General features: G+C 40.2%; 2 protein-coding genes across 2 annotated transcripts; one reads left to right on the top strand and one right to left on the bottom strand.

The window, feature by feature from the left end:
- Positions 1-39,458: 39,458 nt before the first annotated feature.
- SLC2A10 (solute carrier family 2 member 10) lies at positions 39,459-55,619 on the bottom strand. Its single transcript, XM_014064151.2, has 5 exons — positions 55,350-55,619; positions 46,070-47,440; positions 43,093-43,215; positions 41,269-41,404; positions 39,459-40,425 (listed from the first exon to the last, which is right to left on the bottom strand). The coding sequence occupies exons 1-5, from the start codon at positions 55,351-55,353 to the stop codon at positions 40,326-40,328; spliced, it is 1,734 nt and encodes a 577-aa protein (XP_013919626.2). The 5' UTR covers positions 55,354-55,619; the 3' UTR covers positions 39,459-40,325.
- Positions 55,620-68,273: 12,654 nt separating this feature from the next.
- On the top strand, positions 68,274-70,501 carry TP53RK (TP53 regulating kinase). The gene is made up of 2 exons (XM_014064146.2): positions 68,274-68,785; positions 69,912-70,501. The coding sequence occupies exons 1-2, from the start codon at positions 68,410-68,412 to the stop codon at positions 70,388-70,390; spliced, it is 855 nt and encodes a 284-aa protein (XP_013919621.2). The 5' UTR covers positions 68,274-68,409; the 3' UTR covers positions 70,391-70,501.
- Positions 70,502-72,089: the final 1,588 nt, after the last annotated feature.

The following is a 72,089-nucleotide window of genomic DNA, read 5'->3' as shown; positions in this document are numbered from 1 at the left end:
GTATGATACAATAATGTGGTGATTCCTTACATTTATGAGCTGGCTATATACTTACTATCACCCTATTTCTTCCCCCAAAGATTGCCAAGAAATTGAAGACCTAAATATTAGAAACAGGATACACGAAGGCTGGATGGTGGCAAGCAAGGTAAAATTAAATCAAGATACAGTAACTTGATTTTTGATCAGTGGAAAATCTGGTTGCAGAGAGAAAGGTTCTGGAAGATGTTTTTCTCCCTCTAAAATATCAGGTTTAGATTTTGATAGTGCTGCATTATAATTGGATTTTCATAAAGCAATGCACGCAAAAGACACATTTGCATAATTATTATATCAGACAGGCCTTTTCCTGAATAGCTCAATCTGACAAGATTGAGATAAAATAATGCAATCCTAGACTGCATTAACATAGGGATAGAATCAAGATCATGTGAAGTATTAGTAGTATACTTTATAAAGCCTTAGTAACACCACACTTAGAATATTGCATCCATTTTTGGTTACCATATTGTAAAAAAGAAGTTGAGACTCTGGAAAGAGTGCAGAAAAGAGCAACAAAGATGATTAGATGGCTGGAGACTAAAACATATGAAAAATGGTTGCAGGAATTGGGAATGTCTAGTCTAGACAAAAGAAGGACTAAGGGTGACATAATAGCAGTGTTTCAATATTTGAAGTGCTGCCACAATAAAAAGGGGGTCAACCTTATTTTCCAAAGCACCAGAAGGCAAGACAAGAAACAATGGATGGAAATTAATCCAGGAGAGAAGCAACCTAGAACTAAGAAGTTTTCTAACAATGAGAACACTTAACTAATGGAACAGCTTGTCTTCAGAAGTTGTGGAGGTTTTTAAAAAAGATACTGGACAGCCACTTGTCTGGAATGGTGCAGGGTTTCCTGTTTGAGCATGGGGTGTTGGACCTCTAAGGTCCCTTCCAAGGACCCTTATTCTGTTATTCTGTTAAAAATGATCCATGCCATATTTACTTTCTCTTTAGGCTACTACAATATGCTGTATTGTTAAAGTATCCATGTTAAAATAAATTTATTTATTTAGTTATTTTCCATACTACTGCAATCATAAGACTCTTGGCAGTACACAAAGAAAGACATAAAACAACCACATTACAAAAGAATGACAATAAAAAACAAGTCAACATACTTTTTAAAAAAGAGCAGGATACCCAAAACTCCCCACAAGATTGTATCATTGTAACTAAATTTGGAAGACTACTAAATAGAAACGCTTCATCTTAGTTTGCTTGCAGAAAGCATCAGAACCAGGCAAGCAAAGCTTTCAGTCGAAGGCTGTTTCAAGAAAGAGAAGCATCTCCTCACCTCATCTCCCCTAGCTTTACCCATGTAAGGAATTCCAAGCAATGTCTGTGTATCAGATGAATTCATTCTACCTGGAGAATGGCAGTCCTGAAATTACTTCGACACTTTCATTGGTCAAAGATCAGCATTTCACTTTGCAGCAGCAAACCTATTGATCAGCAGTGCTTATGAGTAGGTTTGCAGTAATGCATTCCTGCCATGCAGTGTCTTTTTAAGAGCTAGGGCTCTGAATTTTGTATCAATTACAATTTTCCACTGTTTTCTAAATGTAGATCCTTATGTTGTCCCCAATTCGGGTCTGAGGCACTTATAAAGCCCTTCATGGTATTGGACCTGGGTACTTGAGAGACCGCCTGCTGCCAATTACCTCCCAAAGACCCATTAGATCACACAGGGCTGGCCTCCTCCGGGTTCCGTCTACCAGCCAATGCCATCTGGCTACTACCCGAGGGAGGGCCTTCTCTGTGGCAGCGCCGGCCCTTTGGAATGAACTCCCCGCGGAGATTCGGACCCTCACCTCTCTCCAGGCCTTCCAAAAAGCCATTAAAACCTGGCTGTGTCGGCAGGCCTGGGGTTGATGAGTTCCCTTCCCCTCTCGATTGTGTGTCTGTTGGTTATTTTAAATGCTTGTATTTGTAGTTCTTGTGTTTCCCTTCCCCTCTTGGGTTTGTGAGCCGCCCCGAGTCCCGCTGGGAATAGGGCGGCATATAAATAAAACGAAACCTGAAACCTGAAACCTGAGGCTGGTGCCAAAGCCAATGATGGACACCAGACATGAGGTGCAGGTTTTGTGATTGCTTTTTATAGGAGTACTCCAAGGTCAAAAAGGCCAAGAACCAAGAACAAAGGATTAAGTAAGCTTTATACATTTTCACTAAAGGAAAAGGCAGGACAAGGTGAGATAACAAGAAATATCATCTAATAAACATTTTAGTAATAATTCTACAATTTGTTCTATTGGTCTCTAGCTGTCCCTATTCCTATGCATTGGCTAATGAATGTCCCAGGAGTTATCTAATACACATTTCATTTGCTACAGGCCATCCCTAACTTTTAGCTCAGGTCTGCAAGTTGTCTAACTACCCATAATTGGTACAAGCTTTACACATGCATATTTCCTGTTGATAAGCATTTTTTGTTCTTTCCAGGCAGACCCCACAATTACAGTTGTCCTGATTTACTTTTAGTGTGTGCCATGATCTTGTGTTAGCATCCAGCCCATCACTTAGAGGTCTTTAAAGGAAAGCTGAAAAGTAGTAGTTCAATGAGTAGTGTGAGAACATGAGTTACTGTTGTGAGGTGCTTCCACTCCAGGTAGGACCATAACTGGCATACCATTTGAAACTGGGCAACAACCTTCCTGGCCACAGCCTTCACCAAGCTATGTAGAGGACTCTGAGGTCCTGGGCCTACTCCCTGATCAGCAGTATTTTCAAAAGACACCATCAGAGCTCAAAAACAGCCTTAGGAAACAAAATGGCAATTTGGCTTTGCTTGGTTTCCTGTATTTTATCGTGGAGGCTTTTACAGCTTCTAAGCAATTCCGGTTTTTAAAACTGTGTCTTAACATGAAATGGGATGAAAAAGTATTGTTTTGCACCTCCTCCCTTGTAATAATTGGGAAAGGTTTCAGCTGTGTTTTTTGTTTAGCAAATATTCTAACTGCAATTTTCCTGATGCTACCTGGTTGTGTTACCTGTTAAATATATACAGATTTCTATATAAACATAGTTGATAAAATCAGACTGCACACAAACATTATATTTTTGTCTTTCCAGATCTATCAGTGAAAATGATGCATTATAAATATTTTGCTTGTTTTTAATATAAATGACAGATGGATTGTCACTCACTAATTCTTGCTTTGAAATAATGTTTAAGGTTAATAAGATAATTTTAGTACATAATTTTAAAGAGGAAATTGGTTAAATCACTAAAAGAACTGAACTAAACTTATGTTGGCAATATTTTAGTTTTTGTGATCTGAGTAAATTGCTATTTAAATGCTTTTTCTGGTATTTCAATTCAATAATCATAAAAAGTTATCGCAATGAGCTTTTCGGCAGTTAGTTTTGATTTTTCTTTAGCATAGGATCAATTAATAAAATACAAACCCTCCTAACAAATTTTAATACTTTAATAACTCTAGTAGCATCTTTAACATCAGTACAGGAAAATCCAAGAAAATCTGTCTAAAAAGGTAAAGGTAAAGGTTCCCCTTGCACATATGTGCTAGTTGTTTCTGACTCTAGGGGGCGGTGCTTATCTCCGTTTCAAAGCTGAAGAGCCAGCGCTGTCTGAAGACATCTCAGTGATCATGTGGCCAGTATGACCAAATGCCGAAGGCAAATGGAGCGCTGTTACCTTCCCACCAAAGGTGGTCCCTATTTTTCTACTTGCATTTTTTATGTCCTTTCAAACTACTAGGTTGGCAGAAGCTGGGACTAGTAACAGAAGCTCACTCCGTTACGTGGTGCTAGGGATTCAAACTGCTGAACTGCCAACCTTTCTGATCGACAAGCTCAGCGTCTTAGCCAAACCCTCCCCCTATTTGAGCTTCTTTTTTTCTTTTGTTAGGCAAATTATAGCTCTGAATCTTGGGTCATGCTGCTCACTACTCCGTAAATGTTTAATTATTGTAATATGTTAAGATTGTGGTTGTGTTTGAAAGATCACACCAAAAAAGGTAAGGAAACACGAACCACTGGTGAAGAGGACTATTTTAAAAATCTGCTTTGATTAGGATGATTTTCAGGGTCATTTCTTTTTTTCCCTGTCTCTCTTTTGAACCGCTGCTTCAGCTGCCAGTTTTAAATAGAACTTCAGTCTCTAAACATGGCCGCTCTTCCCCTGCAAAAATCCAAGAAATATTTGCGGAGAACGGAAGTTTTTGCAGCTCAGGAGTCCTTTTAAGAAGCAGCTTTCTTCTAACTTTGACCTTAAATTAAACCGAGTAGGGAATTATCACAATTCTATTTAGGCCCAATTTTTGTGCTCTCATGACTTATTTAGATCATGCCACCAACTGTCCTTGGCAAAAAAAACCCAACCCATCTTTGGATTTGAAATCTACCTTTGCGGAAAATGGATGCTTGCCTATGGCTGTTTATTGCTTAGCTGTTTTGGCAGACACTGGCCTTTCCCCAGAAGTCATCTGTCACCAAACACCATCACTTGGCAAAGGACACAATGCAGTCTAGGGTGGGAGAGAGGTGTATTCATAAACACAAACAGGAAGGGCAGGCCAGCTCACTGACAGATTTCTAATGCTGTCTGCAGGGCAGCGCTGCTGTTTATCTAGCTTCTGTTTAATTCTGCTACCAGGGTCTATCATTATGGTGCTACTCTGTGGCCTTTCCCAGCTCTGTACTTTTTAAAGTTCAATAAAGAAACGGAGTAAACAGAAACTCAATGCTTGGCTGTCTTTCTCTCTCTCTCTTTCCTTCCCCCCCAGTCTCTCCTCCCCTCTCCATCCCTCTGAAGCCCATCTACAACCATGACAAGGTGAATGGGCTGACCGCAGAAAGTTCTTGGCTTAGAGAAATGGAAGGCTTAAAGAAAGATACAAATATTCTGCCAGAAGATGCTCTGATGTGATATTTCATGCTGCTAACTTGAGTTCATTCCCTTTCTTTTGTCAGTGACGGAGCTACTGGTATTTCAGCCTCCGAAAGAAGATAACTGCCTTGATGCTTTCCAGAGGCAAGGAGGCATGCAAAAAGACTTTCATAAGGTCATGGTCTGCTTGTTCGCTAATAGCCATAGCACTGCAGCTTGCAATTGATTTGCTGCACTATGCCCTCTCCTGCAGTATCCCATATCACGCTGTCATGGGCCAGGAGAAAAAGAAGGGTAGGTGACCGTAAAGAATAATATTAAATCTTGACTTTCTCTGGCACCCTTTCTAATTCAGAGGGAACATTATCGTTTTTCAAAGCAAAGTGCAAATTATGCACTATCAAGGTGCTTTAAAAGATCACATTGTTCCCTTTGATTAGTTCATCGCCTGCTGATTGTGCAGATTAGAAGTGGGTAATTGATTATGTATAAGTGGTGAGAAGAGGAGATACAGATATAAATTGTTTATTTATTGTGGCTGCTGTTCAACAGATATCTTACTGATAGGGCATATTCTTTCCTGTAGAAGTACCCCATCCGTGGCATCTCTAGACAATTACAAGGATCTAAGGTTGCAGGGTCTGAAAAACATTCAGTGGGAAACCTTGAGAACGTTCTTCAGAAGCAAAACAAATACCAAAATAGTTGGGACAATGACTTCACACACTAGTAAGGCGGCACTTATATTCACAATATTCCATGTATGCAAGAATAGGTTTTCTTCTCAGTGAACCCTTTCTTGTAATGAGTTTTCACGAGAAAACCTTTTTCCATTTATTAGATTGCAAAGTACTTAATGTTAGATATTAGCAACTGTTTTAATGGTTTTCACCAAGGTCCTCTGTTCCGGCGGGAACAGAGATTCAATCTCATTAGTCGAAGGGTCTGACAGCTCCCTATAAAAGGGCTGCTGTCAGACTGAACCTTCGCTGGATTGTACATAGTTGTTCTGTTATAATAAAGAGCTGTTGCCTAAGCTTGAGGGTGCCTGTCCTTTACCCAATCTAACACTTAACAATCAAGCAATTTTGGGTAATGGTTCACTTGTTGCACTCAGATTAGAAAGATTCATGTTCTAGTCCAGTGATGGCTAACCATTTTGTCGTCGTGTGCCGAAAGCCCACACAGCGCGTGCGCGCACACACACACACACACACACACACACACACACACACACACACACGTGCCCTGTTTTGGGCCTAGTAGGCCTCCCTGCAGCCTCCTAGGAGCAAAAACAGGTTGTGGGGGGGTTGGTAGTCTTCTGATTGTGCGCCACAATCAGGTGGCTGACATGCATGCTCATGCTGGAAAACGGAAAACCAGTTCTTTTAATTTCCACACTGCCACACGCACGAATGCCAGCTGATCATTGCACGTGCATGTGCACTAGAACCCTGGAAGAGGAATGGGTGATGCTGCATGGGCTAGGCAACATGACTCCACATGCCACTTCGGGCACGTGTGCCATAGGTTCGCCATCATGGCCCTATACCATTTCAGGCAGGAGCCGTTGGAGCTGCCACTCCGACAGCGAGGGGCCCTATGAGTCGACCCTGGAGGATGTGGAGGACCCTGGACAGGGTTCCGACTCCAAGCAGGGCACAGAGAGACTGGTTGGCCACCAGGTGGCGCCTGAGCCTTGGATCAGTGGGGAGGAGACAAGAGAGAGTGATCCAGAAATCAACAGTGAGTTGTTCCGGGATGCACACTGTCGAAGAGCTACTCGGCGTCAAGAACAACTACGTAATTACAGGAGGTAATTACGCTCAGCTGATGGTCATTAAGCTCCTCTCCAGAGTATAAAAGAGACTGCTTGTGCCACGCCCTTCTTACAGAAGTCAACGCTTGGAGTAAAGAGAAATGAACTTGGCAGGCTGGATTGCTGCCAGAGTTTGTTTGCATTGCTGCCAAGGTTTGTCGGACTTGCTGCCAAAGTCCTTATCTATTTGTTTATTTGGCTTTCAGCCACCGAGAGTCTGGACTTGCTATTAAAAGACATTCGATTTTACGCTTGTCTCGTCTTTCGTTACTGGACGGAGGAGGGGGGTCAGAACAGGTAGCTGTCCAGTCTTTTCTTTAAAATCTCCAGTTAAGAAAAGCACCTACAATATGCTGACTCTCTGTAAACCGCTTAGAGAGGGCTGAAAGCCCTATGAAGCGGTATATAAGTCTACTGCTATTGCTATTGCTATTGCTACAACTATTGAAGGCAAGCTGTTCCACTGGTTAATTATTCTCATTGTTCGGAAGATTATTCTTAATTCTGTGTATCAGTATTTAGTAGCACCTTCCCCATGCACCTGCCTGCCCTTCGTAGCATGCACCTACTCTACCCAAAGCCCCCTCTTGTCTTCCCCATGATAATTGAAACCAATTCTTAGACAAAGGATGTATTAAATATCTCAATTTTACATGATGATAAATGTTAGAATATGGGAAGAATTTGCATTTTTTTTTCAAGGATAGTATCTGATATAGATAGATACATAGATTATAAATGATGCATTGTTCCTTGAACTCTAAGGTCAGTTTTACATTTATGCAAGTGAACATCCAGTGCCTTGCATCTATTTTTAGTGTACTTGAGCAGCGCTATTAAAAACAATAGGGAAGAAGTTCCATTAAGTCATGGATCCAATCTTATTTGAATTTAAATTGGATCCAATCCATTACAACTATATCATAAAAATGCCACATTTTTGAAGGTTTCTTATATTGTTTGAGCTCAAGAAATAGATTTAATAAGTACTTTGGCTGCATTTTATGCCTATTGCTCCAAGAAGCAGAGTGATGGCAATGATCCCAACTGTCACCTGCTCAGGCAGAATAAATACCCCAGAGAACTTCAGGGTTCCTTTGAAAATGTTTCACAAAGTATTTCATGTGTTGCAGTTACAATTCTATTAGAGAAAACTGGAATTGATACTCCCTCCCTCCCATCTCACTATCTTTCATACTTCTTAATACCTATCTCTTTCAGATGGAGGGAGATATTTATATAACCAGATTATATCTTTTTTGACTTTAGAAAAGAATGACTCTTGAGAAATTTCTGAACACACTACACCAGGGGTGTCAAACTCGATTTCATTGAGTGCCGCAGGGTAGTGTTTGACCTTGGGGGGCCGGGGAGGGGTGAAAAGGGTGGGCGTGGACAGTTCAAAGTCACTCGTGTTGGGGGCACCTGTGGCGGCCCAAGCACTCAGCCAACAAAAACAGGCTTCCGAGCTCCGTTTTGGATGCGATGGCCTCCTGCAACCCTCTGCCAGTGAAAATGGAGCTCGGGAGGGTCACCTGCGGCCCTTACGAGTTCTGTTTTTGCTGGCAGAGGCACTACAGGCTGGTTCTTCGCTGTTTCCAGGGCAGCCTCGTGTGCCAGATCTAGGCACCTTGCGGGTTTGATCCAATCCCTGTGGCCTTGAATTTGACACCCCCAGTACACTTTTTAGTTACACAGTTAAATCTTCTGTTTTATATTTGGAACATTTTTCCTCCCCAAGAGTGGGGAGAAAGATCAAAACTACTTTCACAAAATTAGGATTTTTCACAGACCTGGGCTGAAAGAGAAGTCCTTGGTAAAAGGGCTAAAACTCCCCAGATGGATAAATTAGGGAGAATCAAGGGGATTCAGCCTTGTAATATTCTGTCATGCTTCCCAAAGAACTGACTCCAAAACCGAAGTAATTCTTTTCTCTGAGTTTTCCATTAAGTTTTCCCAGCTTCTGAAAAAGAAGTGGATGCCTAAACTTCTTTTCCCTTCTTAAATTCACAGAAAGTGGAAAATCATAGATTGGCTCTTCCCGATTTATGAATATCAAATGTGTTCTAAATCCTATTATGTCCAACAAGGAAGGCCATCATGCCTGCTGGTAGAGATGATTAGAATCCGAATCCAAAACACATGGAATTAAGTGTTAATTCAGAAAGGTTGCCATAAATTATATCAAAGTTGGACTGGAATTTTTTTTAAAAATCTGAATTCCCAATGGTGACTTTGGATCAGCTCTCTTCCAGGCTATCTCAAGATGGATTCATTGTAAGAGTATCTGCTTATAAACGTAAAGGTTTCCCTCGCACATATGTGCTAGTCATTCCCGACTCTAGAGTGCAGTGGTCATCTCTGTTTCAAAGCCGAAGTGCCAGCACTGTCCAAAGACATCTCCGTAGTCATGTGGCCAGCATGATTAAACACCAAAGGCGCACAGAACGCTGTTACCTTCCCACAAAGTGGTCCCTATTTTTCTACTTGCATTTTTTATGTGCTTTCAAACTACTAGATTGGCAGAAGCTGAGACAAGTAACAGGAGTTCACCCCATTATGCAGCATTAGGGATTCGAACCACCGAACTGCCGACCTTTCTGATCAACAAGCTCAGCGTCTTTGCCACTGAGCCACTGAGTCTCATTAATCTGCTTATAAAGCTCACTAACTAACCTGGATTGTTTAGCACAAAAGAGTGCATTATATATATTTTTTGAGCAAAGAGCTGCACTTGGTCTTTGCGTTCCATGTGTAGAAAGTAAGCACCCACCCGTCTCCTAGAAGAATGAAATATTTTGAGAAATATTTAAAAGGCAGAATATTATATTTCCCTGGATGAGAAATGGAGAAACATGCCCTTAGAAAGCAGCCCCCACCTTTCTTAATAGCACTTAGCAAATGTCAGCACTTAAGAGATAAAGGGACAGCTAGCTCAATTCATTAGCAAATACCCTCAGCCAAGATCCAGCTATCATCTCTGTTGCACCACCTCCAGCTAACTTCAACTAAACATAGCTCAGACAAACTCCTAGGATTTGTACATGGCTCCATGGGAGTCCGACAACAGCCAATAGAATACATGTTCTTGTACAGGAACAGGAGGTTCAAGTGCAAAGCCCAAGAGAAGGTATAAATACCTAATCCCACTCTCAACTCCATGTGGTCAGCTACCCAGAACTCATGTGGTTCTGCTTCATCATTAAACCATTTTTCCAATCAGCCTCATGTTTCCAGTGGTTTTCTCCTGGCTTGGAACTGAACCATATGAATATTTCTTCCAACACATGCCAGAATGCTTGTCCCAAAAGATGCTGGGGGGGGGCACATCAAATAAATAGCAAGTCTACAATAAAAGCTAAGACAAAGTGAATGTAATTACTTCCTGTGAAGAGTTATTGTTATTATTATTGTAGTTGGTTGCATAGTCAGCCAGTTGTTTAGACTATGTTTGGCATTTCATCATCAATAGTACCTTCAACCAACGTGGATGGACACAAGAGCCAAAGCTGTGGGAAACCAACTATTCCAGAGGCTTTAAGTTTAAAAAGATCTGGAGACTCTAGAAAGAGTGCAGAGAAGAGCAATATAAAGATGATTAGGGGACTGTAGCAGGTGTGGGTTTCAGCCAGTACGGACCAGTACAGCTGTACCGGATGGTGAAATTTAGTGTACCTTCCCGTACCCCTTCTTCCGGAGGCATGGTACTGGAACGCTCCCTCCCCTGGCCTGCCCCATGCCCCTGCTCGCTCCCCCTGCCCACCCGGTCGCTGCTCAATATCTCTTCCCCCCCCCTCTCTCCCTGCCTGTCTGCACCATGCTTGCAAAGTGTGGCACGAGGGGCAGAAGCCCCCAAACCCAGCAGTGAGCCTAAGCAAAGGAGGAGGTGGAGAGCTGGGTGGAGGAAGGGGGGAAACCCTAGCGAGGGCTGGCTGCCACCAACTCAATTCCACGCAGAGCAGGCTACAGAGGATGCCATAAGGTAGATTGATCAGGGCGGCATGCTCCTGCAAGAAGCTGGGCTGCTACTGCTGGAGCTGCATTGCCCCGCTGGGTTGGGGACTTCTGCCCCTTGTGCCACACCTTGCAGCTGTCAGAGCCCTGCACGGACCTCTTTGGGGTGCTGGGCAACTTGGCTCCGGGGATTTCCCCCCCCCCCAAGAAATACTGACCGTCTGTCTCTCCAGATTGTGCGGCTTTTGCGGGGGGTTCTTTTTAAAAAACGCCTCTCCAGACAATCTTAAAAACTTGCGAGGTTGCTTTGGGAGGGGGCAGATGGGCAACATTCCCCCCCCCCATCCCTGGGCATCTGCAGCCTCAGAGCCAACAGCCTTAAAGCAAGACTTTGCATAGTAAAGAAAATCTTCTCGCGAGATCGAGAAGTTCTTAACTGTTTTTACTGTGCAAGTTGCTGTAGGTGCCCAGGGATGGTGGGGAGGGAATGCTGCCCTTCTCCCCCATTCCAAAGCGACCTCGCAGGTTTTCAAGATTTTCTGGAGAGGTGTTTTTTAAAAAGAAAACAGTCTTTTTTGGGGGGGGAAAGGATCGCACTGCTGAGGACGGGCACCAGACAGGATGCTGGCGGCGTGCAGAGCTGTGCTGGTAGACTGCACCTGTAGTGGGAAGCTCTTCGCCCCATGAGAGCTGCTCTCCAACCCTCCCTTTCACAACCATCTCCACCTCTGGTGCTGCCAGTTTGCCCCCTTGAACATCTTTACATCGGGTGGTCTTTCCCACCCAGTTGTCTTTGTCCAGCCTAGGACCCTTTTAGGAGAAAAGAATGAGCCGTGAATGACTACAACATATGTGCAAGGGGAACCTTTATGTCACAAAGGTGCTTTTTCCAAAAGGCAACTGGATTGTTTTTTTCCTTGAGGAAGAAGAACAAAATGTTTCACTTCTCATCCAAGAAGCTTCATCAGTTGTGATGGTGGTGGTGGTGGTGGTGTGTGTGTATGTGTGTGTGTGTGTGTGTGAGAGAGAGAGAGAGAGAGAGAGAGCAAAAAAGAGAGAGAGAGAGAGAGAGAGAGAGAGAGAGAGAGAGGTGGGGAGGAAGAATAGGTACTGGTTGAGGCTGGATGGTAGGGGAAAGATTCTGACCAGATTTGGGGGGGGGGGCGGGGAATGGAACGGTTGTATTTTTTTGCAGTTATCTGGTTGTTTACTTTCTCACTCTGAGAGCTATTGAAACCACTTGATCTGTGCCCCCAGGATCTCCTGAGTCAAATCGTGGAATCTTCTTGGAACTGTTACAAGGGATGCATTGTAGACTAGACATAGGTGGTGTCTTATTCCTCCTCCTCTGTTGAGAGAGGGCTGGAAAGACCTGGGCTGTCCTGAACTTTTAAAGCTGGTGGGGCGGGCTCTGGATAAAAGTCAAAACCTCAGTTTGATGCTGACCTAGAGGTTTTTGTTGGAATCCTGGTTTAAGTTTTGGAGAAAGTCTTAATTCACCCTAAACTTGTGACTTCCTTCATCAAACCTTAGAGTGATTTAAAAAGAAAGAAAGAAAGAAAGAAAGAAAGAGAGAGAGAGAAAGAAAGAAAGAGAAAGAGAGAAAGAAAGAAAGAAAGAAGGAAGGAAGGAAAGACGGAGGGAAGGGAGAAAGAAAGAAAGTGGGAGAGATACACACAAGAAAGAAAGGAAGCAAGGAATGGAGGGAGAGGGAGAGAAAAAAGAGAGAGACAAAGAGAGAGAGACAAAGAGAAAGAGAAAGAAGGAAAGAGAAAGAAAGGAAGAAAGGAAGAAAGAAAAAAGGAAGAGAACTGACCACAATTGAGCCCAAAATTTTGGTTACTAAGCAAGAGCGTCATTAAGTGAGTTCCAACACATTTTCCAAGTTGGCCACTCCCACCTGGTCACATGACCGCTAAGCCACTCCCACCTAGTCACATGACCACTGAACCACTCCCACAAAACAGGCGACACCTACAGAATAGGTTCTAAAAAAATTTGAAACCCACCACTTGACTGGAGGCTAAAACATATGAAGAACTGTTGCAGGAACTGGGTATGTCTAGTTTAATGAAAAGAAGGACTAGGGGAGACATGATAGCAGTGTTCCAATATCTCATGTGTTGCCACAAAGAAGAAGGTGACAAGCTATTCTCCAAAGCATTTGAGGATAGGGCAAGACGCAATGAGTGGAAACTAATCAAAGAGAGAAGCAACTTAGAACTGAGGAAAAATTTCCTGGCAGTTAGAACAATTAATCAGTGGAACAACTTGCCTCCAGAAGTTGTGAATTCTCCAACACTGGAAGTTTTTAAGAAGATGTTGGGTAACAATTTGTCTGAAGTGATGTAGGGTTTTCTGCCTAAGCAGGGAGTTGGACTAGAAGACCTCCAAGATCCCTTCCAACTCTGTTATTCTATTCTATTCAGTGGCAAACTCCTCTTTTTGTGGCTTCTTCTCATCTAGTCACATATGAAGTTTCTTTTCTTTCACCCACTTGACAAGCACATATGCTGTGGTTCTCTCTCACCACATGGTTAGGTGGCTTCTTTTTCCAACTCCCAACTCCCCCAAAAACATTTTTTCTCCCAGCAGAGAAGATTAGAAAGGATAGGAAGTGCCTGTGTGAAAAGACATCCCAAGCCAAGATAAACACAGGTCAGAAGATTAAGCTTCATCAGAACTTTAAAGCTGAACCAAGTTAAACAAATGAGCTGTCATGAGTGTTTTTTTTAAGTGCAGTTAGCGTCTTCAGTATTGGCGCATTGTCAAAGAAAGGGGGGAAATAAGCCAATGGTTCCTGCAGTGTAAAAGTTTGAAAGATTTTGTTGTTTTAATGCTGTGTTTCTCAAAGGCAATGTTCATATCTAACTTCAAATGTGATGATTTCTCCCCTTCCCAACTATTTTCAATTCACACTTCTTCAGTTCAAAGCCAGATTATCCAGAGATTGCCCCATGTTGGAATTTGCCTGTGAAGTTTGAAAACAAAGCAGGATCTTAAGGAACACACTGCTTGAGGTCAGATCAGTGAATTCGTCAATGTTTATTCATGCAGAAGAAATAGGAATGATCAATTATAGGTCTAGATTTGAAACCTAGCTAGTCCTTCTTTGCAGAAAGGTCTTGTGCATGTGTGCATCACCTGAAGTCTATTGGCTCTCTTAAACTATCCCCTGGCCTTGATTTGTACAATACATCGAGAACCTCTTAATGAAATATGCAAAATCAATTAAATTCCCCAATTTTGCATTATTACTTATTTATTATTTGAATGTATAAAGGTAAAGGATTTCCTTGGAAGTCGTATCTGATTCTAGGGAGTGGCGTTCATCTCCAATTCACTACTGAAGAGCCAGCATTGACCTAAGATGCTTCTGTGGTCATGTGGCCAGTGGAGCTAGCAGCAGAGTTGGACAGTGAGGAGGTTGGGGAGAAGCAGGGGCCAATCCTGGAGGCTGGAGAAGGCTTGGACGACTGCTCTGCATCAGAGACAGAGACGGAACTGAGGCCATCTGGAAGGGATCAGGTGCCTATGGAGCTAGACAGCAGTGAGGCAGAGGAACAGCTAGAGCCTGTTCCCAGTGTGCACATACACAGAGCTGCCAGAAGAAATCAGCTCAGAAATCAGGGTCGACTTGGGAGTAAAGTCACAGGCGGAAGGCCCCTCCCATAGGAAATAAAAGAGGAGTGAAAGGGGAGTGGGCTTTTGCAGGAAACAGTTTGTTCGTTCAGTTGTTAGATTAGTTTCAGGAGTGTGAAGATCTGTCCGTGAATCTCAGAGACTCTGTGCCCAGTCTTTCCTTGCACAGCACCTCATTTGGAAAATATTTACATGGCAGCTTTCCAAGATAGATAAGGTCTGTAGTCATAAATATTCCTTTGAAAGACTGTTTGCCAGGCCTTGCTGAATGTGAATGAGAAGAATTCATATTCGTTTAATAAAAGGGGTTTTGTCGGGACCAGGACTCTGCCTCGTGCTTTTTGGGGAAGCCTAGGTCAGAACAGAACCCTCCCACTGAAGTCATACCAATTTATCTACTTCGGTTTACATGCTTTCAAACTGCTAGATTGGCAGGAACTGGGGCAAGTAATAGAAGCTCACTCCCTCATGTGGTCCTTGGTCTCAAACTGCTAACTTTCTAGTTGACAAGCCCAGCATCTTAACCACTCGGCCACCATGCCCCTATTTTAATATATACTTGTCCCATTTTGTCCATAGGATACTCATATTAAACCTCCTCTTGAGGCAGCATAAAAACTAAAAGGATCTCTCATCCCTGTAACTTTTACAGAAGCCAGATGGGATGATAGCAGAGGATCCAGAGCTACAGTGAGTGGTTGTAATTAGCCACAGTGGGTGGAGCAATGATGCATAAGGGTGGAGCTAAAACAATTATTGAGTTTTGAGAGAGAGGTTTATGTAAAAAAATATTTACATAATTTAAAATCTGTTTTACTATCTAGGGTTACCACGTTTTCCATAAAATAGCAGGAAATCATGCACTCATGCTTGGCAAGGATGATCAGAGATGTTTAGAGCATGTAGGAAAGGAATTTGAGGTTGACCGCACTCGTTTCCCACCCTTCTTTTCCAGGGACTGTGACTCAAAATAATGCAAATGTAGAAACTGAAAGCCTCAGCAATTGGCAACACTAAGCTGACTTTGGCTAATCTCAGAACCTAACCAAGTTTGGCCCTGGTTGGTACAGGCATAGGGGTCTACTTATGAATTCAGGGACACTTCATAGACTAGAAATTAAAAAATATATCTTTGAAGAAGACAATGTCAAAATATTTCTATAGCACAGCCAAAAAATTACCGAGACCATTTATCAAACTGAGATATGTGTTAATGTATCTTTACCTGATACCTTCAAAACTGAAACATAATACATTTCCTGACCAGATGATCATTTATTCCAAATATATGCACTACTGTTTTGGAAAACCTAAAAAAATAGCATTTTATTACAAATTTGCTCAAGATATTTAAACCTTTACTCGTTCATAATAAGAGGCATAACTATACAGAAAATAATTTCTAACTGGCAGCAATTAATACATTTGGATATATAGATTTGACTTATAATATCAAGAGATTTGAATAAATTTAACAATATCTAGGGTTCTGAATGGGGTCAGGAATGTAATATAATTCTGATCACCATTTACAATTTTTTTTTTTAATGACTGTATTTATTTGGGATAAAGATACAGTTTGAGCAAACAATTTAACTCTAAAATAGGAGAACAGTGAAAATTTTTACCCAGGACTGAAATAGCTATAATATTGGTGCCAAGTGAATTTCTTTTAGAGGATATTATACAAAGGGGGAACATCTCTGAAATGGCTTTCTTTTGTGACCGCATGCTTTGCCTCATTTAATGGTTACCTGAGGGACTATTTTTCTCCCACAATGTCTTTCCATCCCCCTATGAGCCAACAAAGTGGGCACATTCTAGATCTCCTCTGTCAAGCAATGTCATCTAATGGAATCTAGCAACCATAGCAGTGGTGGGTCCCAGATCCCGGTGCAAGGGGGCCCAGTGTCCACCACATGAACGTGCGTAGCGTACCTATGCGTACTTACTGCCTGTGATGCTCCGCGCCTCTCCAGCTGCTCGGCGGAGTGTTGTGCAGATGCCGTATGTTCCGTGCGCGTAAGCCCCAAAGAGCTGAAATACCGGTAAGGAGTGTGGGTACTTCAGAATACCGGAACGGAACGGTACCCAGTGCTCCTGGCAGGCACAGTATGTCCGTAGCAGCAGGACGTACCGGATGAACCCACCACTGAACCATAGCAATAGCATCAGCATTTAGATTTATATACCATTTCATAGTGCTTTACAGCCCTCTCTAAGCAGTTTACAGAATCAGCATATTGCCCCCAACAATTTGGGTCCTCATTTTATCCACCTCGGATGGATGGTTGAGTCATCCTTGAGCCTGGTGAGATTTGAAATGCTGAACTGCAGCTAGCAGTCAGCTGAAGTAGCCTGCAGTACTGCACTCTCTGCGCCACCTCAGATCCTAACCATGCCTTCTCTATCACAGCACCTTTGTAGTAGAAATGCTCTAATTCGAATAGAATTCATTCTAGGCCTTAACATTGTTCCACACAACATGCCAATCTCTTTGAACCTTAATTTCCTCCAATAATCTGGTTCTTAATATTTATTCAATAAGGAACTGCTCATAGGCATAACCATCAAATGAACACGAGAGTTCCTTTAAATATATTCCAGCATAGAAAGGATGACAGCCAATTTCAATTGGACTCTGATAAATCCAAAAAAGTACTTTTGCTGCATTAAATATGTTTTTATTTTATTTTATGAAATATACTTTAAATTTTAAACAGTCTGGAATGTATCACTTTATGAAGAACTTTGGCTAAATCATGGCTGTGCTACAGCAAAAAAGGGGATACTGCAGTTCTAAAAATGTTCTGTGTATCTGACTGTAAATTTTGGTTCAGTGAAGTTCATCAACTTGCAGTCTTTAAATGAGCTTTGCTTTGACAGAAAGGCATGATTGAACAGAAAGCATGATTGTATTTCTGGCTATTGTCAGTTTAACTCAGTACTTAAAATGTGAGTTATGATGATTTGTATCAATGCATAATTTAGACTTTTATATTAAAGAGAAGTGTCAATTTTTTAAAAAAAAACATTGATCGTTTTTTATAATTCTTGTTTTGTTCATTTCATGTTTGCCTTTTTCCTTTCTTTTTCCTATTTCTCCTCTTTGTTAGTTTTGCTTAGGTTTCTTCATTTTTATATTAGAAGACCCTTCTTATTGTAACTATAATATAGATAAAGGTAAAGGTTTCCCTCACACATATGTGCTAGTCGTTCCTGACTGTAGGGGGCGGTGCTCATCTCCATTTCAAAGCCAAAGAGCCAATGCTGTCCGAAGACGTCTCTGTGGTCTTGTGGCTGGCATGACTGAACACTGAAGGTGCACAGAATGCTGTTACCTTCCCCCGCAAAGGTGGTTCCTATTTTTCTACTTGCATTTTTACATGCTTTCGAACTGCTAGGTTGGCAGAAGCTGGGACAACTAACAGGAGCTCACTTTATTACGCAGCACTAGGGATTCGAACTGCTGAACCATAACATAGAGCGATGCATAAATGTAAACAATAGTATGTAAAAAATGAATAACTAAGCAAAATACTTCTCTTCCCAAAAGACTAATGCAGATACACTTACACTAGGATCCCTGTAACTGAGTATTAGAAATATTGTTGACATACCCTTTTTCTTTTGACACTAAGTTCTTTGAGAGTCTCTGCAGTTCTATATACATGGCAATGTTAGGGATAGGAATTTGAGTGGAGAGTGTCATGAATACTTTGTAACTGGGAGTTACTCAAGAGGTCTTCTGTTAATGGGGCATTTTATGGCTTATTAGTGCTCTGGGGAGACGTAAACTGCTATTACAATTCATTACCAGTTAATCTGTTGGGCTTGAAAACACAATCCTTGAATGATCCTTGCATGATCTTTCCCAAATAATTCATAAAAGCAAAGTTTGCAATTAATGGAGAACAACAGTTTTTTTAGTGACACGTTTGAATTCTTTACTAAAAGTGGTAAGAGCATTGTATATTACACAGAATGTGCAATATAATTGGGGACTTTGGTAGGATATTTTTACTTTACTGTATATAGCTCAGTTATGCTGCGCAGGGTTAAAAACCATTACATAACATAAGTTTTTTGTGTTCATTATAATCTTAAAAGTAATTCTCTGCAGCAGTTTGTAGCTTCTCCATTCATAGAGCTTGATTATGAGCACAAAGCATAGGGTATCATCCTGATCTATCTCTTGGGGATGCTTCAGATGATGCTTTAGGCTTGTGTTCTCAATAGCTTCAGGCTTCTTCAGGTATTTTAAAAGGTTGCAATTTATACATGCAAGGGAGATATAAACTGGATGGGGAATAAGCACATAAATATCATATGTGCTGTATTCTGGGTCTGGAAGGTGACGCTGTAAATTGAAGAAAATCTCCCAAATCCATGGAGAATCTCCATGAAGTTCAAAACCTTGGCAAATCAGATCCTCAAATTCTATGGAATCCACAGATTGTGCATAGCAGTCTTCCTTCTATCCAGCATCTTCCAGATATTCATGTATCATAAGCCTAAAAGACCTGATGGATGCTAGGCTGAAGAATGCCAGAATAGTTTTTTTCTGTAGATAAACTGGTGAAATGGGAGAAGGGAATAACAGCTTAATATATTTCTCCTAATTTTTCTCCTTAAGATGTACAATTCATACTGTTTTGAATGCTTGAAAAGAATGTCAACTAGCTTCATACATAAGGACACTAGCAGTCATAGAACTGGTGCACATTGTTCTCAACTATCCTGTTTTCCCCAAAATAAGACCTCCCCAGATAATAAGCCCAATCGGGCTTTTGAGCGCATGCGCTAAAGTAAGTCCTCTCCAAAAATATTGCAACACAGCAGCAGCCAGGAGGTGACCACTTTCGCCTCTTCCTGCACCTCAAAAATAATAAGACCTCCCTAAAAATAAGGCCAAGTGCTTATTTTGGGGGTCAAAAGAAAATAAGAACCCTGTAGAGCAATTTGAAGGAATTGTATCAATAATGGTAACCTCAGTAATAGATACTGATGAAATGATTGGAAGGCATCTCATCTACGAGCCCTTTTTATATCTGTATCCACAGTAATCGTGAGAATGCTCAGAAGGGATTGAAAAGGGATTATAGGACTAATACAGTGGTTCCCAAACTTGGCAACTTTAAGACTTGTGGACTTCAACTCCCAGAAGTCCAGCAGAGCTGGCTGGAGAATTCTGGGAGTTGAAGTCCACAAGTCTTAAAGTTGCCAAGTTTGGGAACCACTGGAGTAATAGATTGGAAGGCATTGTTGCTGTAAACAGTTTTCCTGATCTCAAACTGCTGAAGTATAAAGTAGGCAATTAGGAGCTATGTGGGGTCCATGCTTGCTAGGTAAGCTAGCTTGTTTTCTTGCAGACATTTCATTATCCTAACTAGGTAACACCAACAGTGCTTTATTGGTAGGAGCTATGTTTCACAACCCAAGACTCAATTGCCATCTGGACAAAGTCTTCTCATTGCTGAATTACCTATAGCCATAGGGCCATATACAGTTCCCCAAAACCGTATTTGCAAATCCTGGCTAGAGCTTCTTCCAGCTGCACCGTCTGATTTCAGTTTACTTGCATTTTGATAAAGAAAACACAAACACTTTAATGTATGTCAAAAGTTAGTAAACATAATTTTTGGGTATATATGCAGCGGTGGGTTTCACACCTTGTTACCACCGGTTCGCCCCGCACGCATGCAGGCTGCCGCTTTGCTCATGCATGCGCCTTCCGCACATGTGCCTGGCCTCAAAAACATGCTTAAATAGGACGGCATAGAGTCGGACCAGGTGGGCAGACCCAGCCACGATTTCTGCTACCGGTTTGGGCGAACTGGTCCGAATCGACTGAATACCACTTCTGTATATATGTGTGCTTGCTTGAATTAGCGTACATTGCCTGGTTGAATAGGCTCAATGAATAACTAGAACAAGTTTCCCTAACTGATCCTCTACAAATGTGAAATATTTCCTTGTACTTAAAGAAGACATACAAGGATGGGAAATGGATAAATTTGTCGCGAACTAATACAGAAGGTGTCCTAGTCTAGTTTAAAACCTTTCTAGAAGAGAAAGTAACCATTGGCTTTTAATTTTTTTCCAGAGCAGCAGGCTTGTGGTTACAATTTATTGACATGATTAGCCTCTTTTGAGAATGATGTGTGACTTATAAAAAATGTTTTTGGGTCTGAGAAGTTTCTATGTATTATCATGCCTGCATATCAAATTACCTACTATGTAAATAAAAGATCTCTATTAATAAATGCAGTAATTTATTAGCAAGCATGCTACTTCAATTGCACTAATTATGACACAAACATCAGGGCAAACACAGGCAAGCAGCAACAGCAGCACCCCAAACCCCAGGGAAATATTTTTGGCAGGTAGGAGGGGACAATGAAAGAGGGAAAGGGATAGTGCACAAAAGGTAAAAGTGGAGAGAGGCTGGACACAGATATTAACAAGGGCCATGCTGTATGTCAGGAAAATACACTGGGAATTAAAAATATGATTTCAGGAAAGACAAGGAATCACTTAAAGAAGAACTAAGGAAATCTAAGTAAGGAAGATAACAAAACAGACTTCCTCCTTCCAAGGTCACTTAGAAGTGGGGAACACAAATAGCAAAATAATATTCTCAGTTCATCTGTTTGGCTCACCCCTTTGCAGAGGTGATAACATGCATGAACTGGCCACTCATGTCAATATCAAAGAAGCCATCAAACAATTCAACCAACTCCAAAGTTTGGTTGATATGTAGATGGAAAGCTGTTACCTTTGAGAATATGCAGAGCACCACAAACTCCATCAAACCTTTGAAGCATTATTAGAATAGAATAGAATAGAATTATTTATTGGCCAAATGATTGGACACACAAGGATGTCTTTGGTACATATGCTCTCAGTATCATAAAGAAAAATAAGGCAGAATACATTCATCAAGAATCATAAGATACAACACTTAGTCCTAGGTTACTAATAAACAATCAAATTATATTAGGAAACAAATAAAACAATATAAATTTTAAAGATACTAGTAACATGGATATAGTCATAAGTGGGAAGATACAGGGAAGATTAGAAAGGAAGAGAAGAATAATAGTAATACATTCTTAGTAAATTATTGACATTGTTGTGGGAATTAGTTGTTAAGCAGAGTGATGGCATTCAGGGGAAAACTGTCCTTGTGTCTAATTGTTCTGGTGTGCAGTGCTCTATAGCAGCGAAAGTGAACCTTTTTTGGCTCATGTGCCATAGGGGGGCGCAGGGGGTTGTGCACGGGCATGCCACACCCATAATGCAACACTCAACCCCCCCCAGTGCGCATGCACGCATGAGAGGTGCAACCCCCCCCCAATTTTTCCAAGGTTTTTTCGCCCTCTTCAGGCTCCAGAGGCTTTATAGGAGCTCGGGGAGGGCAAAAACAGCCCCCCCGGCCGCCCCCGGAGGCCCTCCAGAGGCTTCAGGGACCTTCAGGAGGCTTCCCTAAGCCTCCGGGGGACTAAAAAGAACCCTACGAGCAAACTGGAAGTGACTTCCGGTTTGCTTGTAGGGTGGTTTTTAGTCCTCCGGAGACTTCAGGGAAGCCTCCTGAAGGTTCCTGAAGCCTCCACAGGGCTTAAACCAATCCTACGAGCAAACCGGAAGTTCATTCCCGAACTTCCTGTTTGCCAATAGGGCCAGTTTTTTTGTGCTCCGGAGACTTCAGGAAAGCTCCTGAAGCCTCCGGTGGGCCTCCGGGGGGGGGGGGGGCTCTTTTTGCCCTCCCCAGGCTCCTATGAAGCCTCTGGAGCCTAGGGAGGGCGAAAAATGGCTTTATAAAAGGCTGAACTCAGTTGGCCAGCTGACAGGGCAATGCCTCGTGTGCCCTGACAAATGGCTCCATGTGCCACCTGTGGCACACTTGCTATAGGTTCGCCATTCCTGCTCTATAGTGTCGTTTTGAGGGTAGAAGTTGAAACAATTTATGTCCAGGATATGAGGGGTCTGTAGATATTTTCACAGCCCTCTTTTTGACTCATGCAGTGTACATGTCCTCAAAGGAAGGCAGATTGGCAGTTATTGTTTTTTCTGCAGTTCTAAGTATCTTCTGAAGTCTGGGTCTGTCTTGTTGGGTTGCAGAGCCAAACCAGACAGTTATAGATTTCTCTGAAGTGATTCAAAGGCACCTGGTTCAATTCCATGTCTCAGATCCACTGGAAGAGTCGGTTGAAAAAAAAAGGCTTCTAATCTGGACACGCCTTTTCAAAGTTTGCGCAATCTAAATATGGCACTCCAAATTATAATTTTATATTCCATAGACTCAGCTGTATTGAGTCTGTCACATGCCAGAAATCTGGAGCTTTCCTGACAACTCAGTTGAAATTAGAAACTATAGTAAACCCTGTGAAGTAAGTGGGAAAAATTCCTATCTTTTCAAAGTTTTTCTTCTCTTTGTAATTTTTTTCTTTGTGCCAAATACTTCTCACTTTTTTCCCCTATTTGCCTAAATTATTCCCAGGCTCGTGAGAGGAAAAAGAATCAAATGTTATGTTTGAGTTCAGTTTTTTTCTCTCATTCTGGCAGCCAGCCAGAAGATCCCAAACTTCTTGGAATAGTCTTAATATTATTAGTTTCCATCCAGATTCAGTCAGAAGGAACCACATTAGAAATAATAACGTTTGATTTGGAAAATAATATATGCCAAGCTGAAACCATTCCTGACCCACTGGTGGGGACAAGTATTTCAAACCTTTAAAAGAAGAATGGAAAAATAAGAATGTGAAAATCTAAGTAGCATTGATGGAAGTAATTATTTACTTTTTCCATTATCTTCATCGGTTCTACACTTGATCTTAGCTAAAAGGCCAAGAAGCAATTCATTGGTTCTATATGGCTAGTCACTTGAAAAGGGATGGCTTTCTATAGCACTTTGCTGACCAAAATGGGTGTGGCCCATTTTGGCTGACAGAATGCTGCAGAATGCCGTCTAGGCCAAAAATGGGCAGTGGGGACCGCACATGACCCCCATGCCCTGTTTTGGTTGCCAGAGACCCTGCAGGCTGGTACTATTTCCAGGACCAGATTTAAGCACCAGATTTAAGAGGAGGGGCCTTTTTTTTTAATCCAGAGAATCAAGGAGGGCAAAACCATATGGCCATTGAAGGTTAGAGACAGAAAAATATGGTTAGAATTAGGATTGGGGTTAGGCTAGATGCATCTTCTCAGTGTCAGTCCTTATGGAATACCACAAGGATGCAGGAAATCTCCACCTTCATCTCATGAAGTGTTTCTAAGTACCTTATTTTGATTGGGTTTAAGCCTTAATTTAAGGCTTTAAGTCCGGAATGATACTTGCACAGCAGCTGCATCATGCTAACTTTGATGTAAAATCCCAGTGGAAAGTAAACTGGACTATTGAATGTGCAGATTCCAGAAAAATTAAAACTGATCTGATACAAAAATTAGCGGGTTTCGATGCCATGGGCCAGTGCTGGAAAAACCTTGAATAGGATTAGCACCTTGCATGACATCTGCCAAAATTCTCTGTTTAAATGGGGCAGAGTATCCTGTCCTGAATGTGTTGTACTCCTTATCAGACACTGGATCATACAGTGACTAGCTGCCATTTGAGAGCTTAAACAGGGGGAAAGGCAGATTTCCCAACCAACAAATAGCAATAGCATTAGACTTATATACTGCTTCACAGTGCTTTACAGCGCTCTCTCAGTGGTTTACAAAGTCAGCATATTGCCCCAACAATCTGGATCCTCATTTTACCAACCTTGGAAAGATGAAAGACTGAGTCAACCTTGAACCGGTCAGAACTGAACTCCTGGTAGTCAGCAGAATTAGCCTGCAATACTGCATTCAAACCACTGCGCCACCACAGCTCTATATTAAATGGCCCAGATAGTAATATATAGAACACTTATTCCATTCTCATGAAGTAACTTATTTCAAAATGTAACCCATAACTTACATATAACATCTTGAATTCCTCATATCGTACCAAATTGGCTACATATTTCCATCATACATGCATCACAGTATTATATGTTAATATATTTTTACTACCGTTATCCATGTACTCTAATAGCATACTCTAAATGCACACATTATTTTCACTGGGTTTTTTGCATGGATAGTGAACCTTGGTGAGCTTTATAGTTTTATTTCTGTGGCGTTTGGTTATTGTGATTATTTTCATTGTACTAGTTTTAGTTTATTGAGCGACATTGTAAACCTGAGGGTTTTTTTTTTAACTAGGACCATATATAAATATTTGTATGTATGTATAAATCAATACTCTTTACTATAGAGAATGAGTCCTACTAAAATGAACCAAATCTCCAGCATCCTGTTCCTACACTAGACATTCAGCTATTACTGAAAAGTCAAAAAGCACCAAACTCTTGAGGGGGTGGCTCTTCTTTGAGGCAGCTGTCCATGGGTTGGAATTTAGAAACAAATATGATGATAGAGCTTCCTTATAACCATTGTTTCTAAATGCAACAAACAATTCTTTCTCAAATGAAGCAGGATGCTAAACTTATTGTCAGCACCTCTTCATTGGGTAATTAGGAAAGAAGACCATGAGACTCCATAGGTAGAAATCAAGTGTACTTTTACTAATTATAAATGATTAAAGGCATAGCGAAGTGAAGACTGATTATTTAGGCGTGAAAGCAATTGATATATAGAATAACCCATTCCCCACCCCTTGGCATCACAGTTACAGTCCAATCATAATTGTCCCAAGTGTCAGGTGTGAGATAACTTCAAAAGGCATCACTAAGATGGAATGTCGGTGCCGTTAGTCTTGGCGGGAACCTCCTACGCATGCGTAGTCCGACAGGCAGCTGAGCTCCAGAATCTTCCTCCAGCACAATTAGTAACCCCTCCCAAATACCATGCCCTCCCTCCCTGTTTCATGGCAGCTGAAGCAGCAGCAAAGCAGAGGATGACACTTATGATCTTCTTATAGCATTTTGACAAAGATGTTAAATCTGCTTTAGGACTTAGTTATCTGTTTGTCTCAATGCAGTTTCAATCAACTGCCTCTTAACTTGACTCTCTGTCTCCATTTTAAAGTACCGTGTTTTCCCGAAAATAAGACAGGGTCTTATTTTCTTTTGACCCCTGAAATGAGCGCTTGGCCTTATTTTCGGGGAGGTCTTATTATTTTTGAGGTGCAAGAGGTGGCAAGTGTGGTCACCTTATGGCTGCTGCTGTGTTTCAATATTTTCAGGGAGGGCTTATTTTGGGGGGAGGAGTTATTTTAGTGCATGCACTCCAAAGCCCAATTAGGCTTATTATCTCTGGAGGACTTATTTTTCAGGGAAACGGGGTAATAGCAATAGCAATAGCAGTAGACTTATATACCGCTTCATAGGCCTTTCAGGCCTCTCTAAGCGGTTTACAGAGAGTCAGCATATTGCCCCCAACAATCTGGGTCCTCATTTTACCCACCTCGGAAGGATGGAAGGCTGAGTCAACCCTGAGCCGGTGAGATTTGAACCGCTGACCTGCTGATCTAGAAGTAGCCTGCAGTGCTGCATTTAACCACTGCGCCACCTTGGCTCTTAGTTATAGGTAGTTATAGGTCATGAACCAATGCCTTCATCAACTGCACAAAGCAAAATTATAGTTGCAGAAATTCAGATTATCTATGCTCCTAATTACAGATTATACAGAAATGTTAGCAGAAACAGAAAGGGCACATATTCTTTTTAAAAGAGCAGAGCTGCCAACATCACTCTGGCAATTGAAATCAAAGTTTCCATTGTTGACTCTTGAGGGCACAAGAATATTATAGAAAGTAATGTGGGACTCAGCGCCAACAGAATAAACTATTTAATGTGTGTTGAAATAGCGATGGCACGAAATCATATTAAGATTAATTTTTTTGTTAGTCCCCCAAAATATACTGATAGGGCCACTCAAGGAATATTTTATGCATAAATGTTCCCTAACAACCAAGTGGAGCCAAGGAAATGTACTTTTTGTTATGACCATTTTGTATTGCTGTCTTGTATTCTTATAGCTTGTTATTGTGAAAACCATGCTATTCTCTAGCTTATCCTGTTCGACTGCAGTTCTATCTATTTGAAAAACTGTTGTTGTTTTCAGCTGTACAAAGCTTGCAAATTTCTCAAATCACAGGATACAATCTGCTTATTCAGGCACTTCGCTGAGGCGCCATATTTTTTTTTTTGCAAAGGGAATTGTTTGTTTATTTATTCATACCTTCTGAAATTCTCCATTAAAACAAATTCGTGAAGTTGTAAAAGAAACACAGATTGTTTTGTTTTGTTTTACAATAGAGAAATATGCCTACATATGGTTATTTTATACTAGCTCCATCTCTTTCTCTCCCATTGGCCTTAGAAGCACTGAATCTCCTGGAGACTTAGAAATGAGTGATTCCCTGCATTTTTTGAGCCTTGCCTAACTTTTCATCCCTACCGAGTGAGCCTGATGTGGACTGCATTCTGGCTTTCGCATGCATCTGGGCCACATCTTCAGCTTGCCACTTCCATTTTTTATTTTTTATATGTCCCCTAATTTCTCCATGTCTCCCGTCTTCATTCTTTCCTGTGTAAAAATATGCCATCCTTATTTTCCAAATTTCCTGGTTCCACCTTTAACCTTGTCATATGTTAGTACTTAATTCGAAACGACTGCTTGATCTGGACTCTTGCCAAAGACTCTCTTCCTTCAGTGGCCTCTTCGGAGACCGCTTCCTGGATCACTCTCAATCGGGTTCTACCGCCATACACATAGCAGCTGTCTTCAGTAAATCCAAATTAAAAAGCATGGAAGGCAATCCTCTTTTCTTACACAATTCATTGCCCTGGTGCATCAATTGCTGCATCTCTCTTATTATTCCTGAAGGGAGTGAGATACAACCACTGTCACAATCTTCAGTAGTCAGCTTATATACCGTATTTTTGGAGTATAAGACACACCTTTCCCTCCCTAAAAGAGCATGGAAATCAGGGGTGGGTTTCTCGCCCCGTTCCAACCGGTTCGGTTGGAACGAGGCCGGCGGCGTCCTCGCGCACGCGTGCGGCGTCCTCGCGCACGCGTGCGGCGTCCTCGCGCACGCGTGCAGCATCCCTGCGTGCACGCATGCAGTGCGTACATGCGTACTAGCATCTGCGCGATGCTCCAGCTGCTCCTGGAGGATCGCGCAGGCGCTGTATGCGTTCTGCGCATGCGTGGAAGCGCAGAATTCGTAAAAACCGGGTAAGGAGCGGGCGCGGGTGTGCGGGCGCGCACGGGCGCGGGGGGGGGCTTCGCCGTTCCCGGAAGTTACTTACTTCCGGGTTCGGCGACCAACCGGATCGCAGGGACCGGTGCGAACCGGTTGAAACCCACCCCTGATGGAAATGTTGGTGCGTCTTATACACTGAATACAGCCATTTTTGGCCTCCCAAAGCCCTGCACCCGCACCCCATTTTTGCAAAAAAGGGGCATTTTTGCAAAAACCGAGGCATTTTTTGCAAAAACCGAGGCTTTTTTGTCTTCCCTCAGCTCCCAGCAGCACTCTGCAGGCTTCAGCAGGGCCAGGGCAAGGCAACAATGGGGGCGTTTTTGTCTTGCCCCAGCCCTGCTGAAGCCTGCAGAGTGCTGCTGGGGGCTGAGGGAAGGCAAAAACTTCTTTTTCTTACTTACCTCTTTGAAATCTTGGTGCGTCTTATACACCGGTGCGCCTTATAGTCTGAAAAATACGGTAAGTAGTAGGAGCATTTGCTTATCCTTGTTATAGAAAACTGACATTTTATACTACTGTTCAAGGAGGAAATGTGGGAAACAGGCAACACTGACCAAAATGATATAGTCCGCGAGGAGCTTTCACACTTAGATTTGATTATTTTATCCAACCAATATTAAGAATTATGCAGTCAGTAAGGATCATATTCTCTTGCTTATCTGAAAGTGGCAAAGAAATACATTTAGATTTTCAGCTACGTAGGCATAAGCAGCCTGGCGAATATCATAAATATGTGAACAAGAAACCTTGCATTTGAGAAAGCTCACAGTAATTGATGATACTGTGTTTTATTATTTTTACTTTGTCTCGGTATATGAAGATGCTAGGGCTCCCCCTACTGGTAGTAAAGAAGATTTGCAAGCTGTAAAATGTTCTGTGGAATATAACCAAATAGTATTTCTCCATTATATATGTTTTCTTCTCCATTTATATAGGCTTAATTTTCTCTGAAGATTTCATTTCATTTTTTTTTGTTTCATCAGCTTAAGGTATCTGGGCTATATCAGCTACAATACCTATTTTTTACTCTCCTAGGCCTAATAAAATATTTTAAATATCTTATGAGATCATTAATCCCCTGTAAATCATCTTTTTGAAAGAAAAAAAATCAAATGATTAGTGTGAAGAACTTCTATGATCAACTTGGAAGCAGGAGCCAATGAAATTGTCTTTCAATGATTTTTCAGGAAGGCTTGCAAAAATCTTGGCATACTATTTATTTACCCTCCCTCATTTTTCCATTTCAGATTTCAAGTCTTTGAGGGATGTCATTAGCTTGTCAAGCATGATTGTCTATGAAGAAGTATTTTATATCAATTATTCCTTGCAATGTTCTATTAATTCTTTGCTACAATCTCCCATCCCCGTGATTAATCGTGAAAACATTAACTTTATACTCGGCTGACTTTCTTGGTCCTGAGGAACATACTTCTTTACAACTCTAAAGCTGGCCCTGTGTGACTACATTTTCTTTGCCACATCACAGCTTTGATAAACTTTCCAGATACTGGCATTATTTATGAAAAAAGGAGCTCTCAAGTGAAAGGGCACCCTGTTGCTAAGCAATACAGTAACAATAGCAATAGCACTTAGACTTATATACCACTTCACAGTGCTTTACAGCTCTCTCTAAGCAGTTTAGAGAGTCAGCATATTGCTCCAACAATCTGGGCCCTCATTTTATCAACCTTGAAAGGATGGAAGGCTGAGTCAACCTTGAGCTGGTCAGAATTGAACTCCTGGCAGTGAACTGTAGTACTCTCTCTAGTACTATGTTCTAGAGAGAAGTTTTGGCTCAGTGGCTAAAACGCTGAGCTTGTCGATCAGAAAGGTTGGCAGTTCAGCAGTTCGAATCCCCGCATAGTGAGCTCCTGTTACTTGTCCCAGCTTCTGCCAACCTAGCAATTTGAAATCATGTACAAATGCAAGTAGAAAAATAGGAACCACCTTTGGTGGGAAGGTAACAGTGTTCTGTGCGGCTTTGGCATTTAGTCATGCCAGCTACATGACCAAGAGATGTCTTCAGATAGTGCTGGCTTTGAAACGGAGATGAGCACCATTCCCTAGAGTTGGGAATGACTAGCACATAGAACACCTTTACTATGTTTTAATGACTGCACCACCACAGTTCTTGACCTCAATGAGAAGGTCAAGATCTGTGGTAGGTTTAAAGTGGAAACCTCCCTTTACCTTGAAGTCTCCCCAAAGCCTTTAACATGAGTTTTATTTTCTAATTTTTTTAAAGAGATAAGAACAGTACCCTTATGCTCTCATGAGCCTTCCCATTAAATCTGGGGCAAAAAAATTGGCAATGAACACTTGGGTGATATCACCACATCCTCAGTCATTCTCCCTATAGACTATCATTGTGCACTGCCAGAACTCCTGAAAGATTTCTGTAATATTGCAAAGGTGTCCCAAGTGCCCCCACATTTCATTTTATGTCAAAAAGCTGCTGGTTGAGAAGTAAAGCATCTCATGAAGTCCCTTTTCTTGCTACTGAGTTGAGATTTGTAGGTTATTAATTCTGGGGCTTTGGACATTAAAAATAAACTAACATTATGGCATCCAGACCTCTCAATTCCTGGTAAATAGATGGGGAAGAAATGGAGGTAGTGACAGATTTTATTTTCTTGGGCTCCAAGATTGCCACAGATGGGGACTACAGCCAAGAAATTAAAAGACACTTGTCCTGGGGAGGAAAGCCATGGCAAATCTAGACAGCATACTAAAAAGCAGAGACATCACCCTGCCAACAAAAATGTGTATAGTCAAAGCTATGGTTTTCCCAGTTGCAATGTATGGCTGTGAAATTTGGACCATAAGGAAGGCTGAGCGCCAAAGAATTGAGGCCTTTGAACTATGGTGCTGGAGAAGAGTCCTGCGAGTTCCTTGGACTGCAAGGAGATCAAACCAATCAGTCCTACAGGAGATCAACCCTGACTGCTCTTTAGAAGGCCAGATCCTGCAGATGAAACTCAACTACTTTGGCCACCTAATGAGAAGGAAGGACTCACTGGAGAAGAGCCTAATGCTGGGAACGATTGAGGGCAAAAGAAAAAGGGGACGACAGAGAATGAGGTGGCTGAATGGAGTCACCAAAGCAGTAGGCCTGAGCTTAAATGGACTCCGGGGGATGATAGAGGACAGGAAGGCCTGGAGGAACATTGTCCATGGGGTCGCGATGGGTCGGACAACTAACAATAATTCAGGGGCAGCTTTGGCAAAACTTCAGTTACCAACAAATACCCTAACAATTAGGGTTCCACATCCCTGCAGATGAACAAGCTTCCTCCCTCCATATATGGATAGAGAAATGGAGCCAATACGCAAGCATAAAACAACCAGAAGAGAGGTGTTAACAGGGCTCTGCCCTCTGTCCCTCCTGTGAAAGATGTGTTAAAAGGGATTCCCCTATAGTTAATTTAATATTTAATTTTAAAAAGCTTGCTAGCCTGAATAGCATTGCCTGTGAATGATTATTTGGTAGAGATAGCCTGCAACACAATCTTATGCAGCCACTTATACTAAAATCTGGGAATCGTTTGCATCTCCACATCTGGGTGTGCACCAAGATTATGTCAACTGTTTTAGACCCTGTGCATGTCTGGAATTACAGACCTCATTGTAATGCATGTAATGGAACTTCCCAGGACCTGGTCTTCATCGGTTGATGTATGTTATATCCTGTCTCCATAATGTGCAAAATAGCAGAGTTGGAGGCAGTGAGAGAAAATTTGGAGGGGAAAGGAAGGAAAGGAAAATCTGTTTGAAGTTAGGGGTGAGAAGAGGGCTAATGCTTCATATATTGTTCCCTGGTGAGGTTTTGGATTTGACATCAAACCCTGATTACTATAGACTTCTGATATGGACAGATGTTGAACTGCAGCTCAAAAGATGTTTAAAAAATCCTTCTCTGGGAAGTACTTGGCTGGGAAACCAAAGAAAATACTGTAGGAAAAAAAGGATTTAAAAAAATCAACTGAAGAAGATTTACCATATAAGACGCACCAAGATTTTGAAGAGGCAAATTAAGAAAAAAAGTTTTTGTACTCTGCAGACCTCCCAAAATCAGCCCGTTTTTCACAAAAAAGGGGCATGAATAGCCTTTAGGAGGCTTGTAGAGTGCATTGGCGCAGTGGTTAAATGCAGCACTGCAGGCTACTGCTAGATCAGCAGTTCAGCGGTTCAAATCTCTCCGGCTCAGGGTTGACTCAGCCTTCTATCCTTCCGAGGTGGGTAAAATGAGGACCCAGATTGTTGGGGGCAATATGCTGACTCTCTGTAAACCGCTTAGAGAGGGCTGAAAGCCCTATGAAGCGGTATATAAGTCTACTGCTATTGGCGGGGCTGGGGGGCAAAAACGAGCAAAAATTCAGCCCATTTTTCACTCATTTTTGCCCTCCCCAGCCCCCAGGAGCACTCTGGAAGCCACCTAAAGGCTATGCACAGCCATTTTTGCAAAGGGGGCAGGGTTTCAGACCAAAAATGTTGTATTCAGTGTATAAGACGCACCCAGATTTTCATCCTCCTTTTTGAGGGAAAAAGGTGTTTCTTATACTCTGAAAAATATGGTATTTATAACAGAAAATCTTTATACCGCTATCCTCTGACATCCTTCCCCAATTATACAATGGTTTCTACCTTATCAGGGAGAAAACGGATCAGTTCACACACATGTTTTGATTGCTAATACATTTCAGGTGTGAGGAAAGAAGTTAGGTTGTGGTTTGCAGTGGCCACAACTACATGTGACTTTTCTTGGAAGGAAGGGTATCTGTTCTCACCCAAAAACCTCTTCTATATATTCTCTAGAAGGGAACCACATTTTAAAAATCATTTTCAAAACACCCTGCCAGAAGACATTCTTTCCTTCATTATATCTGCCTGGAGACCTCGTGAATGACATGTGTTAATAATCCCTCAGTAGGACAAAGGTATAATCCTGTACATAACTACACAGGAGAGGGACAGAGGGAGAGAAGCATAGATCAAGTGCAACAATATCCCCCTTCTCGGTGTAACTAGGTTCATCTTACTATGACTCATGCATACAGCAGTGAGGGATTTGAATGAAATTTAATGATTTAGAATTTTAAATTAGTATGCAGTATCAAAGCTTACTAATTGCTATTTTGTGTATCATTTCAATTTTTATATTTCCTCTTTCCTAAGATTTCACTAAAGGAAATGTTCTTTCTCCTCTCAAATAGGCTTTCTTTCAAGATTTTTTCCTCAATATAGAAATGAATTATTTTAAATAATAAAACAAGGAGCAACAAAACCCATTGGACCCTTTAGTAATATTTTTCAATGTGGTTTAATTGGTCACAATTTCATGACCACAATTGGGATCTGCAACTGAGTCATTAAGTGAAACAGTAACTAAATAAAACTATTACTGTGCTTATGATCATACTTCTTCGTTCCTTTGCTTTACAGACTTGCAAAGATCATAAATATGAGGATCGGTTACCGTCATAACCATGAACAGATGCTCAAATAAGCCCTGTACTTTGTTTGCATGAGCAGAGAGCATGTGAAATTCACAGTTAAGATAGTGAGATCTTAGCATTCACTGATCCTGGTTTCTCTTCTTGCAGGCGTTTGATTACCAAACTAGATATGACGATCAGTACTTTGACACCAGGAGTGACGTTTGCTGGCTGGTCCAGCTGTCAGACATTAAAAAATCTATTTTATTAATCTCAGCTTGGCCCCCGTTTGCCTTCTTCTTCTCTCTTGTGACCCTTGGGTATAATTTGAGGATAGGGAAGAGTCAGCTTGCAGAGGGTGGATACAAACATCAAGATGGTAGTATCAACTACAAAATGGAAGCCCTTCCCATTTAAATATATATATCTGTAATGCCAATGACTATACAAAAAGGAGCAGGCAGGGGTGAGATTCAGCCGGTTTGGACTGATTCAGGTGAACTGGTAGTTCCGGTGAGTATTTGGCCCCTTCCACCCACTTTCCTGTCCTGTATTTCCCTGTTGTGAGTGCGCACTTGCCTGTTGTGAGTGCGCATTTTCCAGTTTGTTGAGCGCAACCGGTTGTTAAACTGGTTGCATCCCACCACTGGAGGCAGGGCTTTGAACATGCAACTGAAGCCAACATCTTTACTTTTCTGATCCCCCCGCAGATACTCCTATGTATTTGTCTTTAAGCTTAACTGGGTTTATATGTCACTAATTCTGCTACAGTTCCTATATTGTATAAAGGAAAGCAGGCACATTTTTCATCAAATAGCAATAGTCTTCAAAATGAGATCTACATCAGGTTTTTAAAATAACCCAACAGATTTGCTCAACCTCTGTCTTCTCTCATGTAATACCCTCCAGATGTGTGGGAATTACAACTCCCCACATTTGCAAACAGCCAGCTTTGGAGTTGCAGTCTCATTATATCCGAAGGACCCCAGACTATCAAAGACGGCTCTTCACTAAGCAACCAGTTCAGGATTTGGATGTATCAGAAGGAATGTTGCTTGGTTCCCTTTCTTAAGCAAACAGATGTCTGGTGAGAATTGATCTTTTCTCGCGTAACAGTTTCCGGCTTTCCTGCCCCAAAGGGCTCTCTCTGGACCCCATTTTGAAAAGTACTTTTGGAGCGGAAACTGAACTAAAATTATTACTTACTTCTGCCTATTATTAAATTACCATTTTGATTACTACTGTCTGTTACAAAATTGTTGGCTGAGACCCAAACATCTGCGTAATGAGTCTAAGGGTCTAAGGGTTTTGCTCCCCCTCCCAAGTATCCTCTTCAACTATATCTGGCAGGGAAAAATGAGTTTCTCAAATGGTAACAAAATTCAGGCTTTAGAAAAGAAAATATTAAAAAATCTGACAGACTTCTGTCCAACCTTTGATAAACTTTTAATTAGTTCAACTTGTTCCTTTTTATTCTCTCCTATGTTTTGGATTTTTGTACAGTTGTCTCATTAGCTGACTGACAAATGAGAAAGTTCAAATACAATATAGAATCTAGGTAAACAGAAGAAACAGCTACTGTGTTTCCCTGAAAATAAGACAGGGTCTTATTTTCTTTTGGCCCTTGAAAAAAGCCCTTGGCCTTATTTTTGGGGAGATCTTATCATTTTTGAAGTGCAGGAGGTGGCGAGCGTGGTCACCTCATGGCTGCTGCTTTGTTGCAATATTTTTGGGGAGGTCTTATTTTCAGAGGAGGACTTATTTTAGTGCATGCACTAAATAAGCCCGACTGGGCTTATTATCCAGGGAGGTGTTATTTTCAGGGAAATAGTGTATTAATATCTTTTTTAAGATATAAGGTTAAGAGATCACTATGACTATGTTCCAACATATGGTAGCTTGCTTATAATAACAAGCATGCTTTAACTGATTCATCCAAAACTACCAAGCTGACTATGCAGGCTGGATTTGTACAAAACTCTAAGCTAAAATGTAAATTAGCTAACTTGTGGTTCAATGGTTGGCTACTTCATGGAAATGTTTAATAGGGGGGCTCCAAGGCTATTAAGTCAATACCCATTATTCAGTGCAGGAATCCAAATTAAGGCAACTCCAATGGACAGTTAATCTAACCTCAGCCTGGACACATTCAGTGGAGAATCTTACCTCTTTTATGGGTACAGGTAGTTCTAGACATATGACTGTAATGGAACCTTCCCATTGGGGTTATATGTCATAATATAGCATGTGATCAACCAGATTTTACTATTCTTTTTGCAATGGTTGTTAAGTGAACAACCTTTAAGTGAATCAATGGCTTGCTATGGGTATGGTTTTGCTGAAAACTGGAAGTGCAAAACTGTCATAAAAGTCACTTGTTGTTGAGTGCTCAAAGTTCGATCATGTGACTGCGGAGGGGGATAGACCTTGGAACTTCAAATCTGGGTCGTGAGTCCCCTTTGTTGGATTGATTGAGTGAACAGTTACTAAGATACTGGTCATAAGTTGAGAACTACCTATAATTGGTAAATGCTCCCATTATAAGGTTGACTTACAAAGAGAAACTTTGCATTGGAGGGTTGAGATTGCAACTCTAAGAGTGCCAGACTGGGAAATGCCTACATTAATTCAGGCAACGTAATAAGAAGGAAAGTCTAGGGCAATGCTTCTCTCCCCTGCTTCGAAACTGACATCCTTCCAAGCTTCTGAGACTAGAATAGTCTTTCTCAACCTTGGCAACTTTAAGATTTGTGGACTTCAACTCCCAGAATTCCCCAGCATGCTGAGTTGAAAAAAACTGGATTAGATGCTCCTTGCTTCTTCTGGTTTCCAAAATTCAAACCTATTCACCAATTTCTTATGCTTGTTTCTGTCTTCTACTTTTTTCATTTGAAACCTTGGGACTTTCTGTGGAAAAAGTAAGGCAATGACATCTAACATTAAGTAGATGCTGCTTTTTCGTAAGCACATTTAGACATACGCACAACACAACCTTGGAGAACATCAGTTGCCGCTTCATACCATGATTCTTGATCTTAATTTAGAAAGACCTTGTTGGTGAAAATCAGCACTTAAATTGTGCCAGGGCAAAAACTCACTTCCTACCAGAAGATATTTGTGTTTGCTTCTTTTGAACAGACAAAAGGAAATCAGCCTATCAGAGGATTGCAAAGGATATGATTCTTTAATCCTCAAGAGCCACCTAGTGGAAGCTTTTTCATAAATGCACCTTGCTTGTTTCAATACACAACCTGCTTGAGGATAGGTAGAGTCAGAGGTATCATTTGGTTAAAGCATGCTGTTGCTGCTATCAGCCTTTTTGTCCTTGAGAGAAAAAAGTTGATTACACTTTCTAGTTGCTTACTAGAAGCAGACCAGTGAGCTGAAAAATGGAGTTGAAATCTTTATCTTGAATTAACTCACTATGCATTAGGTGATTTTACCAATATTTTGCCTGAGCAATAGTAGACTGCTAAATGTACCGAACCAGTAAATGCTGTATGCTTTTATTAAAGACATTTCAAATTAACAAGTTAGGAAGTGTAGTAGATATGTTCTTCATTGAAAGTAATGGTTGAAATGTACAGCAATCTATTTGGGATGTGGCTGCCTTAGGACGGCATCCATTAATACTCTGTCAGAGTATCCTCATAGACTGGAATAGACATGGTAACAGATCAGCCAATGGGGACTGCTTGGAAACTGAAACATAGTATTTGTTTGTATGGGGTCATAAGAGACAGTTTGAAGTCTGGGAGTGGCTTAGACTTGCTGAACTGTATATAAAAGTTGGTTTGGCTTCTGTAACTTCCTTCAGCTTCTGTACAATGTAGGCCTCTGTATCTCTCTACTCTGTAATGACTTGCTTCTATGAATATTTCTTTAGTGTTCTGCTATTTGGTATTGTATATAAAGAAATTTCTTATATATACCATATTTTTCGGACTATAAGACTCACCTTTTTCCCTCAAAAAAGAGGCTGAAAATCTGGGCGCGTCTTATACACGGAATACAGCATTTTTTGCCTCCTGAAACCCCGCCCCCTTTGAAAAAATGGCTGTGCATAGCCTTTAGGAGGCTTCCAGAGTGCTCCTGGAGGCTGTGGAGGGCAGAAATGAGTTAAAAATGGGCCGTTTTTTTTTCAATTTTGCCCCCCTAGCCCCCAGGGACATTCTATAAGCCCCCTAAAGGCAATGCACGCCCTTTTTTGAAAAAGAAATGGGCCCATTTTCCCCCAAAATGGGCCATTTTTGGGAGGTCTGCAGAGTGCAAAAACTTTTTCTTAAAATTTGTTTCTTCAAAATCTTGGTGCGTCTTATACTCTGGTGCATCTTATACTCCAAAAAATACAGTAATTGAATCCTGTTGAAGTTCATTTACTTGTGTGCTTGCTGGATGTGCTGCTGCAACAAAAAAATCTGACATGCTCCACAAATAAAAAGCATTCTAGCAGTAACAAAGGAGGCACCGTTCAGCTGTCTCTCTCTCTACTGCCCTGTGTTGCATCCACTAACTCTGCTAAAGAGGTTTTCCCAATTTTCTTGGCTCCTTAATTACATGGGGATCTTGCCCATGATTGGTGGCTACAGAGCTTTAGATGTTTGCTTCCCATTCACAGAGGATGGGGTAGAGGGCACCTTAAATCATTAGTGTGATGTGAGGACAAATTGACTTAAATAAATAAATATTTATCAATACCTAAAGAAGCATACTAAATATTGCTCTCCTTTATCTTAATTCTACTACTGTTCTTGTGACTGAAGTATTGCAGAAAGACAATATATTTCAAGGATCACTCATTTAAAAAGAAATCCAAATTTAAATAGTATTTCTCTTAAAACTTTTCACTAATTGGGAAATAAGAACAGTGTAACACTCTGGTTCCCCTTTGCATCTGACATATTTAAAGTAGAGGTGAGAAACATATGGTCTTTCAGATATTCCCAGAAGGTCCAGCATTCCCAGCATGGTCAGTAATGAGAGAGGCTCAAAACTGCTCAGGACATCTAGAAGGCTTAGGTTCCCTACTCTGCATGAAATTTTTAAAAAGCTGTGTAATAAATTGTACAAGCATACAATAAGTATGCCCTATGTCTTAAATGTGGGATATGAAAGGATGGAAGATTAGTATTCCATGTGTCACAAGCCAAAAAAGGAAAAAGTTGCTTTGTAAAGTCACCATCCCTTTTCAATTTCTGCAGAATCACCCAGAAGAGGCTTTGAACATAGAAAGCAAATTATTCCTTCTGTTTTACTAAGAAATATAGTAAAACTTTAAACAAGGAGTTCTCATTACATCACATTTCCCTTAGCAACCGAAGTTAAGCTTTGTGGCAGAGATTATAAAATAGAAAGTGGAATGAGAAGAGGCACCTGAACTTTATCTGAGAAATCTGCACCCAGCAGGTCTGAAAAATACATTCTAAAACACAATTCCCAACCATATTATTGATATGATATTAATCCCCTGGGAAATCTTCCAGTTGCTTTTGCTTTTTTATTCAAGTACTGGATGCAAGATAGCTGCCACTTCCTCTGAGATCCCATTTGTGTGTGTGTGTGCGTGTGTGTGTGTGTGTGTGTATTCATAGTTAATTTTTGAAGTTCATATTATATGAATTAACCAACTGTGCTCGGTAAATCATGTTTGTAGCTTATTGTGCTACATGATCCCTGATAATTGAAATTTATTCAGTAAATCATAGTTTATTAGTATTGATTAATTATGTACTATCAGGTCAGTGTTGATTCTTAGCAACCACATATTAATATACAAAGTACAAATGGAACTACAGAATTCTACTTACCTTATTTTTCGGAGTATAAGACCTATCTTTTTCCCTCAAAAAAGAGGGTGAAAATCTGGATGCATCTTATACACTGAATACAACATTTTTGGCCTCCCACCCCCCCCCCTTCACAAAAATGGCACTGCGTAGCCTTTAGGAGGCTTCCAGAGTGCTCCTGGGGGCTGGGGAGGGCAGAAATGAGCGAAAAATGGGCCGTTTTTTACTCAATTTCCCCCCCCCAGCCCCCAGGAGCACTCTACAAGCCTCCTAAAGGCTATGCAAGCCCTTTTTTGGACAAAAAATGGGCCAGTTTTTGCGAAAAATTGACTTTTTTTGCTTATTTTTGGCGACCCCTACCTCCAGGAGCACTCTACAAACCTCCTAAAGGCTATTCATGCCCTTTTTTTTGACAAAAAATGAGCCATTTTTGGGAGGTCTGCAGAGTGCAAAAACTTTTTTTAAAAATTTGTCTCTTCAAAATCTTGGTGCATTTTATACTCCGGTGAGTCTTATACTCCAAAAAATTTCGGTAATATTGGGCTAGTTTTTCACCTTTAATTTGCATCCCATTAATTTGCATCCCATTGCTAGTCAATAGGTAACAGAGGAGTGAGGTTTTTTTAATCTGTCTCAATTTCTGTAAGAAATGCCATTTTAATAGAATTTAATCACTGAAATAGGCTGTCACCTTTTTTTTTCTTTATTCATAGAGCGAGAAAGTTTCTAGAAGTGCAGGCTGCTTAACTGCTTGGGAATGAGAGCCAACGCAACTTACTTTTACTATTATCCCATAAATACAATAAATGTAGCCACACATTTTCTGTACATTTTACTCATATAGGAGAAGTGATCCCTTAAAGATGCAAAGAAATTTTCATCAACCCCACTCCAGTCTAATTACAAATAAATGTTTACTGGAAATGGAAAGCAGTGAAGTGTAAATCATAAAATAAAGATAAAATTCTATACGAGGACTGCCAGATTTCTATGTTAAAATAAATTATTCCACTTCAACAGATTTAGAAGGTTCCTCAATCAGTAGCATCTCACACATTGGAGTTACCTGGTTTCCTGTGGGTTTTTTCATGACATTATTCTGTCTGATTTTTGTTTTTAAGTCAGCATTTCCTTACTGTTTAGTATAATCAGGTCCCAATGGATTATCTGAGGGAGGAGGTTTTCTCCAACAAATGGTTTTTGCATCTCCTTTAGCATAAACAAAATCCATCAAGTTGAAAAAATAGTATTTTATATCAAACTATCCAATCAATAGGCTCAAATATACTTTATTTATCAAACATTTATAAAATATATGAACATATCAGATATACTTTCCCCAGGGGCTGGGGTGCTAGAATCTACACATAACAGAATATGCATACTTATAAAAAAGAATTATATTGTCACCTACATAAATACAGGATTTTCATGAAATGGTCCAGAATTTCTTTCTTTGGGAAAATCACCACAAAACTTCCAGCATGATATAGGTAACCATTGGGTCACGTCACAAGTGATGGCTCCTTTTTCAGGAAGTATTAGAATGGTCTACTCTTTGATATTGAGCACGTGTGTAGATTTCTCTTCTGTTCCATAGTTTGTGCCAGCATATATTTCTTTGCAGCAACCTGCCAAAACAACAAAGAGATCAATATGGATTGACCATGCCCTGCTTCAAATTAGAATAAAATAGAATAGCAGAGTTGGAAGGTACCTTGGAGGCCTTCTACTCCAACCCCCTGCCTAGGCAGGAAACCCTACACCACTTCAGACAAATGGTTATCCAACATCTTCTTAAAGACTTCCAGTATTGGAGCATTCACAACTTCTGGACGCAAGTTATTCCACTGATTTTTTCTAACTGTCAGGATATTTCTCCTCAGTTCTAAGTTGCTTCTCCCCTTGATTAGCTTCCACCCATCACTTCTTGTTCTACCCTCAGGTGCTTTGGAGAATAGATTGACTCCCTCTTCTTTGTGGCAACCCCTGTGTCATTCTTTTCATTAAACTAAACATACCCAGTTCCTGCAACCATTCTTCATATGTTTTAGCCTCCAGTCCCCTAATCATCTTTGTTGCTCTTCTCTTTCTAGAGTCCCCACATCTTTTTTACATCATGGTGACCAAAACTGAATGCAGTATTCCAAGTGTGGCCTTACCAAGGCATTATAAAGTGGTATTAACACTTCACGTGATCTTGATTCTATCCCTCTGTTTATGCAGCCTAGAATCATGTTGGCTTTTTTTGGCAGCTGCTGCACACTCCTGGCTCATGTTTAAATGATTGTCCACTAGGATTTCAAGATCCCTCTCACAGTTACTACTATTGAGCAAGGTACCACCTATACTGTACCTGTATATTTCATTTTTCTTGCCTAAATGTAAAACCTTACTTTTCTAAATTCTCTATGATATGGGCAAAATACTTCTGCATTGATCAGTGTTAGCTGTGACAGATACTAAAGACATACCGCTTCTTTGAGAACTGATGGTCTATTTCTTCCAGAGACTGTCCTTTCGTTTCAGGTACAAATAAATAAATAAATAATACAGCCGCAAATCCCACCAGTGCATAGAAAAAGAAAATCCACGACAAGCCAATGACATCTGCATGGAGAAATATAACAAAATCAATGTATGACATAAAGCCACATTTGCTGGGATAGGCTCTCGTGAAATCAGGGGCTTACCAGAGGCTACTTAAAAGGAGCTGCAAAATTTCCTTTCAAAAGTAAATTTACACTTTATTAGACTCATGCATTCAGCAAAATCAGAAGTTTAATCTGGGCATTATTACAACAATAGATACATTGTAAAAAGTGCCAGTCATTTTAATTAAATTACCATTTTATAGCATTTTGATTGCAAAATCTCTCAGGGGTGAGGTAGTAACAATAATAAAAGGTTTTAAAAACATTAACAGCATGGTTTTGCAGTGTTTCTCCACCTTTAGTACCTTGGGGATGGACAATTGCCATAAATACTTTTCAGATGAGTTTTACTATTAACAGCAGGACCAGATGGCTTTCCTCTTCCACACGCAGACTAATACATATCTGAACTACAAATGAGTGCTGACATAATATTTCTGGAATTAAAATATCTGGCAATACTTGAAATATTTTGACATATTGAAATATTATTACCTCAAACCCAAAAATAATTCTAAAAATTTCTGAAAGAAACAATGTCTAAACCAGCTAAATTAGCTGAAGAAATGCAACCCTTCTAATAGAAGTTCCAGAGATGCTTTTCCAAAAGATAACTGGACTTTTTTTCCTTTCTTCTTTGAAAATGTTTCAATTCTCATGCAAAAAGTTTCTACAGTTTCTTCTTCAACCATGACCTGTGTGATTAAGAATCTTTATAGACCTCAGAAAATCAGATAGTTTATAATCTTACTTGTTCAACTGAGCTTCAGAAGTAGCTTCATATTAGCTTCAGAATTGTCTGTTTTCTTTTGTTTCGTATTCCATTGTATTGTATTGTATTGTATTGTATTGTAATAGGAAACAACTGAATTTTTAAATTTCAGACTTGGGGTTGCACTTATCTGTGTCAACAACTGTTTCAGACTACTAATTGTAATTTTTTAATTTAATATCTACTAGTGACTTAATACATTCAGTCTGTAATCCCAATCTTGAGAATGACAATAAATGGCAAACCATAACATCTGGTGTAATTTTGGATTTTTTACCTTCTTCTGCAGCCTTAATATTGTCTCCTCTGATGCAGAGTTCTGGAACATGTAAATATTGGTCTGCTCTTTTGTGAGGGAAACACCGTATTGCCTAATAAATACATTATCCAGCTATGGACTTTGGATTTTTTCTTCTTCTAATAACACCATTATATCTTTTTTTAAATGTTACTTTTGCCCATCCAAGAAAATAAGGAGAAGCACCATGGCCTCTGGCTTAGAGTAGACTAAGATTGCCTTGAACTGAGTTTTCTGGTTTGGCAGAGATTTGAGTCTTGAATCTAAATTTAACATTTTAGTTATTATATACAGTATGTCTGATCATGACTCAAGAAGTGACATAATAAACAGAAAGACAAGATCCTCAAACAAAGGCAGTGACCCTTTGTTGGGTCTAGATCAGGGTTTTTCAACCTCATCACCTTTATACACATGAACTTCAACTCCCAGAATTGGGAATTCTAGGAATTGAAGTCCATAAGTCCAAAACCTGTTGAGATTGAGAAACACTGGTCTAAGTGCACCCTATTATCAGCTCTGCTATGGTTATCAGCAGCAAAGAATGTCAACAACAAGCCAGTACTATACATACCAATGATGTCAAGGAATGTAAGACTGATCAGTAAATTGGCAGCCCAGTTGAAACTATTGCAGAACGCAAAAGCCCTCCCCCGTATGCTAGCTGGGTAGATCTCACTGAGGACCAGCCATGTCACTGTGGGAGGAGAAAAGAAAGTCAAGGAGTGGAATTAGGCATGAGGAAGAAACAAATCATAAGCAACATTTTGTAGAACCATAAGAAGAAACTGGAATGGGAAAGATATTATAAAAAGAAAGCTTGGACTGTTGAGTTGGAAGATGCAATTATTCAAAAGCTTCAAGTTAAACACAATGAAGACAAGAAGAGAGACACCCTGGATTATTATTATGACTACTACCACTATTGCTCCTAAACATATTTTTAAACACATAAAATACATACCTGCATTTGCATGTTACTTTTTTACAAGAAACATTGTAAAAATAGGTAATATACTGTTCGAGAAAATTCTATGTATACGGATTGTGAGTGGGCAAGACAGACATTTTCACCGAATTGTAAAGTAACTGGAACAATTAAAAAAAACATTACTTGTTACAACAGGTGCAGTACCTAGATGAATTTGGCTAATCCTGAAGAAGCTAAGCAGAGCAGGACCTGGTAAGTAGTTTAATGTGAGACTATCAGTAAATTCAGTTTGTGGAGTAGAATGGAAACTAATAACACCAAAAGGCAATGGGAAGTAACTTCCACCTGGTTAAGAAAACAATATGGACACGGACATGTAGTCTCCAGATGATAACTCAAGTTAGGGGAGATTTTACCTTTTCATTCTGGAAAACTGTATTAGTAGGTGCATTCTTAGTAAATAAGTAGTGTCCCATGTCATTTTAATAACCAAGTGGGACCCTGATGGCTAGAAATTACAGAGTTCTAGTTACAGTTTTAATCCATCTAGAGAACATCAATAAGAAGGCTGGGCCAATGAATGCATTGCAGAGAGCACTTATGGACTAAAGGCTGCTTTGTCATGTATATAAATATCCTTCCTTTCAAAAGAAATTACCAAGAAAAAGAGCAACAAATTGACCATGGTAAACAGTTGGATTCGTGAATAATATAAAATAATGTAGAAGTCAGTATAAGAGTCATTAATTGAAGTTTATATCAATTTCTTTGTGGGATTGCTTGGCCCAAATAATGAAGATAAAAGCTCTACTTTTGATTCCACCAATAGATCAGTTCACAGGCAATGACTTGGAACAGGACTTATAATACTTGGTTATAGCATTCCAATTATGGAATTTCAGAAAGATATTCAGTTGTTCCCTATGCTATCTTTCTGAAAATAATTGTAGACATGACCATTCACCCAACAATTTATGAGATAACAATTACTCTAGGAATAAATTCACTTTAAGATGACCAGCGTTTTTGTTCATTCATTAAAAACTAAATTTATTTTAATGTTTTTGTATTTATTGGTTTCTAACATTTCTGGTTTTATTGCATTTAAGACTGTTTTTAAAAAAGTCTTTTGTAAACCAGTCTATTTGCTTCTGAAAGAAAGAGTAGCAATGAGCAGAAATCATATAAATCAATTAAACTGTCAGTCAATAAAAACCAGCTAATCTGAACTTCAGCTTTTCTTAAAATAATACTTTTCTTTTAATCAAATGCAAACCTCCCCTGATTAAATCATCTTTTCTAAGGCTTCTAACTAGCCCACACACAGGTTCCTCTTTCATTCAGGTAACTTCTAAGTATTTGAAGCCGGCATACAAAATATGCTGGAGTCACTGTTCATACTACGAATGCCTCGACTGATAATATTGACATTTTATTTGCAAACTGTGGAATTATAAATTGGAAAATGTATGCTATCCCTAGTTATGTTTGCTTAACTAGGTACGTAAATAACATCTGAACACAGTGCTTACTTCCTGGAACAGATAGGTAAAAGGAACTCTTTCAGAAAGTGTGTGTGAGAGAGAGAAAAAAACTCCAGTAATTCCACTTTATTGAATGGAACAAGACTAGGTGCTTAGCTTAGCAGCAAAACATAGGCGAAAGCTTGTCCTTAGCATGTTCAATTTGAAGTGAGACTGAGCAATACTCTAAGACAGGGGGGTCAAACTTGTGTCATCATGGTGTTGTCATGGGACGTATTACTTTTTCCCCTTTTGCTAAACTGGGCATGAACGTGGCCAGCACATGACGCATCTCGCGACCCACAGGCTGTGAGTTTGGCACCTCTGGTCTAAGACATACAGTAGGTGCATAAACCATGGATTTTTATGTGATCTGTCCCAACTTCTTTCAGTTCCACAAATATATCCAGAATGGGAATTGGATAAACCTGCTGCTAGTCTTTCTGCAGAGTAACGGAATTTTAATATAGCCACCTCCCCAAACTTCTCATGTTACCTGCCCTAAACCTTGCGGCCTTTGGAAACCAAGCAGTTTCATTTTTGTTTTGTTACTAAATGAAACTCCTCAGCGCAAGATTGCTACACTGGTCTAAAATCATCTCTGAAGTGAACATAGAGTGGCTTTGGAAGATTAGAAAATTATCCACTCAAAAGCCTATTCATGTTTAGCCAGGATGAGCCCTATAAAATTTAATTAAGGAAGCTAATGACTGAAAATTAAGAGCTCTTTTCCTGAGTTATTTTTTTTTTAATGAACACTTTCCCCCCATTCCTGACCCACTTTATTATGGAGTACTCTAATGAAGAATAGGAACTCCCGCTGAAACTGCAAATGAATTTATAGTTTGCATGCATAGATTCATGAATCAAAGGACTTACTTCACTTGTTCCATTATGGCACACACGATTATATTCTAATTTTAATACTGTAATAAGTGATTGCAGGCCATTTCAGAGCCAAACTGATTGGGCAACTCTGAAGCCCAACAAACAAACATAATAAACTACTTAAGACTCAAAACACATTCAGGTATGGACAGGTTTATCTATGTAAGAGGACTCTAAGACAAGAAATATGAAAACAGGAAGATACTTACTTGGTCCAAATCCAATTGAGAATGCACTTACAAAGGCCATCAAGCTCAGGAGTGTAATCCAGTTTAGGAGCATGTCTCCCTTAGAAGAGGGCTCACTGATTGAAGAATTGGTATCCCGTTCTTTTTCTTCCACTGACTGGGTGAGAAATTGGGTTTTCTCAGTTTCTAATGTAATGGTTTTTTCTTCACTTTTATTATTGGCATTGACTGCTGGTCCCATGATAGCAAAAGTTGATTCAACTTGTATTTCACTAGTATCTTTTGTCAATAAGAAATAGGAAGCAGTTGGTTGCGGAGAAACTGAATTTATGTGGAGAGGAGGTGAACTGAAGGAAGTATTGTTGGAATCTATGAGTGTTTCACAGTCTTTAACCATATCTAATGGAACAGAGCAGCTGGCCAGGCCAATAATCATAACTGAAAAAGCCATCACCCAACATCCAGCCATCAACAACACCCTTCGGCCAACCTTATCTGCAAAAAACATGGCAAATAGAGTTGCGATAACCTTCATCACCCCTAAACCAACAGAGGCCAGGATAGCAGATGAATCAGTCTGAAATCCCACAGAACGGAAGATAGTCGATGCATAATAGAGGGCATTGGGCTGTCCAGTGAACTGTTGAAAGAGGACCAATCCTAGGCCAACCAAAGTCCTGTTTCTCATGTTGTCCTTTGATCTGAAGAGATCTACAAGAGAATAATTCTTCTCCACGGGGCATGTAAATATTACATCTTCACCATCTTCATCCTTGTGAGATTGAATGAGACTACTATGAGTCACACTGTAGCGTGCGCTGAAAGTCCTGGAGTTGTTGGGGAGGAACAGGATGCTGAGAAGCTGGATGACAGCCAGGCCAATAGCCAAGCCAAACATGTATCGCCATCCCTCAGGTGTGTCAGCAAAGATATAATTCAGTGCATACGAAAGTAAGATGCCCATGGTGATGCCAGCTTCATAAAGGGAGACCAATAGCCCTCGCTGATGGGCAGCCACCATTTCAGAGACATATATGCAGCACGCCATAGATGATAAAGAAATGGCAAAACCTACAGTCAGACGCCCACTCACCAGCCAAATAAGTGACCTAGCAAATGTCAGGATGAGACTGCCACAGATCAAAACTCCATTGCTGAGCAATATTGCTTTCCGTCTTCCTTGCCGGTCAATAAAGATTCCTCCAACCAAAGAAGCTACGAGAGCTCCAATGAGTAAGGCACTCACAAGGACCTCTTGCTCAATACAACGAAGATGGAAAACCACCTGCAGCTGCAATAGTGCTCCTGAGATGATTCCAAGTTCATATCCAAAGGTCAGTCCTCCAAGGAGTGAGATTGCGGATGTCAACAGGAGGACGAACAATGCTTGTCCTGGAGATTGAGAATAGGAACAAGAGTGAGATCTGAGACAGTTTCTTCTTTAAGTTGGTAGAGCTTACAATAACTTCAGTATTATAAACTACTCTACATTTGAATGCAAAATTTGTTATTGCTGCTCTATAAAGTCAATCCAGGATTACTGTATTTTTCAGAGTATAAGATGCACCAAGATTTTGAAGAGGCAAATTAAAAAAAAGTTTTAGCACTCTACAGACCTCTCCAAAACAACCCATTTTTCGCAAAAAAAGGCCCCATTTTTTAAAAAAGGGCATGAATAGCCTTTAGGAGGCTTGTAGAGTGCTCCTGGGCCTGGGGGGGGGGCAACATTGACCAAAAAAGGCCTTTTTTAGCTCAATTTTGCCCCTCTAGCCCCCAGGAGCACTCTACAAGCCTCCTAAAGGCTACGCACGGCCATTTTGGTGAAGGGGCAGGATTTCAGGAGGCAAAAATGCTGTATTCAGTCTATAAGACGTACTCAGATTTTCAGCTTCTTTTTTGAGGGAAAAGGGTGCGTCTTATACTCTGAAAAATACAGTAATAGTCTTCAATACAGGTAGTAGTCCTCAAGTTACAACAGTTCATTTAGTGACTGTTCAAAGTTATGTCACTGAAAAAAGTGACTTATGACCATTTTTCACACTTACCCCCATGGTGACATGATCAAAATTCAAATGCTTGGCAACTGGCTCATATTTAAGACAGTAGCTGTGTGCAGGGGTCATGTGATCACCTTTTGCAACTTTCTGAGAAGCAAAGTTAATGGGGAAACCAGTTTCACTTAACAATCGTATCCCTAATTTGTCAACTGCAGTGATTCACTTAACAACTGTGGCAAGAAAAGTCGTAAAATGGGGCAAAACTCACTTGACAAATGTTTCACTTGGCAGTAGAAATTTTGGGCTCAATTGTGGCCATAGGTTGAGGACTAGCTGTACATCAACATGTTCACTTTAATGATATTGTGGTTTGTAAGGCCTTACCTATCTGCCCTATCTCCTAAAACTAATCTGAATGTCAATGTTTCTGAGGCCAGAAATGGCAGGATTTTGTGAAATGCAAAATAATCTTTTTTTGTGGGGGGGGGGGGAAGCGGAATTAGGAGAACCTATGTCACAGCCCCAGTAAAACAGAGTATTTGCAAGAGTCACAGAAGTATGACTCAATGGTGGAAAACATGGAAAACCTGCTAGGGCAGAAAAGAAAGTGCTGTAACCAAATTTGGTACTGTCCTCGCTGCAACTTATTTTGAACATCCCGTTGGTTCCTGAAAAGTGCCCATTATTTTCAAATTACTAAAAATAAAAAATGCCGTGTTTCCAAGGTTGTATAGGCCTAAATTTGAACCTAAAATTGTGCCTAGATTATGATAGTATGCAAGCACATCTTATATCAAAGCAAGCATAGCAACATCTAAGGAAAAAACAAGGATATATTACTTGGGTGCATATTTTGCTCTGAAGGGATTCTTTCTCTATACCTACAAATCTGTATTCACCATCTATTTATACTGTGGCCTTCTTGTAAAAGTGGAAGGTAGCAATTATCTCACCATAATTATAGTGAACATATTTTCTTGGAAAACAACAAAGGACAAAACTGAAAAGGGGGCCAATCTGAAAGAAGTTCATGAAGATAAAAACATTTAATAGCTTATGTCTGCTTTACAAGGGCAACTTCAAGAGCAAACCAAGAAACACTACAAAAACCTCATATTAAAATATTTAAAATCAAAGAGTATATATAAATTTATTTTAAAAAAAGAATTCGGTTTCCATATTTTTTCACACGAATGTGAAAGCGTGGGCATTAAGTGGTACCATTTGTATGACACAAGTTAAATGACCAAAATAAAGGAGAAATGTGAATTTTTGAAAACTAAATAAATCTGAAGAACAGCTTTCTCAAATACTGTAAAAGGCTGCCCTTTTTAATAAGGGACACGTAGTCACTGTAACAATTCATTTGATTTCACAACCATCTCGTATAATAGGTTGGGCAGAGAGACAAGAACTGTCTCCTGGCAAACTCAGGGCTGAGCGGGTGTTGGTCTAACCTTCTAGTCTCTGTGATGGATGTACCCTTAGCGTTGTGCAGAAGTTGAATTTCAAATTCCCTAGCAGCAGATTGTAAAACAGTGTTATTGCCTGTGGAAGCCATCTGCTGGGGGGCTTCCTTGGACAGCTGGTTGGTCATTATGAGAAGAGATTGCTAAGCTAGATGGGGTAGGTGTCCAATCCAGCAGGGCAATGTTTACTGTACATTATTATGAACAGCATAATGTAACACATCAGCTCCTATTAGCATGCTAATATATATATATATATATTGTATTTGTGCTGATATTTGGGCATACAGGGGGTTGTAAAAAAGTTATATATATATATATATATATATATATATATATATATATATATATGTATATGTATATGTATATGTATATGTATATGTATATGTATATGTATATGTATATGTATATGTATATGTATATGTATATGTATATGTATATGTATATGTATATGTATATGTATGTGGTATTTGTGCTGATAAATAAATAAAGAGAGACTAGTATAGATCTATTTCAAGCTATTTAGCTCTCATCAGCTAGCCATACCCTTCCTGGGATTCGAACCTGTGGTGTATTGCATCTTAGGCAGATGTCTTAGCCATTAAGCCACAGGCTCTCCTCCTTATCAGCTGAAGCCAGGGAAGAAGGTATATATTTAGTGTCACAACCCCTGGTATGTCCCAATTATGGGAGGAAGCTAACTGCTTCCATATTTATCAGCACAAATACCACCCAAATATAACAAAGGCAACAGTAAAAATATTGGGTTTCTGTCGTGATGGACTCTTGTGATGAGCCGATTGACAGTTAATGGAAGCAGTTAGCTTCCTCCCATAATTGGGGCATACCAGGGGTTGTGACACTAAATATATACCTTCTTCCCTGGCTTCAGCTGATAAGGAGGAGAGCCTGTGGCTTAATGGCTAAGACGTCTGCCTAAGCTGTAATATAGCCCAGGTTCGAATCCCAGGAAAGGTATGGCTAGCTGATGAGAGCTAAATAGCTTGAAATAGATCTATACTAGTCTCCCTTTATTTATTTATCAGTACAAATACCACACAAATATAACAAAGGCAACAGTAAAAATATTGGTTTTCTGTCGTGATGGACTCTTATGACGAGCCGATTGACAGATAATGGAAGCAGTTAGCTTCCTCCCATAATTGGGGCATACCAGGGGTTGTGACACTAAATATATATATTTTTCATTCACAAAATATTTAAATCTGGATCCAAACTCTATTCTGATTATCCTACATGCAATACGTAGAAACACTGTAATAATGACATACTTTTAAGATTCAGGATATTGGAACTAGAGCAATTGGCTTGATCTAAACCAGTGATGGTGAGCCTATGGCACGCATGCCAGAGGTGGCACTCAGAGACCTCTCTGTGGGCACGCATGCTGCTGCCCCAGCCCAGATCCATCACATTTCTCCCACAGGACGGAGAGAGAGGGGGAGGGGAAGAGAGGGGGGAGGGAAAGAGAGAGAGAGGGAGGGAAAGAGAGAAAGAGAGAGGGGGAAAGAGAGGGAGGGAAAGAGAGAAATGATTTTACAAACGTTTTTCTTTTTTATTGTTGCTAAACCTAATATTTCAAAAGCAGGACAAAAAATGAAGGAGCATAAAAGTGCATTTATCATGTTTTTCTTAGAACAATTAGCTGAACTCTTGCCTTGTTTATCATTATTTTACATAGTAAAACCTCATTATTCAGGTTAAATTGCTGTGTTAGCGCTTTGCGATTAATAAGTTGGTTTTGGGGTTGCCGTTTGGGCACTCGGCCTCTAAAAGGTTTGCTGTCACTGATCTAGACCCAATCCTTAAAATCCAACTTTATGTACGTTTATTTTTAAGCATATCTCACAGATTATTTATTTATTTGTTTCTATCCTTGATTTATTTTTTTTTCAAACAAATTAAGGCAGCAAACATATCCATCACACCTTCCTCCTCCTATTTTTTTTACACAATAACAAACCTGTGGGATGGTTGGGTTAAATCTGGCCCAAGGTTACCCAGCAGGCTTTCATGGTTAAGGTAGGATTAGAACTCACGGTATCCGACTTTCTTTCCTGGGGCCTTAACCATTAGACTGAATTAGATCTCTTAGTAATAGAAAACCAGGAAGCTGGATAGCAATCTTGTTTGTTTCAATTCAATATGGTAGGTTTTTTTAAAAAAAAATTCAGAAGGGTAAACATCCTATAAACATGAACCACAACATGTATTTCTCCAGCTGGAAATCACATCAAAGATTTGCAACCAGGTGCTTTCCAGACTGCCAACTTGTTGATCTAAATTTCTTAAACCGTACATTTCAGCTAGCACACCCAATGGTTATGATTAGACCAGTCTTTTACACATCCACCAATTAACTTATCATACTATATTTTATAGATGCTGCTTGAATTTTTTAAAAAGCATATACACTAGATATATAAAGCTACACCCAATTTGCAGCAATGAAATGATACTATTTTTTTGGTGTATCTTCCATGTGAAATTTTTGGTTGGAACTCGCTATGGTTGTGGTCAGAAGCATTCATGACCAGCGGTTCTATTGTATATAGATTTCAACTCCCAGAATTCCCCAGCCAACATATTATGTCCAGGTGTCTTAAAGGGGTCAAGGTTGAGAAAAACTGGTATATAGATTTGCTGACTGAAATTCTAAGCAAGCAGGGAAGAAAGAATAGCAGAAAGAATGGCTTTAAGAAAGGACCTTGTAGGACCTTATAGGGACATCAGAGTGAATGATAGGAAAAAATCAAGATGGACGGGACTGTGCAATGAAAGGCCTTTACCTTTTTATATTGAGAGGATGTTTGTAAAAAGGGTTGGAGATTTGCCCATGTTGATTTTATTTTCCCTGCAAATATCCCAGGGTTTTTCTGTTGTAAGAATGCCATCTTTTGACATAACATCAGCCAACTATATGGAGTCCTTTGACCAGATTTGCTTTCAACCTTTTTACCTGGGGAACATTTACTCAATGCTAGAAAGATGACAACATCATAAACACACTTTTGGAGGAAGAGGTTTCCAAGAATGGTGAGTTGAAATTGAGACAACTGAGAAAGGGGACCAGAACTTAGGTGAGGATACCAGCAACCAGGTAGATTATATATGAGGTGACTGCTCAATTGGCAGAAGAGCCATTGGGCTTTCTAGGTGTTCATACCTTAGTCTAATTCTTAACTATCCCCCCCCCCCCAACAGCTCCAAACTTAATTCTCAGTCACTAAAATTAATATCTAATTCTTTGCGGATAAAAAGATTCTTGTACTTTATCTCTTCACATTGTTAGTAGAATTTCAATGTCTAACTTTACCTTTCTCATGCCCAAATAGACAACACGTAGGTCAAAGTAAATAAATCAGCAGAACTTGCATTGTTGCATTATTATTTTTTTCATATGAAAGATTTCTTTGTCCATTGGAGCATTCAGTTCCACAGAAATTGCTTCCAGCTTTGGAGTGAGACAACTCAACTGAAACTCGTGAAGAACCACTAGGCCTATATTTAAATATATTATGTTCTAAACTTGGTACGCAACAAGTAGACTGACAAGAAAAAGTAAAGATAAGAACTCTTAGCTGTGTTTGCTTCCCTTTTGTTAATGGCCAAATTGGATTTTTTAAATCTTTAGTCGCTTTATCTTTATGATTAAATATTTATTATGTATCTTTGATTTTTATCTACCTTTATCTTATGCAACGTGGCATACATAATTCTCTGACTTCCTTTTTTCATCACAACATTTTATGGTGAACTGGGGGAAGGAAGTGAAGGAGGAAAGGGAAAGAAAGAGAGGGGGAGGAGGGAGGGAGAGAAAGAAAGAGGGGGAGAGAGGGAGAGAAAGACTGGTTCAAAATCAGCTATATAGTTTTTATGCATATGGAAAGATTAAAAATCACAGTCTTATGGTTTCTAATCCAGAACTTTAAATGCTATACCAAATGGACTGAGTTTATTGATTATATAGTTTATTGTGTTGTTTTAGTATTACCTACCCAGATATTACCTATGTAGAGTTGAAGTTGGAGCTGTATACAAGGCTTGTAAAATAAATGTCTGAATGCAGGAATTAATTGAAACACTTCATGGGGTGTGTATTCCTGGAGTTAGGAATAACAGCTCAGTATTGCAACTTTTAATAATCAAACTCAAGGTTTGGAGGTACAGTTTGGACATATGAGTCATGACATAAATAATAAAGTTGAAAATAGATAGATGAAAATAGATGAAAATTCATATTTTAACCCAGAGATTGCTCAAGTCAGAAATAAACACAGAATAGTTTTAAGGCATACTTCAGAAATGGTTTGGAAGGGAAGAAATAGTTCAGACTTGATATAAGCAAGCCTCTCCACTATTCATTAAAGCAGCTGCTTCCCTTCTCTGTGCCTATTGGAAACTTTTTAAAGGTTTTATATATTTTATAGTTGACTTTATAACCCAACCCCAAGGGTTGAGGATAACTGGATAAAAAGAAGTACTTTTTCTTTTTTACCCAAGGTTCATATATCATAAATTGCAATGTGGTTTGCTTGGCTTAGAGCTAACACAATGAAATTCAGAAAGTATTATTTTGCAGTTTACATGTGAACTGGGCTACTCTGTCTTATTCAACTAACCATGGCTTGGTGTAATCTTGAAACACCAACCCTTAAAATTCTCAACACACTTCAAAATTGTGTCCACAGCTTCAATCCTGTATTCTTCAAAGTACTTTCAATTTCTCCCCATTCCCTGGCACCCCACCATCCTATTATAAAAAGGGTAGGAAACTAAATGAATTTTTAACTGAAATAGTGTGCTGCTTTTGAAAACCGATACAGAGGGGCAAACTGACTTCAAACTGAACTATTATTAATGGTTGTACTAAACCTTTCTCTGACATTAGTATGTACATTTTTGTGCTAGAAAGGCAGATTAAACCAGTGGCCGCATTTAAATGAGGGAATAAATGTCAAGGTGTTTCATTCTGTAAACAATGATTAAGAAAGATCTGGCCTTCCATCTAAACAAAACCCATTTTGGTCTTATTCTTGAGCAAGCATGTAATATTTATTAAAAGGCCATCTGAATATCAGAGGCAGACAATATCCTCAGCCCTACCTTCTTATAAATTACTCCATAAAATCAATGTGTCCTGGGATTGCATGATAAATACCAAAATGTAAACTTAATCCCATGGGATCCATTCACACAATACACTGGGCTAAAATGTAGCTGGCAAATTGATAGTTTGCCGATTAGGCAAAAACTATAACTATAAACAGGTCTGAGACAGTAGTCTTACTTATGAGCTACTTGTTTAGGTTCACTCTGCACTGTGAGAGTGCAAAAGAATGCAGCTTGATTAGGAAAGTGAGCGCCATCGGCTACTCTGAGCGGTGGAATTCCTGGCTTTCACTGAACTCGGCCTCTTCCAACCTGGCGACTTGAACTCCTATAATCCCTGGTCAACTATATGCTCCCAATGCTTCCAAGGGGCATCCGACAGGGGATGTTACTGCTTCGCTCCTAGACCTAAAACTGTAACCCAAGATAAAGAAGAACCCCTTTTTTTCTTGAAGTCATTTAAAAAGGGTTTGGCAAAGCACGACACAGATAGAGTACCCATCACTCTCTCTGGCAGAGGAAAGCGACAACGGAGAACACAGGACAGAGAGTTGGGAGCAGAGAAGCGAACCGCAAAGGCGAATTGTTTTAAAAGAAGCAAGTCGAAAAAGTTCCTTCCATCAGAGAACAATCCGAAGGCACGTAGAGAAGTTCCCCTCCCTTCCCCGTCCCCCTGCTGTTCTCGCCGGACAAGCAACTCACCCATGCTGATGGAAGCGGCGCGCACAGCTGCCCCCCCAAAAGTTTGTTTCCCAACTCCAGAGCGGGCGAAAAGAGAAAAAAGGCTTGGACTTTAGCGGCGAGAATGAAGGGACGTTTCGCATTCCGACGCTAGGGGGCTCGCCGCTGGGACGCCCCCGGGGCAAAGGCTCTCGGTTTTCCAGGATCGCGTCCTGGATGCCCGCGCCGCCGCAGAAGGACCAGAGGCAAGAGCAGGAATGTTGCTCCTTCGGAAGCTCCGGGAAGCTGGAGGCCCGCGAAAGCTTAAGTTGCCCTGCAGCGCACAGAAAGTTTGGGTCGGGGGGGGGGGGGTTTGGTTTTCTTTTGGTCGTCGGCAGAAGAGCGCCACGTTGCTCCGGATCTGCCTACGTACTGCGGCGGGGAGGGGAACCCCCACTCTCGCAGAAATAGGGGGAAATGGTCAGCGGCGCTGGGGAGGAGGAGATGCGCAACCTCGCTCGTTCTTCCAGGATAGGGCTGGGTGGGATCCGGGATCGCTGGGAAAGTTGCCAAACGGCCCCCTTGCTCAGGCTTGCTAGATCCCATCCATTCCGGAGAGGTTGCGTAAACGCCGCCGGTTCTGCTCTACCGATAGTTGAGAAGAGCCAAGCATCGTGAAAGGCGTCTTTGGGACGGGGGTAGCTACCTTCCATTGGTGCCTCGTTTAAAGATGAGATAACCTTTATTGTCTTTTTTTGCCGTGGGTACACTGGCACACATTAAAAATGGAATTATATTATCTGCTCTCAAAGTGTATACATAAAGAAGCTGTGCATGGCTAGTCTATTGAAGGGAAGGACTAGGAGAGATATGATAGCAGTTTTCCAATATTTGAAGGGCTGCCACAGAGATAAGGGGGTCAAGCCATTTCCCAAGGCACCCGAAGGCCAGACAAGGAATAATGGATGGAAACTGACCAAGGAGAGATTCAACCTGAAAATAAGGAGGAACTTTCTGACAGTGAGAACAATCAACCTGTGGAATGGCTTGCCTTCGGAGGTTGTGGGGGCCTTCATCACTTGAGACTTTCAAGAAGAGATTGGACTGCCATTTGTCAGAAATGGTGTAGGGTCTCCTGCTTGAGGGGAGGTGTTGGACTAGATGACACATAAGGCCCTTTCCAACTCTGTTAATCTGAATCTACATAATACACATATAGGCATGATCTGGCGCAGTGGTTAAATGGAGCACTGCAGGCTACTTCAGCTGACTACAGTTCTGCAGTTCGGCTGCTCAAATCTCACTGGCTCAAGGTTGACTCAGCCTTCCATCCTTCCGAGGTGGGTAAAATGAGGACCCGGATTATTGGGGGCAATATGCTGACTCTGTAAACCGCTTAGAGAGGGCTGAAAGCGGTATATAAGTAACTGCTATTGCTATTGCTATTGCTATACGTGTGTGTATACTTACACCCTTACATATAAATATATGTAAGGTTTGAGAATATGTTGAGACCCATAGAAGTTTGAGAACGCATCCAAGTCAAAATGAGGCAAACATGAGACTTAAACAGGACGCTTGAATAACAATCAGCGTTTAATCTTTGATCAAAGTTCAAAGAAATGATGGTCATATCTCAACATACCTCAAGGATATGCCAGGGAAAAACTACACTTCAGAGAAGGTGTAGCTCCTTTTCATACAATTAGAAACATCATAAAATAACATCTTGGCTTCTTTGATTTGTTTATCCTCTACCCCAGTGTTTCTCAACCTTGGCCACTTGAAGATGTCCGGACTTCAACTTCCAGAATTCCCCAGCCAGCAGTTGCTGAGGGAATTCTGAGAGTTGAAGTCCAGACATCTTCAAGTAGCCAAGGTTGAGAAACACTGCTCTATCCTCTGGACAGAATAGAGTATCTTAATTATCCCCTTCAGCTATCTCCTTATCTCTCTCAATTGATCACTTAGTTTCTTAGGGAGATCAAAAGGTGTCATAGCTTTATAGCTCCTTTCCAGGATAGCTCTATGCCCATAAATTTCAGATTGATAAGAGTTCAAATGGCAAGGACCACACATTTTGACATTTGCCGGATATTCTTCAGAACCTAATAACAGCGACACAGGAAGTCATTTACAGGGAACAAAAGGCACTTACAGCATGCAAACATATATGTTACAAACACAAGGCATAATATACAAATGTTTCTACTAAAACCAACAAGTTTGTATCCTTATTGCTATTCCCCTTCATTCCTTGCTATTCCCCTTCATTCCACACTTTTATTAAAAAGGAATGGAATGCTTTCCATTGTAGTGAAGATATTGCCAAATCAGGTGAAGTTGTCTACCCCAGTTCAGGACATGTGTAAGCTTCCCCACTTTGGCAGGTTTTTTTCCCCTGTATAGCTTTTTCCCTGGTCATCAATTTTGTGAACAAAATTTGTGAGATCCACAGATACATCCTTTTGCTAACAAATCATGTAAAGCAAATGTATTCCGGGATATTGTTGTTTTAAAAGTTAGAATACTAGCAGTTGCATTTGTTATTATTGCAAGCACTGGTTGTGACCTTATAATTCTATTCGGCATACACATGTTTCATACCATTGGCTAGGCACTTAGGCAAACCTTATAAGCCATCTGGAGCATGCTAATTGAGAGTTCCCACATCCGTCTATTTACCACTTGTAAATAGTTATATTTACAAGTGAGTTACTAGGTTGTATCAGGTTAATTCCAGACTGCAAGGTGACAATAAGCGAAGAAAGCACTCTTGCTTGGAATGTATGATTTTTCACACGTCATTGCATTACATTCTCCTCCTATTTGTCCCATGCATAATAGAATTATTCCCAAATATTGAACCATTGCATTACATCAATACACCTTATATCTTTTCGGATTATGATATCACTATCTCTTGGGATTACTGTGTTCAAGTCAGGTTGATCTGATTCAATGTCCCAATATATATGAAGTTTATATGGGAGCAATCACAATTACAGTGTTCCACTACTCACCACAGGTGTGTATCAGTTTACAAGTAATTTACAAATAATAACAGTAATATTCAGTGATACAGTTACAATCACAAAATCAACACAATCTGAGTGCAAAGATATACAGCTGCTTTTAGGATGTTCAGGGGGAATAGAAGAGGCCACCACTCAGGCCAGAAAGACCAAAGGTTGCTGCTACTGCAACGAGAAAAAAAAATCACAAACAAAATCTTTGCGTACCACCATGACTACATCAGTTTTTGGAAATGTCCATTCTCAATAGTCTTCTCCAGGAACCACTTTCCACAGGTGTAGTGATTTGCCCTTTGTCTCCAGTTTGGGCTCCTGCTTCAGTGGTTAGCAGGGCTTGGTAGGATCTGTCCCAGGCTTGCCTAAGTTTTTTTCTTCACATCAGGTTTTATCAGGACACAATCACCTGCAGCAAATTCAAGAGGTATGGTTTGACCTAGCAGTGCTTGGTTTCTGAGGTAAAGAAGAAGAGCCAAGTATACAGTTCTTTACAGACATATCTTTAGTCTCATATTGTGGAAATTCCCCCATTCTGTCCAAGTGTGGAAATCCAAACATTATTTCAGAAGGCAGATGATTTAAATTTCATGGAACGTGACATTCCCACTGCCAACTGAAGCACTTTTGCAATAAAATGAGTAAATTTCACATATTTGTCACAATTCAATGCATCCAGAAATTTTCAAAAACAAATCATATCATACCTTAGCCACCCCATGACTCCCCTGGTGTTCAAAATCAACATTTGCCATTTATCAGGTACATTTATCTCCCCATTTTCTACTTTTTTTGGAAACTCCTCTTATTTTTACCCCAAAGTCCTTAGTATTATAATTACTTTAGTCATATAATCTAACTACATTTTAAAACTCAAGTCATATACCCTAATTTAGATTTACATCAGACAGATTCCTTTCTGGCAGTGTTTATCTTTTGTTATTTCTGAGTAGCCTATTAACAGCACAAAAGGTATGAGGATTGCTCTGGCAATTTGAGTTAGTGCCAAATCCTGGAGGAAAGGGGGATGGCATTTAGAGAAGAAGGAAAAGGATCTATGAAGGATCCAGATCCCAATGCAGGAAGGACACAACTGACTGCAGGCACATGCTTTCACAGAGGCACATGTGCCACAAATGCCCAACAACCAAATGCTCAAAAGGAAAACACCTTTACAGCAGCATACATATTACAATAAAACAAATGTCTATTAAACACTGTATCAAGTTTCTACTTAATGCAATAATATTCATTACTTTTTTTATTACTGTTCCCTTCATTTTTCTCCCCTTTTCTCAAATGATATAATTCTTTCTATCATGATGAATGAGGAGTGCATATTTAGCAGGGATAGTTTGGAGGGTCATGATATTTGCAGGCTTATTATAAGGGGTGGCAGGCACAGAGGATGCACCGACTGCCATTCCAGAGGACTTTTTACATATTGTAATTTCTAACTCATCTCTGTAATAATTCCAAAAAGGACAACAACTTGTGTTGCTAACAAACAGACAAACAAAATACTATAGGCTTGGGCACCTTGACTCATAAGCATTTAAAAATGCACTCAAATGCACTCAGGCGAAAAGAGGGAGGGAAGAACAGCTTCAAAAAATAGAACAAGCAATTTTTTGGGAAAATGTGTGTGTATGTGTGTGTATTTTAATCAGGATGGATGCCTATGTCTTGCCTCTGCGTGGCAATTAGATAGTAGATCCCCATTATTTATACTACTGGAGAGAAACTATGCTCCCTTGATTTGAATTGTAGTTGAAGTCTTGATTCAAAGTGCCAAGTCATGATTTGTTTCATTGTGGTTTGCTATATAAGCCACAGCTACACTGTGGGAGTGATCTTAGCAAGAGATTGGGGACTAAGAAGATATACTGAAGATGTATTCCCCCCCCCCCCCAAGGAATCACGTTAAAGCCAGCAACCCCTTTGTGAATCAGCCATTAAGACAAGAAAGAATTGGAGAGGCATTTAAAAGTAAGATTTATAGCGATGAGTAATTTTAGCCTTCCGTGCCTAAACTTAGTAAGTACATGAGACAGTTATTACAAAGAAATAAAATATATACTCTTTAGTTTCTAAGAACAGCTATTAAAAGGGGACAGCATTAAGATATAAGATACAATTATGCATGGAGTAATATGAAGTGGATAGAGAATTTATTCTCTCTCTTAAAATACCCAGTGAATCTTTAAAACATATTTAAAATAGACAGATAAAGGCACTCTGGATGGACACAGAAAAAGGTGCTTCAGTGTCCACAGGAGTGCTGATGATCTGTTGGCAATTGCTTTAAGCCTCTGGATCTACTAGGATCACATGGCTGCCCTTGGCAACTGTAAGATGATCCCTAGAAAAAGTTCTGCTTACATTTAGGGGTTGTAGACAAGGGCCAAATATGGATCTTTTGCACACTGAAGCACTTTTTCCCCTTCAAATCTGAGATAAAAAGAAACTAGATATATTCATCAAGAACAAATCTGTCTTTAAAGACTCCAGGGTAACTCCAGGTTGAGATTATCTTGCCTCCAAATCAGGGGTGGGTTCTGGCACTACTACTGCCGGTTTGCTTGTGAGCATGCTGCATGTGCACACTTAACATGTGCTGTGCATGCGCAGAAGCAAAAAGAGCAGCGGTTCAGGGGTGTGGCAAGCTTGGGTCGCTGCTGGTTCCAGTGACCCAGGCCACCAAACCACTTACGGTTTGGCCGAACTGGTCCAAACCAGTAGAAATCCACCACTGCTCCAAATACCACTAACAGAGAGGAATAACTATAGCAGAAGGCTATGATTGGCTATGGTGAGAAACCAGATTCTTGATTAAGATGACTCTTGGCCTGACCTATACTTGATATTAACCTCCCCCCTCCATGGCACCCTCTACCCAGGGCCGTCTTAACAGCATTAAGGACCCCGGGCAAAACTGTGTACTGGGGCCCCTACGACAACTACTCACAGGAATGTAAATAGTCAATAAAATTAAACATATATTTCCATGCTAGTATTAATTAAAAATGCAATGAAATGCAATAAAAATGTTGCTGTATTTATATGATACAAGGTGTGTTGAAGGATTAACGTACACAGGTTAGAATGGGGCCCCTGTGCTCGTGGGGCCCACTGGCAAGTGCCCATCAGGCCCATGCGTTAAGACAGCCCTGCCTCTACCTAGGGCAGTTTGCTCTTGCAAAAGGTTGGAAAAGTGCCAAATATTTTAAAACACTTGATTGAACAGTGATCACATTGCTCTCAATTTTAATTTACTGTTCGTGTAAAGGGGAAAACAAGCTGCACACAACTGACATGTGACTCCAGAAAGGATACTTTTAGAAAATGAGCCAAGATGGCGCAGTGGTTAGGGTGCAATACTGCAGGCCATTTCAGCTGACTGTTATCTGCAGTTCAGCGGTTCAAATCTCACCGGCTCAAGGTTGACTCAGCCTTCCATCCTTCCGAGGTGGGTGAAATGAGGACCCAGACTGTGGGGGCGATATGCTGACTCTGTAAACCGCTTAGAGGGCTGAAAGCCCTATGAAGCGGTATATAAGTCTAACTGCTATTGCTATAAAATGAGAATTAAAAACAAAAAAAAGAAAAGTAAAATCAAGATCAAATCCTCACTGATTTTAAAAGATTATTGAAAACCGTAAAAAATAGCTCACCTAGAATATATGCTATTGGTTAGGAATAACTTGTTTATTTCTTTGCTCATTTTCTATCTGTTTCATAATAAAACTGTTCACTTTTTGCTAATATCAGGTTTCTTTTACATTACAGACCCAGCTTCTCTAATGTAGTCTGGGATTGCCTTTTGTTTTATTATCATTTTTCTTCTTAGCCACTTCGCAGACTTGTTAAAAAAGCAGAACTGTATAGATTCAACTGCAAAACAAAATGAAGTCAGTGTTTTCTGTAACAGCTTTTCAAGTGTGGTTTATGAGAAAAGGATTCCTACGAGTAACTAACATCCATCTATTTGTTGTCCTTGAAATTGTTGCTTTGTGCCTTAAATGAAGGCACTTTGTTTTCAAAAATCTTGTCTTATTACAAACTGCTGGTACAATGTCTCTCTTTGGAATTTCACTCTTGTTTTTTAAACACATGAAGTCGGTTCATATTTTCTCTGTGTTTGGGAATTCAACTGAAGATAATATGTTCTAGTCAGAGGGGTGTCTATCCAACCCAACCCCTCCCCCCATATTTCTAATTCATATTTAAATGAGCCAGTTCTTTAGACGTTTTATAGATTGGCTTACTGTTCCCTTTTTCAAATTTAACTTTGAGAGGAAACATTAAAAAAGTGTATCCTGAATCTTATGAATGGTTCAAAAGGACTTCAGATAAGATCCTGACGAAAAACCCACAAAACCGCTTTGGTCGCATTGATGGATGATCTTTGGAGAGCCAGAGATGAAGGACGTTCCTCCATCCTGGTCCTCCTTGACCTCTCAGCGGCTTTCGATACCATCGCCCATGGTATCCTTCTGCGACGACTGCGGGAGGTGGGAGTGGGAGGCACCGTGCTACGGTGGTTCTCCTCCTACCTCTCGGACAGGTCGCAGTCGGTGTTAGTGGGAGGGCAGAGATCGTCCCCAAGGCCCCTAAAGTATGGGGTGCCGCAGGGTTCGGTCTTATCCCCCCTACTATTTAACATCTACATGAAACCGCTGGGAGAGATCATCCGCAGGCACGGGATTAGATACCATCAATATGCGGACGATACTCAATTGTATCTGTCCGCCCCGTGCCAAATCAATGAAGCGGTCGACGTGATGGGCCGGGGTCTTGAAGCCGTTATGGACTGGATGAGGGTTAACAAGCTTGTGCTCAACCCAGAAAAGACCGAGTGGCTGTTGTGTTTTCCTCCCAAAGATTTGGCCAATATTCCAACACTCAGGCTGGGGGGTCAAATTTTACACCCCTCAGAGAGGGTCCGCAACTTGGGAGTCCTCCTGGACCCACAGCTGTCATTCGACCACCACTTAACGGCTGTGACCAGGGGGGCATTCGCCCAGGTACGCCTGGTGCGCCAGTTGCGACCCTACCTGAATCGGGAGGCCCTCACAACAGTCACTCGGGCCCTTGTGACCTCTAGGCTGGAATACTGCAATGTGCTCTACATGGGGCTGCCCTTGAGGAGCATCCGGCGACTTCAGCTAGTGCAGAACGCAGCCGCGCGAGTGATTGCGGGTGCACCTCGATTCACCCGCATAACACCTATCCTCCGCGAGCTGCGCTGGCTACCTGTCGATCTCCGGATGCGCTTCAAGGTGCTATTAATCACCCATAAAGCCCTACATGGCAGTGGATCTGGATACTTGAGAGACCGCCTTCTGCCAATTACCTCCCTACGACCTATAAGATCCCATAGATTAGGCCTCCTCCGCATTCCATCGGCCAGCCAGTGTCGGCTGGCAACTACAAGGAGGAGGGCCTTCTCAGCAGTAGCCCCGACCCTTTGGAACGAGCTCCCCGTGGAGATTCGTACCCTCTCCACCGTCCAAGCCTTCCGCATAGCCTTGAAGAACTGGCTCGCCCGTCAGGCCTGGGGATAAGGATCGCTACCCCGCCCGAATGATGAATGTATGTTGCTTATTATTTTATTATGTGTTGTTATCTTAATGTCGTATTCCCCCTTCCCTGGTTTTCTGTGAGCCGCCCTGAGTCCCCTCAGGGAAAAGGGCGGCCTACAAATGCTAATAAACCACTAAACCACTAAAATCAGTAATATTGAAGGAAGTGGCATTTGGAAAAATGGATTCAGAAATGATGTTGGAAGGATTTGCAAACTAGAGCAATTGCTAATCATCATGCTTGTTGGTCTTACACTTAATATGACAATGACAATCCTGTATTTCTTCCTAGACTGGTATTTTAGTTTATTAGGATTTGTTCCACATCCTGCATGCAATAACTTCCTAAGATGGGAAATATGGGGAACTAAAGACGGCTGTGAGAAAACATTGAGTAGACCAGTTCCTCTGAATCTCTTTTAATGAGAGAATGGAAAATCATTTATTTGCTTCACACAGTTGCTCCTTGTGAGGAGACTGCAAGACAGCAAGTTTCTGCAAGTTTCAGCATTCAGACATTACAGATTACCATCTCATTTGCAACTGTGGCAGAGACTTTTAAAGGACTGCTTCTAAGCTATGACAGAACTTTGGAATTATAGGTTTGAAAATGCTGGGTAGGTCTATCTTTAAGCTTGAATGAAAGAAAATTTTGATCATAAGTTTTAAGAATTTAAAGAATCTGAAATAAACACCAAAGAGCAAAATAAGATTTCAATTTCAGAATGATATAAACAGTAAAAATCCAGATAAAATTGGAATACTGAAACTTTTACAAATACAGGGAAATATATCAATTTTGGTTTTTACAAGGCAATATATTTCATGATTTTAAAAACTGGACACTAGATGGGACTATGCTTTTTAGTTAGAAGACAGACATATACGATGATGGAAAACATTATGATTATAAAAATACTGAAGGAAACTTTTGAAGAATGGAATCAGAAACCAATAGCCAATATCAACTATGTCAGTAATAATGTCTGCTTCTGCTTATGTCCCAAAGATATTACTAAAGAATTTTCAGATGTAGAACAAATCTTATTTGACAAAATAGAGTTCATATTGAAAGTGGATTTACAACTGATAGGTGGAAAGAATGATTTAGAAATGGATGTTTCACTGAACCTACGAAAGAAACTGGCTGAGGTATTGAAATGTAAAAGTGAAATACAAATGACAAAGCAAGAAAGTGATTTAGATTTTCCCCCCTATTGGATTTACAAAAGAAGCTTGTTAAAACTTTGAAGAACTCTGTGCTATGATGCAAAAAAAGAAATGAAGAAAAATCAAATCCTACAACAATAGCTGAATAAATTAAAGATTAAGCCTGTTAGAAGTAAAAGGAAGGAATACAAAGTTGGTTTATTAGATCAAGATTAAAGCAAGGTATGATGGTACTTCTAGTTATTTTTTCTGAACTTTCTGCTGACACCAGGACTGAAAAGATGTTTTGTGAATTTGTCTATAGATAAAAAATGGGACATGGGAAGAATAAATAAATATTTGTAACTTTAGAGAGCAGGAGAAATAACTACAATAATCCACTGCCTATACTTTTGACAGATTAGATTTCATATCTAGGGAAGACAGGATAAGGGAGACAACAATTTCAATATAATGGGTGAATAGGAAAAATATAAACTTGCCATTTTAATCATATGCAAATTGTATTAAGCCACTTACAGAATTTACTGTACAAAGATGAGTGTGACTAGATGCTTTTCAGATGCATCACACCAGGAGGTTCCATACTGGTAGCAAAGTGAGGAGAAAGGCATTTCTAAAAAAATCAAGTATGGCACTGCTTTTCATGTCCATTTCATTCTATCAAACAGTAATTTATTTTGAAATAAAATTTGAGAGGAGCCCTACTGCAGTAGCTCAACAGCCCGTTTAATCCAGCACTTTTTGTCATAGTTACAATGCTTGACCAATTTTGGGGGAGGAAGCTTACAAACTAGAACAGGAGGATGGTAGCTCTTCTACACTGTTATTCTCTGACAGCTAATAATCAAGACATACAGTACTTGATTCTTGAGCTAGTAGGATCAAGATGAGCATCTATTGGTACCTCAAAACTCCATGGATATGTTTTAGATTTACCATATCTGGGGCACAACTGAATGACCAACCACTAGATGGTACCAAAGGCATACAGAAAACTAATTCTTAGGGGTGAAGGCATCTGGATTTTTTTCAGACCAGATTTGGAGACTCCACACATACAGATTATTCTTAAAACCATCTAAACAATTAGCTATCCTATTTGCTTTGTTCCACTACCAGAGATGGCAAGATTAGGGGACAAGGTTTTATAGCTTTATAACCAGATCCATACAAAAAACCCATAAAGTTATATTGTAGTTTGTTTGGATTTTGCTTAGCATGTTGTGTGAATTTGCTCAGTAGGAATGCTAACTTGTGTTTTATGGATCAATATCAGTGGTGGGTTACGGCTGGTACGCCCCAGTACGGCCATACCAGTGCCTGCTGGGAGCACCATGTAGTGTTCCGGTCAGTGCTTCAGAGGGCCCACCCACCCTCCTTACCTGTATTTGACGCAACCGGGCCATTTGCACACGCGCATGCAGCATAAGCCGCCTGCGCGATGCTCCGCCGAGCAGCTGGAGTGTCGCAGGTTGGTAGTGCACACACACCTGGCCCCGTCACAGTGTACCAGTTGCGAAGGGATCAATATATTAGCCAATTAATTTATTCAAACCATAATAAAGTAAGCATGATTTAGCAATATGCACAAACACTTCCTAAAAGATCCAACATGCAGCTCAACATACAAGTTACACATACCAAAATTTCCCTTCCTTATGTATGAAAGATGCAGATATTCTTTTTTTTTATAATAACATCACAGTTACCCACACTTGTATCTGTCCAAATAAATAAAAATCATGAGAGGAAGCAGACACTGAATTAATTTCTCGTGAAACCTTTGCAGCGAACACTTTGCTCAAAATGAAACATTTTCTTGAAGAATGCAAACCTCACTTACCTACTCTGGATTTATGACTATGGAGGGCTATAATTCCCAACTTTCCTAATCAGTATAACTGAAAAAATAGGATTAATATAAGCTATGGCAGTAAAGCAAATGTAGTATTAAAAATCAAAGCGGTCTGAGAGTTCTCTATGTTTGAATTATAGAATATCTTTGTTTTCATGTATTCTGTGATGGCGTCTTATTCATTTTCTGAAGAGTTTACAGAAACCACTTTCTGCCCATATGACCAAGAAGGAAAAGATTATTTACCCATGACATTAAACATTAAAATCCACTGCCAATTCTTGTGTAATTCTTGGTAGTAGACTGAGAGTTGGGGGGGCTTGTACAGCCAAGGAAAGATTGCAGTCATGAAATCTTTTTATATCAAATTTAGTAAATAATAATTCTTATTTTGTATTCTGTTTATCTACTGTATAATTCAAGACAACAAACATAAATAATCCACCTCCTATTTTCTCCATAACAACAACTGAAGTGGTTCAAAATCCAAAGTCATCCAGGCAGTTTTCATGCCTAGAACTTTATGCTGTTGCTTTAAAAAGGCTATTTTCGCTGACCTTTCCCTTTCCCATTTCCGCTTGCATTCTGGCATTCTGTTAAATCCTTTGAAAGACACTACAAATGTGGATGATCAGGAGTGTCAAACTGGCAGCCCATGGACTGGATGCGTCATGCGCAGGCCATGGCCACCTCAGCTCCACGAAGGGGGGAAACGCCATGTGATGGAAAATGACGGCTGCCAGTTTGACACTCGTGATCTAGTAAATATTTTCAGAGTAGGCATTTTCATTAATTAACAGCAGGTATGTCCAACCTTTTAGCATAAGAGTTGATTGAAAGCAACAAATAAACACCGTTTTATGTGCATGTGTGGGTATCTTCAATTTTGAGTCCAGGTGATTGCCTGGACAAGACCCAGCAGTTTTCTTGGTAACATTTTCAAAAGCCGTTTCCCTTTGCCTTCTTAAGGCTGACAGTGTGGGATTGCCCCAAATACCTGTTGGCTTCATGAGTAAGGCAGAACTAAAATTCAGAATCTCTTAGTTTCTAATCTGGTATCTTTTAGCCACTGCAGCAAAGTGCCTTTTTAAGAAAAATAGGTTAATCTCCAAATATATTTTGTTTAAGTTAGAAATCAAATAAAAGCAAATTAAAGGATTAGAGAAACTGTAATGTGACAATCCCTGGTTCAGGAAAGCGCAGATTACTTGGAAAGGAACTCCCACTGAATTTCCTAATAAGGAAATCTGAATGACTGTAAGAAAGGAGCGATATGGAACAACATACAGCGCAGCTCCAAATTCAGATTCTTACTTGATTTTCTTCATGATATTCTAGCCCTATCATTCTAGAAAGAATGTAGGAAAATTTACTTTTATTACGGTTTACAAAATATGGATTGCAAACATACAGCCGACCACAGGGTGGCAGATTTTCCGCAGTTTCCTTGCTGATATTTAATGCTTACAACTCCCATAACGTCGCTCATTCAGCTGCGGAATTTGCGCACCGCACGCACATCACTTAGGTTAGGAAGATTGCGCATGCGTAGCAAAAGAGGAAGTTGGTCTGGCCATTTTGCCATCATGGCAGGATCAAGCTCGGAAGGTGGGTCGGTCGAAGCCGATCCACCAGGATTCCCTCCTCCCATGGAGGGCCTGCAATTGATCCAGCAGGGAGCCGAAGCCCGCCTCTATCGGGGCCAATTCTTAGGCAGGCCGACCGTGATGAAACTCCGGTTCCCGAAACGTTACCGGCACCCAACGATGGATGAAAGGCTCAGCCACAAGCGAACGGCGCAGGAGGCCCGTTCGTTGCTACGCTGTCGACGGGCAGGTGGGGCGGGGCTTCGCCAGAGATTGGATGAGGCGGGAAGTGGGTGGGCTCCACAGGGCCGCCAATCAAAGAAGAGTTAGTTCCGCTGCCCCCCTCCCCAATAAGTATGTAAAAGAGCAGCGATTCTACTATATTCTAAATAACCTAAAGGTGGAAAATCAATCAGCAATGACAAAATGTACATATGTGTTTCATTGTCCTTCGAATATTGATCAGTTTTTATTAGAACTTGATAAAAAGTTTTTTACTTCCCTTAATTGGAGGGACTGTTTGAAATGGCTAAGGAATCAGATCTATTTTTTTTTTTTAAATGTAATGGATAGGTTAAGCATGTTTCAATGTGTCGTATTTGGAAAAGATACACCACCTCTTCTTTCAATATTACAAAAACATTTTTCTATAATAATTTTCATTTTTCATTTATTAATTCCATTTGCTGCCATCAATTTAATTTCTCATCGACATTGTCCTGATATGGGAAGTATTAATGGTAGAAGCCAGTGATATATTAAGTATGTTCCTGATCAAGTACAGCTTGTGTTTTACATTTTTGCAATTAAGCTTAGTAAACTAAATCGGATATCAGACTGCTAGAAGATGGAATTGTGCTTTGGGCATTGGCTATGACCCTAGTGAGCTTCATACTCAGCCATGGAATCTCATTAGGTGATTCGGAGCCAGCTTTTCATCTCAGTAGATATCCCTCTTTAAGGGTGTTAGAGAAAAACGGAGGGCAGAGTGTCTTGAAGGAGGAAAGCCAAGATGCAAGATTTATTGAATAAAACATGTCAGTTTTAAAATCAATATTTTTTTGCTCAGACTTTTAAAAACATTTCTTAGTCAGATATTGTCAATATATGAGCATTCCCCTTCTAGTCTAATTCTGTAGCTTTTCATAACAGCCACTACAAATAGCATGGCAATGTGTTGGTTTTTTATAGCTCAAAAGCAAGAAAGATTATGGCATGCAATAGCACATGCCAGTCATAAGGGAAAGGATAGAATGGTAACAGGTTTGTCTGGAGCAAGATTAGCACCGAAAAATGCTTTCTTCATAACCTTTATCTCCTGAGATGGTGTAATATATTCCACCACAAACTAATTATTTTTATTACCTTCTTTTTAGGTATTTCTGCACCTGTTGTGTACTTTGTGGACTATGTTGTCAACTGTATATATCTTGAAGACATTGTAGGATCAACTACTGTTCGGGACTATATACTCTTCCAGCAGCAATCTGGTGAAGGTATCAGCAATCTTATTCAATTAGCTGAAAAGATAGGGGAAATATTGGCACGAATGCATGATGAAGACCTCATACATGGGGATCTCACAACTTCTAACATGCTTTTGCGACCACCAGCAGAGAAACTGGAGTTGACATTAATTGATTTTGGACTAAGCTTTATTTCTGGCCTTCCTGAGGATAAAGGTGTTGATTTATATGTCTTAGAGAAAGCCTTTTTGAGTACCCACCCAAACACAGAAGCTCTGTTTGAAGCACTGTTGAAGAAATACTCAGCTGCATCTAAAAAATCAATTCCAGTAATAAAAAAGCTGGATGAAGTACGATTAAGAGGAAGAAAAAGATCTATGGTTGGATGAAGAATGCAGACAACAAAAGGGAAAAAAAGCAGAGGAACTTAAATTTTATGTGTGCTTTAAATATTTTCAGTTATGTCTAATAATAAAATTGAATTTGGTTTTTTTACTTCATATTTATGTACTGGAATGTTATTACTAGATTTATATAATAATAGTGAAAAATTCAAGAACAGAAGTTGGTATTTGCTTCTTTGTAATCTGTTTGTTTCCCGAATCGGTCGGAATTTGACTCACAGTCCTATTGTGAAGGTGTAAATCCTTGATGTAATACCTTATGCAACCCAGTCATGATTCAAATAATTTGGGCCATTTCAAGGCTTGAGAGTTCCTATTAATTTGCATCACTCTCTTTTATGCCAAGAGTACATTTATGGCCTCAGTAAATATTGTTAATACCTACAGGGTTGGATATCCCTAAATCTGTTGCAATCTGCTGCAATTTTATTGTATCCTATGTATTCTCAACATTCATTTATTAGATTTGTTTGCTGCACATCTCACCTTGGAGCCACATGGCATTTGGATAGGAATATGCATGTGACTATTCCTCTTGTTTCCTGCCAGACTTCTTGTCCCCTTGACCACTTACTCCTTTCATTAGTATTTAATAGTAAGTTGAATCATGCAAAACAAAAGGTGAGCCCCATCCTCATGTTTATTTCCAAGAAAGCATCTGATTTTCATAATCTTTGGTTTCTGCAGTCCAGTACTTTGTCTTGATGCATATTCATCTTCCTAGAATTAAAAGATAACTAAGTGTACTTAGTGGGAAATGTGGCAGGCATCATCCGATATGAGTAAGTGGGAATGTCATTAATAGTACCTCTATTGTGAAAGTGCCCCTGAGGTTCTTGACATTTCAAATGCATGTATTATTTCAGAGAGATTGAGGGTCATATGTTCATTTTTCACATAAGCCCACTTTGAATCCAATAAGAGTTTGCTTCTAAATATATCCGTGGAAGATGGACTATTTGACTGCAGTTCTGAGTACTAGAAGCAATGAAGTAATATTTTGCGCTTCTTGGTAATTTTTGTCTTTTGGATTTTAATTTAAATGAATATCCTGTTGAAACTATTAGGAAGGAGATCATATATCACCTGAAGGATTACAATATATCATGCTAGTCTAGATTCACTCTAATATATTCTCCCTCTTCAAATGATAACAGAATATCAAGAATTTTTCCCAAAAATATAAAAAGGGACTAACGTTGGATTTCCTTCAAAGTTGGAGCTTATTTGAGCTTTCAGAACCGAAAAATTTAAAAAATTGCACAGGCTATGTTACCTTCTCAGAAACCACAGAAGTGCAACCTAATCTATATTTGTATAAATTGTTACAAATTACTAATAACATTTAGCAGTTGCTTCTTACTAGGTTGGTGAAATGAAATAAATTCTGGAAATTCATTTACAGAACATTTAAGCTACATGTTTCCCTTTTCTCCTGTAGCAACCTTTACTAAATAGATAATAAAAATACAGCTTTTATTATTCCTATAAATAATTCAATACAGCGAACATACTTAAAACACCTCCTATTTTCCCTAGAACAACTGAGGTGTGTTGGGCTGAGAGAGTGACTGGCTCAAAGTCACCCATGTGGCTTTCCTTGGACTTAATTATGGTAATTAAATTGATTAACATTTATTAATTAAATTAATGGAACTTGACAGATTTTTTTCTGCAAATTTCT

This window comes from Thamnophis sirtalis, unplaced genomic scaffold (assembly GCF_051295495.1).
Source record: "Thamnophis sirtalis isolate CommonGarterSnake01/CBP01778 unplaced genomic scaffold, rThaSir2_p1.2 scaffold_7, whole genome shotgun sequence".
NCBI lineage: Eukaryota > Metazoa > Chordata > Lepidosauria > Squamata > Natricidae > Thamnophis > Thamnophis sirtalis.
Note: the sequence above shows the minus strand (reverse complement) of the source record. Positions and strands in the feature narration are given on the sequence as shown.

Coding starts and splice junctions, on each gene's coding strand:
- SLC2A10 (XM_014064151.2), bottom strand. Junction 43,216..46,069: donor CTCAATTGGATTTGGACCAA/GTAAGTATCTTC, acceptor CTCCTCCCACAG/TGACATGGCTGGTCCTCAGT. Junction 40,426..41,268: donor CATCAGTTCTCAAAGAAGCG/GTATGTCTTTAG, acceptor TTGTTTTGGCAG/GTTGCTGCAAAGAAATATAT.
- TP53RK (XM_014064146.2), top strand. CDS start 68,410: ATGCTTACAACTCCCATAACGTCGCTCATTCAGCTGCGGAATTTGCGC. Junction 68,786..69,911: donor GCTACGCTGTCGACGGGCAG/GTGGGGCGGGGC, acceptor CCTTCTTTTTAG/GTATTTCTGCACCTGTTGTG.